The 71491-nt window shown below is 41.4% G+C and overlaps 5 protein-coding genes across 10 annotated transcripts in view; 3 read left to right on the forward strand and 2 right to left on the reverse strand.

The window, feature by feature from the left end:
• Positions 1 to 1693: 1693 nt before the first annotated feature.
• Positions 1694 to 37076, reverse strand: LOC109428196 (peroxisomal multifunctional enzyme type 2). 3 transcript variants are annotated; one of them, XM_062851530.1, is made up of 6 exons: positions 36872 to 37076; positions 35874 to 36558; positions 34953 to 35467; positions 34259 to 34856; positions 20277 to 20462; positions 1694 to 2138 (listed from the first exon to the last, which is right to left on the reverse strand). In XM_062851530.1, the coding sequence occupies exons 2-6, from the start codon at positions 36520 to 36522 to the stop codon at positions 1927 to 1929; spliced, it is 2160 nt and encodes a 719-aa protein (XP_062707514.1). In that variant the 5' UTR covers positions 36523 to 36558; positions 36872 to 37076; the 3' UTR covers positions 1694 to 1926. The 3 variants fall into 3 exon arrangements, with proteins under 3 accessions (XP_062707514.1, XP_062707515.1, XP_062707516.1); XM_062851531.1 differs by lacking the exons at positions 34259 to 34856; positions 34953 to 35467; positions 35874 to 36558; positions 36872 to 37076 and adding an exon at positions 21738 to 21895; XM_062851532.1 differs by lacking the exons at positions 34259 to 34856; positions 34953 to 35467; positions 35874 to 36558; positions 36872 to 37076 and adding an exon at positions 21369 to 21507.
• A 1417-nt stretch (positions 37077 to 38493) lies between these two features.
• On the forward strand, positions 38494 to 39355 carry LOC109428199 (protein JTB). Its single transcript, XM_019703900.3, has 4 exons — positions 38494 to 38604; positions 38678 to 38795; positions 38870 to 39103; positions 39162 to 39355. Exons 2-4 carry the CDS (start codon positions 38740 to 38742, stop codon positions 39319 to 39321), a joined length of 450 nt encoding a protein of 149 aa, XP_019559445.1. The 5' UTR covers positions 38494 to 38604; positions 38678 to 38739; the 3' UTR covers positions 39322 to 39355.
• Positions 39356 to 39375: 20 nt separating this feature from the next.
• On the forward strand, positions 39376 to 44925 carry LOC134283902 (glutathione S-transferase C-terminal domain-containing protein homolog). The gene is made up of 2 exons (XM_062851529.1): positions 39376 to 40477; positions 44171 to 44925. Exons 1-2 carry the CDS (start codon positions 39376 to 39378, stop codon positions 44845 to 44847), a joined length of 1779 nt encoding a protein of 592 aa, XP_062707513.1. The 3' UTR covers positions 44848 to 44925.
• LOC109427885 (transcription factor TFIIIB component B'' homolog) lies at positions 44876 to 51516 on the reverse strand. The gene is made up of 5 exons (XM_019703486.3): positions 50897 to 51516; positions 50190 to 50837; positions 49968 to 50119; positions 46405 to 46595; positions 44876 to 46335 (listed from the first exon to the last, which is right to left on the reverse strand). Exons 1-5 carry the CDS (start codon positions 51192 to 51194, stop codon positions 45060 to 45062), a joined length of 2565 nt encoding a protein of 854 aa, XP_019559031.3. The 5' UTR covers positions 51195 to 51516; the 3' UTR covers positions 44876 to 45059.
• A 14139-nt stretch (positions 51517 to 65655) lies between these two features.
• Positions 65656 to 71491, forward strand: part of LOC109428200 (myb-like protein AA) — a 149995-nt gene continuing 144159 nt past the window's right edge. For 3 of the 4 annotated variants that reach the window (XM_062851561.1, XM_062851562.1, XM_062851560.1), the window contains exon 1: positions 65656 to 65896. The gene's annotated coding sequence lies outside the window, so the exon portion shown is untranslated. Of the gene's footprint in view, positions 66060 to 71491 lie in introns of all 4 variants that reach the window. The other variant, XM_062851563.1, reaches the window with a different exon arrangement.

Raw genomic sequence — 71491 nt, forward strand, 5'->3', positions numbered from 1 at the left:
CACAAATCGTGGATGGAGTTGCAAAGATAAGCATATCCATTGCCATTGCAGATTTCGCTACTATCTACAATAGCATAGACCCAGTCATCTTCACACACCTGGCCAAGTCCTTGCAAGCATTGTTATGTTATAAGGGGCGATTTCTTCATCCTTACTTAGGCATTAAACCTTGTTTAACTATATAAGTAAACCAGGTTTACAAGTTAAGCGGAGGTGAAAACATCGGAAAGCGTCCAGACCTAAAACGGCTTCGAATAGATAATATGAAAGCAAAAATATCGAATACACATAACAAACATAAGTGATCTCGTATCTCGAAAGAATAAATCAGAAGGATCTCACCAATTTCCATTTCGTCGTCCGATCGTGCCTCGATTGTTTTCCATTATGCGCAAAATACTCCAGAATGAAAAATGCTGTCAAAGACAAAAATACTTTCACTCGCGGTCACTGCTTACCTACTTCGATCGATTACTCCCAGAGCATTAAAAAATGTAGAAAATGCTCATTAAACTTAGGAAAATGTTTACACGTTATGGGTAGTACGCAGATCGCGAGAAATTTCTTGGCCTATCTCGATGCGTGGGAAATTCAGGCAAGGAATCGCTCAAGAAATAGGAAAGCGTTGCTTTATTCCGGGTCCTAGTACGGAGCTGAATCGAAACGTCAAATCAAATGGGGCCTGCTGTGTTAAATTTCTTGACCATTTCGGTCACGGAAAAATAAAGCACTGAACGAAAATTACTTGAGCGATTCCGTTTGAAGTGCATACCTCGCATTAAAATGTACATTTAACACAAAAACAAAGCTTGTAATAAAATGTTCCTCGATTTTGCTATTGATCTCTTGGGCATCAATCGTAGTGGAGGAAGTTTTTCCATCCCTGAAGAGAGGGACAGCGAGGATAGGCTTGGCAATACACTTAACCAAGAGGAAGTACACGATTGCGGGAGGAGACAGAAACGGGCCTAGAGATGTTATTGCTGAGGTAGTGATTGATATGGATGTGTTTGATGGTATTGAAGAAATTGCGTATTTAGAAACACTTGTGACATGTGACGATGAAGCTTTCCGTTAAATGAAAAGGTATATCGCAGCTATGAATAGGGCCTTTGACGGCCGCTGTTATGAGGGTTGCCTCCTTCCCGTCCGGTCCGTTATCAAAACACAGAGATTTGGGGCTAACCACGCAATTCTTCAATAACAGAGAGTTGTTCTGGCCACTTCCTTGCGACAGCTGAAGGATGGTAACGAAAAATGTGTTGGACACCTAAACAAGGTGTAGAGACTTTTACGTTCTCTCAGGCGTAGGTGTCACGGGAATCGGGGTGTTGTTAATGGAAGGGTAAAGTCTGTTCAGACTCAGTAGACCCCGCAAATCACACGTATTGCGCTTCCGGATGGCGCAGTGCTATTCCAATTTTTACCAGAACGCAAAAAAACGTGACAGGCGAAACGGCAGCGAGTCCTACTCCTACTCAGTAAGCGTATATTGTATTACGAATACAATACGAATTACCTCAGCGAGCAGGTCACGTAGTGTGAATGTCCGATGAAAGCACTGCAAAAACAATATGGACAACAAACATGGAGCCGGGTAGAGGTCGAAGATTCATTGTAGCCATCAAGGCAATTCATCTATTCCTATAGATCACATGGCTTTTTTCTTTCCAAAAAATAGATACGGAACAGGTATTTTCCATACTTTTCATATTTGTTTTACTATTGCCCCTTTTCCACTCAATTTTACAGAAAAAAATAATTCTCAACCACAATGTTCTTTTGTTGATGTCTAAAATACTATTTTATAGCTTAAATGCTAGACTTTGTGAAAATGTGAAGTAAACCAGTCATATCACCATTAGATAACAGAAAGAATGTTGTTAGTTACATACTTATGCTGTAGTACGGCCCGGCGGACACCCGTTACAGCTTGGCTTCCGTCTTGAGCAGCGGAGCCAACTTCTGAGCCAGCATGATGTTTCCGGTGATCTTCAGTTTACCCTTCATGAAGGCTGCCTGTGGTTGCAGTTTGCCCAGCGCCAGATCCACCATATCGCTGTCGGAGATGGTCATCGTGGTGTCGGCCTTGCCCTGCACCGGACCCTCGTACACCTTGGCGTTCTTCAAGTCCAACACTAAAATGTAGTTAGAATACAAGAAAGTCTTGTTAGAAAACTAATAATGCTGAAGACATTGTTGTGAAATCAAAGGAGAGTGGCTTTTTTGTTCATCTGATCCATCCTAAATATCCCTTTGAGGTTTACATTCACTATAATCTTCCAGGATGTACGTCATTGTAAAACTTCCAGAAATTCTTCGAATGAGTCTAATCAGTTTCGTACCTTTTAATTTCGCCCTATGTTGCTTATCCGCGTATTTCGACTACCACTTGTAATCTTCCTCAGTGTCAGTTATCCACAGTGGATAACTGACACTGAGGGAGATTGCAAGTGGTAGTCGAAATACGCGTATCTGTCAAAGGATAAGCAACATAGGGCGGAATTAAAAGGTACGAAACTGATTACACTCATTTGAAGAGGGTATTCTGCTTAGAGGGTTCGAAAAGTCGGTACAAGATGAGAAATTCTTCCTAGGATTTCTTCAAACATTTTTCACAGATTTCATCTAGAGTTCTTCTGGCATTCTCGCGGATAATCTTCTTAATCTTAACTCTTCTGGGGCTCGACAGACGAGTATATTCCACCAGTTCCATCAGGGATTCCTGCAAGAGTATTTTTTTTTTTGGTATTCGTGCAGGAGTTTCTGCTGGATTTTCAATCTTGATTTATTTCAATATCTTTTGCTGGATTCTCTCTTTGATCGTTTTTTGGAATTTCTCCGATATTTCTTACTACATTTCCTCCAAGAGATATTTCTGTGGAATCTCCAGGAGTACGTTTTGCAAATTCTTCAACAGTTTCTTCTGAAAATCTTCTAGAGGTTTCTTCTAAGAGACCTCCTGGGTTTTATTAATTTAACAAATACTTGTGTTCGAGTATGCACTCGAAAAGCAGCACTACGGCCATCTATGTGTGACATCGCTTCGACTGACAGCATTTTTGATCCCCAATAGTCGATCATGGCGCGCTGCGATAGGCTGCGTTTTTGTTGTTATTTCATCTTCCGGGACAACCTCATCAAGATGGAGAAACCACGAATATAAAAGGCCATCCATCATCATCGAATACCTCTTTCTCTACGTCAACCAACTATCATCGTGAGCGAAGCAACGAACCGGTCATCGAGCGAAGAACTGAACCAAACTATTCTACTCAGTGAATTTGAATTTGTTAAATTTATGAAGTGTGAACCTGAAAAGAAAAGAATAAACTTACCTTGGTACTAGACTGTGTCCCCGTTGTGCTGATCTAGTGGAAGAAATTTAGCACAGAAATTAGTTTTGAATTATCTGAACGCTGCTCATTGCCACTGAACTAACATCTGGTCCTTCGAACCGGATTCTGGATTGGTCGTCGAACTCCGGCTGTTCTGGATCCGCCATCATCGCCGTGAAGAAACCCACGTCGATTCCGCCATAGTGTTCAGCCAACTGGTGTAGATCATCGTCACCATCATCGTCGCAGATTGATACAACTAATACAAGGCTCGCTATAGCCTTAGCCAAGGTAATTAGCATTCCAATATCTGCCTTATTTCCCAATTTGGGCTACGCGGTCTTCTGCTTTACAGACCCAACTCGTCCATATCTCCTCTCCACTTCATTCAACGTTTCGTCTGGAGATCCACGCTACTCTACTGGACTCCACACCGGTATTCCTGCTTGATTCTTTGTACAAGGCCGTGCAATTGCCTTGAGAAGGTAATTAGCGTTTCAAGTAAGTTATTTCTTCCCGTGTGAGCTACGCGGTCTTCTGCTTTCCAGACCCAGCTCGCCCAGTATCACCGCTTCATTTAACGTTCCGTCTGGAGATCTACGCCACTCCACTGGACTCTACATTGCTGCTTGATCTATTATACAAGGCCTAGCAATTGCCTTGAGAAGGTAATTAGCGTTTCAAGTAAAGCTTTTTCGTCCCGTGTGAGCTACGCGGTCTTCTGTATTACAGACCCGATTCTTCGTGCAACATGTCGAACGAGCGTCGACTCAAGGCGTTGAGGACGAGACAAAAAAGCCTTCTTTCGTCATTCAATCTTATAAAGGTGTACGTAGACAACTTCGATGACGAAACAGATGCCCCCGAGGTCCCCGTTCGGCTTGAAAACCTCGTTGTGCTGTGGAACGACTACAAGCAGGTTCAGAATGAGCTGGAATCGCTTGAAGAGCCAACTGACGAGCAGTTCAAGGAAAAGGCTGAATTCGAGACATCCTACTATCGAGTCAAAGGGTTTCTTCTTTCAATGAATAAAACTCCACTACCTACCTCGCCAACATCTTCTAATTCAAGCTCGCAATTCCATGGTTCTTCGTCCCACGTGCGGCTGCCCGATGTAAAGTTGCCGGTGTTTACTGGAAATCTGGACAACTGGCTTAATTTCCATGACCTGTTTGTGTCGCTAGTACATGCTTCGCTCGAATTATCCAACATCCAGAAGTTTTATTACCTTCGTTCTTCGCTGGCCGGTGATGCTCTGAAGTTGATTCAAACTATACCTATTAGTGCGAAAAACTACCCAGTGGCATGGAAACTTCTGGAGGATCACTTTCAAAACCCAGCCCGTCTAAAGCAAACTTACTTAGACGCGCTATTCGAATTTTCGACGTTGAGACGTGAGTCAGCATCCGAACTACACTCGTTGGTAGAGAAGTTCGAGGCAAACGTAAAGGTGCTGACCCAACTTGGAGAGAAAACCGAGTTTTGGGATTTAATTCTCATTCGCATGTTGAGTAGCCGTCTCGATCCTACGACTCGTAGGGACTGGGAGGAACACTCAGCGACACAGAACCAGATCACCTTCAAGGACCTTACGTCGTTCATCCAAAGGCGGGTATCTGTTCTCCAAACAATACAGGGGAAAGCTGTAGACACGCCAGCTTCCACTATTCAGCCGAAGAAGACAACATCTCGTCCAGTAGCTAGCCACGGTGCTAGTCAAATCAACTTTAGCCGAAAATGCGCCTTATGTTCCAATCACCATCCACTCTACATGTGCCCTGTCTTTTCTAAACTGGAGACCGGAGAGAAGGAGAAGGAAACTAGAAGACTTCAATTGTGCCGAAATTGTCTTCGGCCAGGTCACCAAGTACGCGACTGCTCGTCATCTACTTCTTGCCGAAAATGTCGAGGCCGACACCACACACAGCTCTGCTCTGGAGATAAATCAGCTACTGCGAACTCCAGGACTGCAGAATCTTCCTCTCAGATGTCATCGTCAACTACAACCAACAACGATCAACCCAAAGCTTCCGTTTCCGCCACCGTCAACGAACCGACAAGCTATGCGAGCGCTGGAGATGCTCACAGGAGTGTTCTTCTAGCAACAGCTGTAGTTAAAGTGATCGATGACAATGGTACTGTACACATCGCAAGGGCACTTCTTGACTCCGGCAGTGAGTGCTGCTTTATCACCGAGGCATTCTCACAATTCGTCAAGGCACAACGTAAGAAAATTTCCGTTCCAATATCTGGAATTGGACAAGCATCTACGTACGCTCGACATAAGCTTTCTGCGTCGATATGCTCCAGAGTCGGGGACTTCTCCACTTTGGTTGAATTCCTGGTGCTGCCAAAGGTCACCATAGATCTACCTTCAGCCTCGCTCGATACGTCCTCTTGGAAAATTCCTCCTGCTGTACTACTGGCCGATCCTAATTTCTGCGACAGAAATCCAATCGACATCATTATCGGCGCAGAAATATTCTTTGATCTGTTTAAGGTACCCGGTCGAATTCAGCTTGGAGACTCCCTTCCAACACTGGTAAACTCGGTTCTTGGGTGGATCGTTTCTGGCAAAACATCTCGCAGTACTCCGAATTCTCCAATTATTGCCAACGTAGCGACGCTTCCTGATGTACACCAGCTACTTGAGAGATTTTGGAAGCTCGAAGAAGATTTCACCTCTCCAAATCACTCCGTCGAAGAGGCCACCTGCGAGGAATATTTTCGACGCACAGTTAGACGTGACTCCGAAGGAAGATACATTGTGCGACTTCCTTATAAGGAAAACATTCTTAATCAGCTAGGCGACAACCGCAGCACGGCAGTTCGTAGGTTTCGAATGTTGGAAAGTCGCCTCGGCCGGTATCCCGTCGTTGCAGAACAATACCGTGGATTCATGGATGAATATTTGAGTTTGGGTCACATGGAACTCGTCCGCAACTATCAATCACCACCACCAACCTGTTATCATATGCCCCACCATGCTGTGACTCGCGAAGATAGCACCACCACCAAACTGCGTGTAGTTTTTGATGCGTCGTGCAAAACACCCAATGGACCTTCACTCAACGATGCACTAATGGTGGGCCCAACTGTTCAACAAGAGATTCGGTCTATTATTATGCGCTCGAGAATCCACAAGGTGATGATCATTGCAGACGCTAAACAAATGTATCGGCAAGTCCTGGTAGATCGACGAGATACTCCCTTGCAACGCATCGTTTGGAGACCATCGCCAGAGTTCCCTCTGAACACGTACGAATTGCTCACTGTTACGTATGGCACAGCAAGCGCACCTTTCCTTGCTACCCGTGTCCTGCAGCAGCTTGCGGAAGATGAACAAGACAGTTTCCCTAAGGCAGCCAACACGCTGCGGAAGGACTTCTACGTAGACGATCTATTCTCTGGCGCGGACACTATCGACGAAGCATTGGAACTCCGAGAACAATTAGACACGCTCCTCTCCAAGGGTGGATTACAGCTTCGAAAGTGGGCATCCAATGAGGAAGCAGTACTAGATGGTGTACCTCTTGAAAATCGTGCTCTTCAAACTTCCTTTGACCTTGATAGCAGTCAATGCATCAAGTCTCTAGGCTTACACTGGGAACCAGCATTGGATCAACTGAAGTATCACATCAACCTTCCACAGGAGTCTGCAGGGGCCACGTTGACAAAACGCTCTGCACTGTCACAAATCGCTCGCCTTTTTGATCCTCTTGGTCTACTGGGTCCAGTTGTTATCACAGCCAAGATTTTCATGCAATCACTCTGGTTGCTGAAAGCGGACGACGGAAAAATCTTCGACTGGGATCAGGAACTTCCTTCTTCCATGCAAGTTACGTGGATATCCTACATTTCGCAATTACCGCTCCTCAATAACCTACGAATTGAACGATTTGTTCTATCACCAAGGACGACGTCGCTTCAATATCATTTTTTCTCCGACGCCTCGAAGCGCGCCTACGGTGCTTGCTGCTTTCTCCGGTCAACGGATACATCTGGAGCAGTGAAAGTCGCTCTTCTAACGGCAAGATCGAAGGTGGCTCCTTTAAAACAGCAGAGCATTCCTAGGTTAGAACTATGTGGAGCCCTACTAGCAACAGAACTCTACCAAAAGGTAACATCGGCACTTGAAATCCCCGGCGAAACATTTTTCTGGGTCGATTCGATGACAGTCATCAGCTGGCTAAAATCAACTCCGTCAACGTGGACAACATTTGTAGCCAATCGCGTGTCCAAAATTCAATTGGCTACGCAGAAATGCTCCTGGAATCACGTCGCAGGTCATGACAACCCCGCAGACTGCCTTTCTCGTGGAATTCCAGTAGAAGAATTTGTCAACAATCATCTTTGGTGGCACGGGCCATCTTGGCTTCAACAGGGTGTAGAGGAATGGCCCCTCCAAGAACATTATCACACCGACGATGAAAACGCTCTCAAGGAAACCGTAAAGCGACCGAAACCGTCCTGTACTGCGTCTGCAGAACCAAGCTTCGTCGATCAACTGGTTGCGCGATTCTCCAACTTCGACCGGCTTCTGCGTGTGACAGCATATTGCCGTCGATTCCTTCTGCGATGTCGTCGCCAGTTAAGCACCGAGTCAATGTCAAGCTACATCACCTCTGAAGAACGCAATACAGCCGAAGCAACACTAATTCGCTTGATTCAACAACAATGTTACCCCGAAGAATGGAACAACCTGGAGCAGTCCAAGCCTGTCTCATCGAAGTCTCGTCTGCGATGGTTTAATCCATTTCTCTCTGCTGAACGACTTATGCGGATCGGTGGTCGCCTTAATCAAGCTCCACAGCCCTACGACAGCAAGCATCAGCTAATCCTGCCATCGGCACATCCGTTCTCAACACTCCTGATTCGTTCCTGTCACGAAAAAAACCTACATGCAGCACCACAACTGCTAATTAGCATTCTCCGATTGCGATACTGGATCACAGGGGCCAGAAGCTTGGCCAGGTCCGTCGTCCACAACTGTATCACTTGCGTCCGAGCTCGTCCAAAAGCACTGCAACAATTTATGGCCGATCTTCCATCATCTCGTGTAACCGCAACTCGACCCTTCACTGTTACTGGAGTGGATTACTGGGGACCCATATTTTTGCAACCGGCACATCGCAGAGCAGCACCGCGCAAAGCCTACGTCGCTGTCTTCATTTGCTTCTCCACTCGCGCGGTGCATCTGGAGTTAGTCACCGACCTGAGCACACCGAAGTTCCTGCAAGCATTGAGGCGGTTCGTTTCACGACGTGGATTATGCAGTGATATACACAGCGACAACGGAAGGAATTTCATTGGGGCTTCAAATGAACTCCGACAGCTGATTCGTAGTAAGGACTACCAACAATCCATGGCTAGGGAATGTGCCGACAACGGGATCCATTGGCATTTCAATCCACCGAAAGCCTCTAATTTTGGTGGCCTATGGGAGGCTGCAATCCGATCCGCACAAAAGCACTTTATTCGCGTTTTGGGAACCCACACTTTGCCTCACGACGAAATGGAAACGCTGTTAACCCAGATTGAATGCTGCCTCAACTCTCGACCAATTGTTCCTCTGAGCGACGATGCTTCCGATTTCGAACCGCTTACACCGGGTCACTTCCTGGTAGGATCCTCTCTAAAGGCCGTTCCAGACACCGATTTGACCGAAATTCCTTCAAACCGTCTTCGACTATGGCAACAAACACAGAAGTTATTTCAGCTTATCTGGAAACGATGGCAGGCTGAATACATTTCAACACTCCAACCTCGGACGAAATGGTACACGTCTCCTGTCAACATCAAACAAAATCAATTGGTGCTCCTTCGCGACGAAAATTCTCCTCCTATGTCCTGGCCGACCGCAAGAATCGTCGAACTGCACCCTGGGGCCGACGGAATCACCCGAGTAGTAACGGTACAAACACCAGTCGGCCGCTTCGTTCGTCCAGTCAACAAAATCTGCTTGCTGCCAATTCCTCCCACGCTAATCGAAACCACCGAAAACAACAGCAGCAATGAATGAAGCATCGTCGGTCACAAAACAAAGGCAACAACATTCCACCGATTCCGTCATCTCGTAAACCAAACCGCAAGTTCCTGTCCAATGTCTCGAGTTTCTGATGATTCCAGTCCGGAGCACCTACAAATAAAGATTAAAGGTCCTTTTTTAAAAAGGACAAGGTAAGAACCTGTCCTATAACATAAAATTATGCCGTAACCCGCTACCGGGTCTTTTCTTCTCGTTTCCATGTTTGTTTACGTCGAATGCGTCGTGCGGATGGGAGCTGATGATCATCATCATTGAGTTTGACGTCTACGAGCCAAACGTCACCGCTTCATCGATTTCGTCGACAAATGGGAGGAGGCAAATCTAGCGTAACTTCTGATTGGAGGTCATCAATGAATTCGACGTCTGAGTTATGCAACCGCATATGATCAACTGCAGAAATGGGATTTCTGAGGGGCCAGGATGTTCGAGTATGCACTCGAAAAGCAGCACTACGGCCATCTATGTGTGACATCGCTTCGACTGACAGCATTTTTGATCCCCAATAGTCGATCATGGCGCGCTGCGATAGGCTGCGTTTTTGTTGTTATTTCATCTTCCGGGACAACCTCATCAAGATGGAGAAACCACGAATATAAAAGGCCATCCATCATCATCGAATACCTCTTTCTCTACGTCAACCAACTATCATCGTGAGCGAAGCAACGAACCGGTCATCGAGCGAAGAACTGAACCAAACTATTCTACTCAGTGAATTTGAATTTGTTAAATTTATGAAGTGTGAACCTGAAAAGAAAAGAATAAACTTACCTTGGTACTAGACTGTGTCCCCGTTGTGCTGATCTAGTGGAAGAAATTTAGCACAGAAATTAGTTTTGAATTATCTGAACGCTGCTCATTGCCACTGAACTAACAACTTGATAAGTAAGGTACAACCTTTGAAAATAAAGTTAAAATTTTAAGAGAAATGCGAGAGATTTATTATCTAAGAAATTCCACCAAATCGCTGAATTATTCCCAGAACTTTTTTGCGAAATATCTTCGGAAGTTAAACAAAAATCGATTGAGGATTTCTCCTAGAGTTCTTTGGAATCGATTGCAAGAAATTGCATAGACATTTCCACTAAAAATTGCTTTACAAAATAAATGACATCCACAACACTCCATAAATCAGGAAAAAAACAATCAAGAGTCCAACAAGTAATTTCACAGACCATATGACCTTTAAGTTTAAATTCCTTACACAGTTTCGAAACTGAAGTTGGGTCTCTGTTTTTTTTGTGGAGGTGGTGATGTAGTTATGTCGACAGATTCTTCAGGAATTTCTTTGGTTCTTTAGGATAGCTTTCCAACAGGTCCTCCTGAGATTTCTCTTATAGGTTTTTGAAGTTGAGAATTGGGCTCTTTAGGGGTATCCACATTATTCCATAATCGGAATCTCCGTTCAAAAATTGGTCAAAATCCAAAATTTCATCATTTTGAAATTATTTTTACAATAAGGACAAAATTAGGATATAGAAAATAGCAATGTTTTGTTCAATAAACAAACCAATTTTCTCCCGGAATTACTCCTGGACCTTTTTTTTAAGATTTTCTAGTATTATCAGGATTTCTCCTAAAAATCATCAAAATTTCTCCATTAGTTCTTAGCGGAGTTTTTTGCACGATTTCATCTGAATACCTTACGATATTTCCCGGGGAATTTCGTAAGTTATCCCAGGAGACATTCCGAGAGAAACTCCTGGAAAAAATCCATGCAAGAACTCCGGGAACAACTATTACAGAAATCCCAAAGCCAGCACCCAGAATCTCGAGAGAATTTCCAGTTGGGATATTGGGAAGATCTCCGGAAATCTGTAAAAAAAAATCTCAGTAGCATCACTGCAAGAAGCAACTACAAGAAAACACCTGGAAAACGATCCTAAAGAAATCTCGGGTAGAATTCAATGGAAAAATCTTGTGGGCTTCGTGGCCGTGCGGCTAGAGGCGTCAGTCATCTGGGCGTTTCGTAAGCCTTTGAGTGTGTGTTCGATTCCCGCTCCAGTCGGTGAAAACTTTTCGTCAAACGGAAAATTCTCCACTGGGCCACTGGGTGTTATGTGTGTTGTCCGTTGTCTAATGTTAGTTCAGTCTGTACATCCTCTGGTTGAAGACGGCGTAGTTTTTTTTTATAAAATGTTCAGGAATCGTTCCAGCATTCATTCAAAATCCCAAAAGGCACCCCGGAAAAAAATCTTAGAAGAAAGTCCAGGATAAATTTAGAAAAAAAAACTTCGAGAGACATCCAAAGATCAACACCGGAAGAAATCTTCTGAGAGAAGTCCCGGGTGAAACTCCGAGTAAAATGTCAAGTAAACATTCAAAAAAAAAAAAATCCCGCCAGAACCTTTAGGAAATATCCCAGCTAAAGCTCCCGTGGGAATCCAGGTAGAAACTCCAGAAGAAACCTCACGGAAATTTCTTGAAGAAATTACATGAGAATCTTCGGGAGGAACCTCTCCAGAAAATAAGTTAAAAACTCCTTAAGAAATCTTTGGAAGAGCTCTAGCATGAACCCCAGGAATAACTCTTGTAGATACACTAGGAAAAATCTCAGTAAGATCTTCTGGGAAAGTCCGAAGAGGAACACAGGAACAAACCGCGGAAAATCTTTAAGAAGAATCTCGAAGGAAACTCCGGGAAAAAACCGTAAGGGACTCTTGGGGCCTATCCGGGAAAACCTCTGGAAGAAATTTTCTGGAATTTCTGGAAAGAAACTGTACGATCCTCGTGAAAAACTCCAGAAGTAATCGGTCGGAATTCAGCAATCCTCTAAATTACCAAGAAAGAACACCGGAAACAATTGTTCGAATTTTGGGAAATGCCGATAGGAATCTGAAAGAATCTCCAGGGGGAATTTAAAAACGAATATCAATAATAAGGTGGCACCTTATCGGAATCGTCAGCACGTCGGATATAAAGACTGGACTCGATAAAAAATGAGACACTCAAAATAATGTATAACTTTTGATTGCGATCACAAAAATAGCTGATTTTTTAACCAGGAATAGCATGTTATGTGTAGTTAATGCCCTAAAAATTTCATCAAAATCGGTTCAGTATTGGCGCAAATATTGTCGATACAATAAAATGTGATTTTGGAAATTTTGGGCTTCCATTTTAAAAATTGTTTAGGCTATAACTTGGTTTTTAGCTCATCAAAACGTCTGAACATTTGACTGTAAGTTCTTCAAGTAAGTCATAATAAAGCATTGTCCAGTTAGAATCCGGACGCAAAGGATAATTTATTGTGACGCTCTTAATGATCATAATCATATTTTTTTCACTGCAGTCTGATTATAAACAAGTCATCTATTGATGGAGAAAATTTCATCGATTTTCTTGCTACGAGTGAAAAGTTATTTCAGATTGAAGACATGCGAAGGAAAAAAATCTTGCACAAACACGCTGAAAATTTAGGGTGGTCAGGTACGACAGTCGCGAAAAATGTTAATATCTCCAAAACCATTACGTGTGATGTGCTCAGATGTTGTTAACCATGCCATGAGGAAGTGTGCAAGCAAGATTAAAGTTTATGTTTATGGATAAATCTGCTTGGAATTCCAAGATTTGCCAGGAAGTTCGAGCTCTGGACATCGTTTTCTCACATCACGATTTTCACACCAAATGTGTACAAAGCAGTGTCGCGAAGCATCAGCGTACAAGTCACAAAAAAGCTGATAAACACCAAATTTGTGTCTTGTATCACCCTGTCTCTGCGGTTTCTGATTCGCTCTCTCTACAGTCGCTAACACCAGAAAAGACAGAATCCCATCATAGTCACCCGGTCACCCTTGTTTTGCTACAATCATCCTGACTTGGATACGGCTCATGTGAGTGTCATGACTCTCTCCGTCGCCTCAAGCAGATGCACGCGCAACAGCATGTAAAACTATGCATGTGTATTATCACAAGCACGGTACTACGTCATAAATCCTATTCGTTTTGCATAGCTCAGTTTAAACGCACACATTGAGTGCACCACGCAGTTCGCCCTGGCTACGGCAAACGCTCTCACATCGCCCGTTATGCATCGTCGCTCAGAGAGATTGAATCTCTAGCAACCCGCCTGAAGCATACTCAGCAACTGCTATCGCTGCAAAGCTGCGAAGGGTAGAACCCACAACATGTTTGTCATTACAGGCATGACATGCTAGCTGGTTCGTATCACCTTGGGAAGGGTGACTCCATAAAGCGGTTCAAGTGATTGTCTCGTGATGGTCGCAATTATTCGCAAGACTGGTACAAAGATGATAACCTCAAGAATCGCGTGGTTTGAACTACTTTGGTGAGCTATAACGACAGCCTGAGATGTGCAGTGGTGTCATCACTGTTGGATAGTGTTTATTAACGAAAAAACACTCAAATTTCGCTTCTTTGAAATTCACTTAACAGCCCTTAATTTCGCAAGAAGAGACATATTTGGTAAAGTTTTTTTGGATTCCTAATCAGACTGGTAGAGGGTCTCAGGACACTACAAAGATGACCCGATTGTTAAACAAATACGCTGATGGGGTTGATGTTAAAATTTACTACCATTGTGCAGATTTTTAAGGAAGTTATCACGGAAAAAATGAAAAAATGTATTAAAAATTAAATTTAATAATTTCAATGATATTTTTCCATGAAACTACAGTAAACTATCTTTATTTTGAGGGCTTAACCTTTTCTGTTTGTGATCCACCTCTGAGATATAAGTGATTATCTGCGTCCGGATTCTAACTGGACAATGCCTTAAGTGGTGAAAATTTCATTATAATCGGTTCAGTACTTTTTTTTAACAATTCAAACAAAAAACGGGGTTTTCAAATTTTGGGCACTTTTTAACATTTTAAAATCAGTGTGCATTATTTTGACTGTAGTATTGGCAACACTGCCCGATTTTTTTTTTTTTAAACTTTGACAGTGTAAAATCGTTGTGTTAATCTGTTTTTAGTGAAAATTTCAGCCATTTTGATTGAACATTTTAAAAGTTAGAGCAGTTTGAATGTCACTATACTAAAAACCACATCTGCTTATTGCGACATAGTGCTACATATACACTCCCGTTCAAAAGTTTGGGGTCACCCCCTCAAAAACATGTCATTTTATTAGGCCCATATCTCCGCCAATTTGCGTCCGATTTCAAAACCCTAGGTTTCATTCAAAAGATAATAAGTCAAAGAAACTTTGAACATGATTTAAATGAAACTTTTTCAAAAAAATTGTATGTAAACTTAACCCAAAGTTGCCAAATTTTCTAAAAAATGAATATAAACTTACGGCAGTGTCGCTGGAAGTTGGGTCGACCAAATTTTAAGATGAGAGCGGTAATATGACCCATTTTCTATTAGCTTTCAACTACTTTTTACAGAACTTAGCTAAAAAATCTAGAAAAAAAGTTATTAAGTATATTAATCCTTGATGTCATCGACCAAAAGTTTGGGGTCACCCCTCAAAATGCTGTATCGGTCAAAAGTTTGGGGTCACTATCGTAAAACATGGAAAAGTGATTTGTTGATATCTTTGTCATCTTTCATTCAATTTTAATTCTTCTTGGCTTATTTGAAACAAAATGAATGATACTTACTACATAGACATTGAACCACACATATTTGTTGAAATTTACATACTAAAACTTAACGTAAAGTTGCCTCATTTTTTGAAGCATGGTAAAATGGGCTAACTTTACATAACATTTTTATATACAAAAATCGTTAAATACGTTAAGTTGAAGACATCAAACGTAAATTTAGCTAATAATCTTTGAAATGAGCCAAAAAGAATTAAAATTGAACTATAGATGACGAAGTGATTTGTTCATGATAGTGACCCCAAACTTTTGGCCGATACAGCATTTTGAGGGGTGACCCCAAACTTTTGGTCGATGACATCAAGGATTAATTTACTTAATAACTTTTTTTCTAGATTTTTTAGCTAAGTTCTGTAAAAAGCAGTTGAAAGCTAATAGAAAATGGGTCATATTACCGCTCTCATCTTAAAATTTGGTCGACCCAACTTCCAGCGACACTGCCGTAAGTTTATATTCATTTTTTAGAAAATTTGGCAACTTTGGGTTAAGTTTACATACAAAATTTTTTGAAAAAGTTTCTTTTAAATCATGTTCAAAGTTTCTTTGACTTATTATCTTTTGAATGAAACCTAGGGTTTTGAAATCGGACGCAAATTGGCGGAGATATGGGCCTAATAAAATGACATGTTTTTGAGGGGGTGACCCCAAACTTTTGAACGGGAGTGTATGGCTATAACTTTTTAAAGGTCATATCAAATTAAATGAAATTTTGACACAATACATAATACATGCATATTTTTGAAATCGGTTCAGTATTTTTGGCTCTACAGTTTTAGGTAAAAAATGTGATATTTTTTAAAGTGTTTGTTTGCCCCAAGATTCTTAAATGGTAAGTCTCTTGTTTCGACGATATCTCCGCCAACACTTAACCGATTTTGATGAAATTTTTATGGTATTAGCTACACATAATGTACTATTCCTGGTAAAAAAATCAGCTATTTTTGTGCACGCAATCAAAAGTTATACATTATTCTTTGTGTCTCATTTTTTCGAGTCTAGTCTTTATCTGCTTGTTCTAGAAACCTTAATTTTGTTCCTCTAGCACGATTATCCAGATCCCTACTTGGTTTAACTAGTTTATCGAAAAATCTGGAGGAATCTTCAACTTCTTCACAGAACCAAAAGCTTCCAGTAAGGACTAAACATGTAGTAAAGGTTCATGATCGAGAGAAGTAAAAACTACCTACATGTTCAAAAACTGTTTCTAATCATAACCAAAATGTAGCAAACTCTGAGCACTTTACTTTTGAATAGATCAAAAAGCAGTAAAGTTCGCTACTATCTATTCGAATGACCTATTGTTTTATGCATTTTTATCGTTGCTAAATTTCCCTGATAGATCCCTGAGATATTCGCTGAGCATTCCAGGTTTTTCCCTAGTAAATAAAATTCCCTGAGGATTCCCGGTTTTCCAGGTAGTAGACAACCTCAAATATCACATGAATTAATTCATGCAAAAGTTTCCACTGAAAATGTGACATTCTTTCAAGAATTGCTAAAAAAAAACAAATTTCTGGATCCCAGACTAAATTCTTGTAGGAATTTATAAATGGGCTTTTGGAGGGTTTTTTTTGCCTTTCTCGTACACCAAAGTGTACTGAAAGGCTATATATTCACTCAAAAAACGAATTTTCTATAGAAGGCTCGAAGGGTCAAGTCACATATACCAATCAACTCAGTTCGACGAATTGAGATGATGTCTGTATGTGTGTATGTGTGTATGTATGTCTGTGTACAAAAAGGTCACTCACTTTTTAGGCACTTTCCATTGACCGATTTTTCGGATTATAGCTCGAATCAAACCGGAATTTTACCGCATTGTTTGCTATTGAAAATGGTCCGGATCGGTCAAGGCATTCCGGAGTTATGGCCATTTGAGTGATCCGGACCAGCACCGGTAGAACTGGTCACATATAAAACTGAACCAAGTCCCCGACCAAGCCTCATCAAACTGCGGCGATTTTTGTAACCTTCAGCATGGTTGACAAATTTTGTGCGGATATTAACACAGGAGACCGAAAATTCTACGATGTCGGTCCAAAATTCAAGATGGCGGTCTAAAATCCAAAATGGCAGCTCCAAATTCAAGATGGCGGCTGTATAATGGAGTTTTAAGCCTTAATCCATGCAATATGGGTATATTTTGTATGGGGAAGATGTTTGGAGTCCAATAATGGCGACCATAATATCCAAGATAGCGGTCTAAAATCCAAGATGGCGCCTCCAAATCAAGATGGCGGCTGTTTAATGGAGTTTTAGGCACTAAAACCATGTAACATGGGTATATTTTATATGGGGTAGATGTCCGGTGTCCAAAAATGGCGACCTGAACATTCAAGATGGCGTTCTAAGATTCAAGATGGCGGCTTCAAATTCAAGATGAAGGCTGTTTAAAGGTGTTTTAGACCCTAAAACCATGCAATATGAGTACATTTGGTATGGCGGTCTAAAATCCAAGATGGCGGCTCCAAATTCAAGATGGTGGTTGTTTAGTGGAGTTTTTGACTCTAAAACCATACAATAAGAGTATATTTTGTATGGGCAAGATGTCCGGAGTCCAAAATTGGAAACCTGAATATCCCAGATAGCGGTCTAAAATACAAAATGGCGGCTCTAAATTCAAGATGGCAGCAGTATTTAGACCCTAAAACCATGCAAGAAGAGTATATTTTGTATGGGGAAAATGTCCGCGGAGTCCAAAAATGGCAATCTGAATATCCAAGACAGCGGTCTAAAATTCAAAATGGCGGCTTCAAATTAAGATGGAGGCTGTTTAATGGAGTTTTAGGCTCCAAAACTGTGAAAAATGGGTATATTTGGAATAAGGAAGATATCCGGAGTAAAAGGTATATATGGTATAGGGAAGATCTCTGGAGTCAAAAATGGCGACCGCAATATGCAAAATGGTGGCCCAAATACCAAGATGACGGCTCCAAATTCAAGATGGTGGCTGTTTAATGGCGTTTTAAGCTCTAAATCCGTGTCATATGGGTTTATTTGATATAGGGACGAATAGTGGACTCCAAAAAATTGTGACCAGATGGTGGCTGTTCAATGGAGTTCTGGGGTCTAAAACCATGCAATATGGGTATATCTGGTATGGGTAAGAAATGTGGAGTCTAAAAATAAAGACCAGAATAGTCAAGATGGCGGACTTAAATCCAAAATTGCGGCTCAAAGTTCAAAATAGCAGCTTTTTGTTATGGTGAAATGGTAGAGCGTCCAGGTGCATTTTTGACTCGCATTTTTGAGAGCACCGATCTCGTGATCCACAAAACGCCCGAAAACGAAAATGCTACTCAATGTTTATCATGAGTGAGCAAGGCTACTCATTGCTTTATCAGCTCCGTTTGTTGTTTAGATGACGAGATCCGTGGTTTCGGTATTTGCAAGGCAGCCATTGTGACGGCCATCTTTGGATTCGCTCATATAAGTCCATAAGACATATAGGCGCAAACATCAAAGCTACATAAACAATATGATTTCTGGTGCCATGTAATGGATTTTGTTTAACGTATGAAAGTGCGATATTCAACTACATGTTACTTGAGTTTTGTTGAAATGTGTTTTCGAAGGCACGAGGAAGGCACCATCACCGCTAGGTGGATTAATTAGGGTTTTTTTTTGGAAAAAATCTATAAAGGGTTCTGGAGAAATCCGTGAAGGAATCTAGAACAGAAGACGTCCAAAGGGAAATCCCTAGCAAGAATTCCTAAAGGAATTATACATAGCATTTCTCTAATAATCGATTCCTGGAGGAATCCTCAGATATTTTGTTATGAATCTACTAAATATGTTCCTGGAGTAATCCATATATGGAATTCTAGAAGAACTTCCTGGAGGAATCCCCAGAAGGTATTCCTGCAGCAATTGGCTTCTTTAGTGGTGTTGAGATAATTCCATATTCTGAATCTGCATGCCAAACTGAGCCGAAATCCAAATTTTCATCAATTTTGGTGCCCGGGAACCTATTTAAAAATCAATTTGAAATTTGTATGGGAGCGATTTGTCGAATCACCCCTCGTCGCATTTTGTACTGAGCGGAGCTGTCAAGCAGTTGCTCAGCTGTCAAAAGGTGATTTCAAAAAATCTCTTTGAAATTGATTTTAGATACCAAAATAAAGTTCTAAAAATCTGAAAAAAAATCATAGCGGCTCAGAAAATGGTGCTCTTTCGTTTAAAAATAGAAAATCATTGAATTTTTCTTAATTTAAAAACCCAATTGCTGTGTAAATCTTAACGGACATTTCGATAACGACAATTCTAAACCAAGGTTAAGAATATGGCCAACACTAGTGCTGTGCTTCTATTTTGGCCAATGCCTCTTTTAATACAAAAAACTGAGTATTCATACTGTTGCTGCATTTTTTTTCCACAAAATAGACATTGAAAGCTGTTAGCCCGTTAGGTCTTACAGCCCATGGGCAACGTTCAATATGTCGCTGATGTTGTTGGTTTGCCATAAAAAAAAATTAACAACGATACTAATGCACAGTTTTCATTTTTTTTTCATACCTACAGCCATTAAACGAATGCTTGCTGTTAGTAAGATTATATGTTTTTTAGAAGCATCAAATGTCCCATAAAAGACCAACTGATTTATGCTATTTACCTCATTCAATACACCATGTTGGGTAGGTTGCCATAATCTACTATGCATTATATATGATACAGTTTTATCGCATGGGGTCAATTGGTCTCTTCTTTTCATTCTAGATAACGATTAATCAACCAAGGGTACAAAGTGGAAATACCTGCGCTCCATCCTTGAACGATGAGGATCCTCGGAGTGACAATATTTTTTTTGACTACGTCACTCCCAACGTTAGTGTTCAAAAAGTTGTGTTCTACGTTTCCTCAATGAGTTGTGTTCAATGTATCTACATAATTAACATCCAATTACATAAACTTCTATATTAATTCATGCTGCATCACATGCTTATAGTGAAAACCAGATCATCCCCTACCTGAAAACAAAATTTTTACAATGATTGTCAGAACACTTGAACCATTTCTATAGCATTATTCTCTTTTTCTGTTAGCTGTTTTTCTGATTTCATACGCCTTAAATTTCCAGGTTTCTACAGGTTCAAGCGACAATCTATTTTTTCAGATTGTTTTATCGCGGATTTGAAGGGCCACCACCGGTAATCTTAATTGCACCTTCAACAATTGACGACATCATCGAACATTTCACACTACCCGGGTGCGTATAGATAAATATGATAATTCACGTTCCGTCATCGACAAGCCATTCCATTATTTGCACAAACGCAACTCCGTCATCGCCATCGCCGTTGTCGTGTATGTATCAACTTACCCCACTCTTTGGATACCTTGCCGCCGTCGGTGATTTTGTACAGGAACACTGCATTGATGGCCTTAGCCTTTGCCTCGTTCTCCGACACGCGGTCCTTGATACCGGCGAACACGGCATCGCTCTGCAGGCTCTTTCCAGCGGTCATGTTGGGCTTCAAGACGATCTTCCTAAAATCAACGTAGGCACCTGTTGCGAACGGGGAGAAACAGAAAAAAAGCGAGCGGTTATTGGTGTAAGAAACTGGTAAAAACTTATTCAATCGATTGTTAGATGTAATTACTACAATGGAACTAAAACTCAGTGTAATTATCCCGAATAGAAAAGAATTGCAGAATACTAAGAGTTTTTGCATAAAAAATAGAAAAGCAAATGATTTTAGATGTTACAGCAAGTTTTGGAATTGAATTGAATGGAATTGAAGCACATTTCGCATTCTAACAAATAATCCATCCAATTAGGCATAACATACATATGTTGCTATTATTTGTTATCAGTGTTTTATTCTGTCAATCACAAAAAAGATAAGAATGTAATAAAAAATATTCAAAAACAGATCAAATACAGAAAATAATGGATAACTGTTGATTGTGTTTACAAAAAGTTTATTTATCAGAAATAGAATAGGGTCTTGTATCATTTGGGCAGGTGAACCCATTTTGGGCACTTGCAGCTATAATCAAGTCAATTTCAAGCCGAATAATTTGAATTTTTGTATAGAGTTAGATACTGCAAGTGCCTTACTCTATACAAAAATTCAAATCAGTCGATTCGAAATTGACTTAGTTAAAGCGGCAAATGCCCAAAATAGGTACCCCTGCCCAAATAGTACAAGACCCTATTAAGTATACCTTATACAATAAAAATTTCATCAAAATCTTTCTAGTTATCGCACATAGTCTCTTGTGTTGAGTGCTGTCGTCACCAACGCTCAACCGATTTTTATCTATTTTTATGATATTAGTTACACAATACACATATTATACTATTCTTCATGAGCTCAACCAAACTTATATGTAAATTATTATCTAAATCAATTTTTCCCGAATACACAGTCTTGATTTGCAATTCTCTTCTACCCGGGATGACACGTACTACCACGACGAGCTGCAAAAACGTTCTGAGGGTCGAGTGCTGGCAGTGAATTTTCAATTCATCCGGCGCGCCTGACACGGGCGGGTCAGCCAACAAACAACACGATAGGAGGAAGTGGAGTCCAAAAGTCGTACTGTTGGATGGATTTATGCTATTTTCGTACGAATAAATGCCTAATCATGCACACTCCGCTTGAAGGTGTGCGATTAACAATTGGTTTTCTTCGGCCTTATCAAAAATCGATAGGATTAGGCTCTGGGAGGGTGGTGCAATGAATGTCTCAAACCAAAGGGTTATAAAATTATGCCAACAGAGAGATGATAAGATTGCAATTCTCGCGCACTGTTGTGCGGATTCAATGGCACTTACTTAATCAGGAATAATTACTGTTGGTAGGTCACTGGAAACACACGATTTTCAGGTGCGATTAAACTCACGCAAATGTGCTAAAATCGACTTGGGCTCGTCAATGACTGCTAACTACTGTCTTGTCTATCAATCGGAATGAGACATGTGTAGGGGACTATAGGGGACCGACTTCACAAATATGAGCCGAGAACCGTGCTGTCCGATCACACAAACATGGACGAAACGTATCATTTGCCTTAAAAATGTATAAGCTTCGTCAATACACCACAGCGGGTTGGAAAGCATGCGTATTGGTTAGTATGCATACGCGTGAACTTCCGAGCTGTGCTTTATTTGTAGTTTTCTTTTCGTTATGTGAGTCATATGCAGTTCTATGACCATTACGCTTAATATTTTAGATTTTAGATACCGTCGATGGGGGTGACAATGGGTCTGGGGGGTGAGATTGGGTCAAAACGGAGAAACATAAAATTTGAAATTGCTCAATAACTATCGCTAATTTATATTGAAAACTTTATAGGTATTATTTCAAAAGGGAGATGTTTTTACACGTCCTGATGCAGAATAAGATGTTTTGCAATAATCGTTTTTTGTTAAATTTGTGGCTAAACTTATATGATGAAACTACTAGTAAATCACTCTGAAAAAATTTCTCCTTCGTAATGTTTAACACAAGTACCTATCCATAATTTTTCTTATAAGTGTTTAGCTGTAGGTATAACCTGGTTGATGTAATGAAAAAAGCGGGATGTCATTGTTCTTTTTATTGAAAAACTTAATATTTTCGACCCTATGTCTAAATATTAAGAATGGGGGTGAGATTGGGTCAAGCAAGTTATCGAATGCACATAACCTTAACTAAAAATTCAACTTGTTATCCAGTCCCCATTTGACGTTAGAGTGGTGCCATGTTTACCGTATTTTCACTAAAGCACGCTTTCTTTCAAAAATATGTCGAGAAGCGTCAAACGAGTGTGTTAATACGTTTAGTGCCTAAATCATTTATAACAATACACCCATGCGTGTGGACAGTTCCCCTAATCATCAGCTAATCTTTAGTGTACTGCAATACCGTAAGCTCGCAAAATAGACTTAACATAATATTTGAACGACCCTCTATCTTGAGATGGAGCGATTTGCTTTATCAATATAGAGGCCAATGATCATGTACATCAGAGTTTATAACGGAGGGTTTGGTTAAACATTTCTTATGCAGTATACAAAAACTAGCATGTTTTTTTTACAATCAATATTTCTTTCTTTCTTCGCCCCTCCCTCATTGTAATCTCCCCTCCACTCATGGAGGTTGAAACTCTTAATGAGGATGATTATGATGGCTAAAAATGGTGATACAGTATACAAACGATGTTTTACCAAATTTTAACAATTTTTTCGGTTGTATTATTGTGAATATCACCCCTCTAAGGGGTGAGATTGGGTCAATTTTCAATCATTTGTAGTTTACTAAGCAATTCATATAACGTGATACTTTCTTGCTAAACTATCATTACCACATAGAAGAGTATACATACCAAATAAAAAGTTAGTCCAACTTCAATTGCATTTGTTATTTAACAAACAATCTTTGAATATTCTTTTTTGACCCATTCTCACCCCCAACGACGGTACTCATTTAATTGCCATGTGTATTCATAGATACAGTGTATATACTAGAGCAATTCTCTAAAATCATTTTTAGAGATACCCTGATATGAAATGTCAGCAGGCTTCTCTCTCGTTTGTCGGGTGATGATCACTGCGTCCAGATTTTAGAACTATTGTGATATACCCTTTTGCTGTGAGGTACGCAAATTATCTCAGTAACATGTTTATCACTGAGATACCTTGTTATCGACTGGACTCAAGACCATCTATTATTGATGAATAGAGATCCTGAGTTACAGTATGTGAACCTACGTTGAGTGAGTGCACTGCAATAGCAGAGGATGTGTTCTGATGTTTTCCTCTCCTCGTCACAGAAGCGGCAATTTGAGGTTTGGATTGCTCCGATCTTTTGTAGATGGTATCTGCAGGGGCAGTGTCCAGTTATTAGACCGGTGTAGATGTTGAGATCCCTTTTGTTGAGACCTAATAGTTGTTGGGTTTTCTTGGGGTTTATCGTTACGAGCCTTTTGGATTGGCTCGTGTGGGGAAGTGCATTCCAGTTTGATGTGATTTGACTGACCATATATTTGTTCAGTTCCATTTTTACAGAGCAGTCTGAGATCCCGCAGAAGGGCTCAGGGCCAATGAACCTTTCATTAGATCCATTCCTGGCTAGCTCATCAGCAATCCCGTTTCCCTCTAAACCCGTATGTCCTGGGATCCACTATAGGTAGACTCGATTGCGTATGGATAAGTTTTTCAAAGCCAGAATGCCACACTAGCTTTGAGTTACAAGTGTAGTTATTAAGCGACTTAAGTGCCGCTTGGCTGTCAGAGAAAATACATATTTATGTAAACCTATACTTTCTCCTCAGGCATAATAACACGCATTCTAATAACATATATATATATAAAAGCCCAGAGTTGTCTGTCCTTCCATCACGCTTTGAAATGTTTCATTGAAATGTTTCACCATAGATGTATCACTTTAGAAATAGTAAGAAGAACTGTTTTGGAATGATCTGGAACATAAATACGATACGCAAACAGTTTCAAACAATAAACAAATCGCTTTCGCTCTTCGTACATATGTACAACAGAGATGGTTATATTTGCGGTTTAGGGGAAGATGATATAGATCGATGAGATTAGAATTGAACCTTATGACAACTAAGTTGCCGGGTCATTAATTGACTCGGTAGCTTAGTTGGTAAAGCACTTGTCTAGCGAATAAGGGTCGTGAGTTGAAATCTCACCTGAGCTGTGGATTTTTTCCCAATTTAACCAATAATTTACCCATCTGTTCATATGTACGTTGAGTTATTTGAATTTCATAATAAATATTCTGAAAATTCCAAGAACTTTCTGGTAGTTACTGAAAGCTCCAGAAGAGAAAAAGAAGGTTCTGGAATTTTCCGAAGTATTGAATTTCTTAAGTATTCGAGACCTTCTAGAAGTTTCTTGACGCTCCAGAAAGAAGATGCAATATTATGAAACATCTTCTTCTTATTCTTCTTGGTATAACGTCCCAATTGGAACAAAGCATGCTTCTCAGCTTGCTAAATGTTGTGGACATTACTAAAAGTTTCAGAAGAAAAGAAGAACGTTCTGGAATGTTCTGAAATATTAAACTACTTTAATTTTCGAGAACTTTCCGGAAGTCTCTGGAAGTTCTCTTACCCTCAGCATAATTTTGCTAAATACCCGCGAGTTTACTGCCCGGCTGTATGCGCTCCGAACATTAATTCACGGTGACTGAAATGAAATGAAAGATTCGCAGTTCCTGAGAAGCTTCTAGAAGTTTCTTACCATTTCAGAGATAAGAACCCTGTGACAGTTAAAGGTATGTACTTAGAAGTATAAATTCTGGCGTTTTCCATTTCTGAATAAATGATAGTATACCTTCTGGCGCTTCTAATGAGTCCATTGCTGAATGAAATGTTTCGCATATTTACAACGGCTTCTGAGGAAACTTCTGGAAATTGTTATTCCAGAATGCTGAAGAATCCCCTTGAGGAATGACCATTTTCTAAATCTAAATTAAGAACAAGGATCGGTAAATTCACCTCACTCCATTCATATTCACTCCTCTTTGCTGAAGCGAATCGAGAAAGGTGCAGCAAACGGATAGTCGTGATCAAACACGCAACCCCATCACCAGTGGGATGCGATGCGCAAGCTGGTTGACATGGATATTCGTGGCCGATCGTCGCAGTTTGGATCGCAAGCGAATGAATGAATGGCGAATGGTGACGAATGCTGGTGAGCGATCGAAGCGGCTATTGGCCTTCTAAAGTGAGGTTAAGTTTTGTGAAATCCCATTTCGTATTTTAGTGATTGAGTCGTTTCAGATAAAATTTAATGTGGGATCGGGGTAGAAAAATTCATTTTATCGATAAATTTATCAAAAAATTAATGATTAAACTGATGGGGAACTGGTATTTCCTTTTCAAACTTCCAAATTTTCACGACATAACCTCAACTTTTAATCGCCAATTATCATAACCAGAAGAGAATTTCTGCATGTAATGCATACGTTTTTAGTGTATTGTTGTTAAAATGCTAAATTAGCAAAGAAAATAACAAACATTTTTTGAAAACTTCAAATATTCGTACGCGCAATATCATTCACGAATCGCATCACCTCTCTGTTACATCCGTAAAAAGTAAATAAAAAGAAGACATTTCGGATGTACTATATGTGTGACCGGTTACGTTCGTAGTCATTAGAGAACTAAACTTTATTATTACATATTCACTCAGTACGCTCAATGTCGTTTGATAACCCTTTGAGAGGGTTCGGTAGTTTTACCGAGTGGACATTGCCACTACACTCTCCATCGCTTGCGATGCGAATGTGGACGAATGTTTAAATTCCATGTATGGCTTCCCACCGTTCGCCGGTATTTGCTGTCGTCGCTGACGAGCAAACACACAAACTAAGCGACAACCGTTCGCTGCTAACTGTATTCGAGTGTGGAAGAAGATGAAAAGTGGAAATCAGGAACCCTGATTAAGAAGATCAAAAACGGCATATGAATCCAGGTGCTGTCCTCCCGTCACGCTTAGCAAAGTTTGACTGAAATATTTCACGTATGTTTCAGTAGTGCCTGCATGATATGATCTGAGTGTTTGAGATTGAAGTCGAAGAATCGAATTCGAAGAAACTCCTTTTCTACAAGAACGTCAATGTAATTCGAGAGGTTTCTGTTTCAAATATGGAGACATTTTTCTAACTTTCCTGAGCAAAGAGGAAGAAGCAGAAGAGAAGAACAATATTCTACAACATTGCGTATGCCCCGGAGGGATGAAAAAAACTATTTATACAAATGTTCAAGAGTTTTCCAAACATAATGAAAATTCTCGGCTTGGAATACAAAAAAAAACTTCACCAAGAAGAAAAATATGCTTCTGGAACATCCTAGAATATTCTTTGAAGGAATCAATATGCTTTTCTTCATTATTGGAAAAAAATATTCCGGAACTAAAACAAGGATAAGAATATTCTAGGACATATTTCGAAAAAAGGTCAGGCGTATTTCAAAACTTTCCATAATAAATTAAATATTCATAAACATTTTGTTTCGAATTAAAAGAAATTTCCTGGGCGGAGAAGTTGTAGAAGAGGAACGAGAAGAAGATACAGATACGCATGTTTTTGGAATATTCTTGAACATTCTCTGATACAGGAAATACTAAAAATGTTCGTGAATTTTCGATGAATAATAGAATATTTAGAAGCTTTCTGTTTCTAATTCTAAAAAATTAGGAACATTTCTGTGAGAATCAGGAGATGAAATCGAAGATTCATGAACATTCTCGAACATTTTTCGTAGGAATCAAACCAATGGCATACATGTTCAAGTATTTTTCACAAATAATAGCATATTTAAAAACTTCCTGTTCCGAATTCTAGGAGAAGTTTTACATTGCAACGAGATTAAGAAGAAGGAAATTCTAGAACACTAGAGGAATAAATATGGTTTCTGAATTAAGTTGTAGGTAAGCAAAAGATGCATACCAACATTTTTAAGCCATCGTCATAATTCTCTTGATTGTGAAAACGTGGCTAGCCACGTCGGGTCAGCTAGTTGCATATATTTCCGCCTGAAATACTGTGGGCCACTGTCCTAAATGGACCGACATTTTTGTTCTAAGGCCATAGATTCCGGAGCCTGTCAGATTATTCATTTTCGAACCATCTATCTCTCTCTCTCTTCTTGGCGTAACGTCCTCATTGGGACAAAGCCTGCTTCTCAGCTCAGTGTTCTATCTATGAGCACTTCCACAGTTATTAACTGAGAGCTTCCTCTGCCAATGACCATTTTGCATGCGTATATCGTGTGGCAGGCACGAACATACTCTATGCCCAAGGAAGTTAAGGAAATTTCTTTTACGACCGACCGGGAATCGAACCCGTCACCCTCAGCATGGTCATGCTGAATACCCGTGCGTTTACTGCCTCGGCTATATGGGCCCTATTTTTCGAACCATCTGTGAAGAAATTTATAGAGCCTGTTGGGAAGCTGGGTCCGCCTCCTTCCCACTCCTGGCGGGAAGGAATGAACACATCGTAAGGTAAGTCATAATTGACTACCGTTTCCATCCAGTCACTACAAATTCCTATTGCGGGATTTATGGCAAATTCATTTAATATGCTGAGGTGACCCGTAAGGTGTCCCAACAGCAGTGTTTTTGTTCTCTTTAACCTTAGAGCACTTTTTTCCGCTTCCAGCTTTATGAATTGATCTAACCGGGGCAGGTGAAGCATTGCGTCTAGGGCCAAAGTTGGTGTACTACGAACTGCACCAGTGATGGCTTTGCAAGCGGTGCATTAGATGGCGTCAGCAGGCTTGCGCGAGTCAGACCGATTTTTCTTAGGTTTCCCCTAGTGTTTCCCTTTTCGTTTTTCCATTAGAATATTCTGGGCTGCGATATATTGATCAATCTAGGCGTTTCCCTAGAACGTTCCCTTGCCTCTACCCAGCAACTCCTATTCCTACCTCCTCGCGGTACCGGCCGGAAACTATGAGCAACCTTAGGGAAGATCGGGTAACCAACCTCGGTGGGAACTTTGGTCGTATGATGACAGGGAAGGGGGGAGGTTTGCTTCGACAAACCTGAGCGCCTGTTCTCCAGGAGGAGCGGCTCACAGCAGCGTCTGATCCCCATGTTAGGGGTGGCTGATCTACGTCCGAGTGCCAGGGAAGGAATCTAAGCTCAACTGTGCACTATGGTCCTCCGGAAAGTAGGGGGTTGGTGTCAGGCCCTACGAGCCAGCCGTAAAAAAACCGTTGTAACGGAAAATCAGCAACAGAATAATACGAACCGAGACCAACTGCAACGACCCCAGCGAACAAAAAGGACTTGCGATTGGAAACTCGGTACGTGGAACAGCCGATCTCTCAACTTCATCGGGAGCACCCGCATACTCGCCGATCTACTGAAGGACCGCGGGTTCGGAATCGTAGCGCTGCAGAAGGTGTGTTGGACAGGATCCATGGTGCGAACGTAAAGAGGTAATTATACCATCTACCAGAGTTGACAGAACCAGAATGTGCAGGTTGACGATCAAGGGCCGATTCTTCAACATCAGCATAACAAATGTGCACAGCCCTCACTCCGGAGGCACTGATGATGACAAAGACGCATTTTACGCGCAGCTTGAACGCGAGTACGATCGCTGCCCAAACCACGACGTCAAGATCATCATAGGAGACCTAAACGCTCAGGTAGGCCAGGAAGAGGAATTCAGACCGACGATTGGAAAGTTCAGCGTCCACCAGCTGACGAACGAAAATGGCCTACGCCTCATCGACTTCGCCGCCTCCATTGGCCATTCGTACCACCTTCTTCCAGCAATGTCTCCCGTATCGTTACACCTGGAGATCACCACAACAAACGGAATCGCAAATCGACCACGTTCTGATTGACGGATGGCACTTCTCCGACATTATCGACGTCAGGACCTATCGTGGCGCTAATATCGACTCTGATCACTACCTGGTGATGGTTAAACTGCGCCCAAAACTCTCCGTTATTAACAACGTACATTACCGGCGACCGCCCCGGTACGATCTAGAGCTACTGAAGCAACCGGATGTCGCCACCGCATACGCGCAGAATCTCGAGGCGGCATTGCCGGACGAGGGTGTGCTCGATGTGGCCCCTCTAGAGGACTGCTGGAGTACAGTCAAAGCAGTCATCAACAACGCAGCCCAGAGCACTATCGGGTACGTAGAACGGAGTCGACGAAACGATTGGTTCGACGAGGAGTGCAGAGCGGTTCTAGAGGAGAAAGATGCAGCGCGGGCGGTAATGCTGCAGCATGGAACCCGACAGAATGTGGAGCGATACATACAGAAGCGGAAGCAGCAGACCCGTCTCTTCCGGGAGAAAAAGCGCCGCCTGGAAAAAGCGGAGTGCGAGGAAATGGAACTGCTGTGTCGTTCACAGGAAACACGTAAGTTCTACCAGAAGCTCAACGCATCCCGCAAAGGCTACGTGCCGCAAGCCGAAATCTGCAGGGATAAGGACGGGAGCCTCCTGACGGACAAACGTGAGGTGATCGAAAGGTGGAAGCAGCACTTCGACGAGCACCTGAATGGCGAAGAGAATATAGGCACGGGGGATCAAGGCAGCGGAAGAAATGACTATGTTGGTGCAGCAGAGGACGGGAACGAACCAACTCCCACGCTGAGGAAAATTAAGGAAGCCATCAACCAGCTCAAAAACAGCAAAGCGGCTGGTAAGGACGGTATCGCAGCAGAACTCATCAAGATGGGCCCGGAAAAGTTAGCCACCGGTCTGCACCAGTTAGTAGTCAAGATCTGGAAAACCGAACAGCTACCGGAGGAGTGGAAGGACGGGATAATCTGTCCCATCCACAAGAAAGGCGACAAGTTAATGTGTGAGAACTTTCGAGCGATCACCATTTTGAATGCCGCCTACAAAGTGCTATCCCAGATCATCTTCCGTCGTCTTTCACCTAAGGTAAATGAGTTCGTGGGAAGTTACCAAGCCGGTTTCATCGACGGCCGGTCGACAACGGACCAGATCTTCACCGTACGGCAAATCCTCCAGAAATGCCGCGAATACCAGGTACCAACGCACCACCTGTTCATCGACTTCAAGGCGGCATACGACAGTATCGACCGCACAGAGCTATGGAAAATCATGGACGAGAACAGCTTTCCCGGGAAGCTTACCAGACTGATAAAACCAAAGATGGACGGTATGCAGAACAGCGTAAGCATTTCGGGTGAACTATTAAATTCATTCGAATCTCGACAGGGGCTACGACAAGGTGATGGACTTTCCTGCCTACTATTCAACATCGCCCTGGAAGGTGTTATGCGACGAGCCGGGCTAAACAGGCGGGGTACGATCTTCACGAAATCCGGCCAATTTGTCTGTTTTGCGGATGCTATGGATATTATTGCTAGAACATTTGGAACGGTGGCAGAACTGTACAACCGCCTAAAACGTGAAGCAGCAAAGGTCGGACTGGTGGTGAATGCGGCTAAGACAAAGTACATGCTGGTAGGTGGGACTGAGCAAGACAGGATAAGCCTCGGCAGCGATGTTACGATAGACGGGGATATTTTCGAGGCGGTAGAAGCATTCGTCTACCTCGGTTCCTTGCTAACGACTGACAATAACGTGAGCCGTGAAATATGAAGGCGCATCATCAGTGGAAGTCGGGCCTACTACGGGCTCCAGAAGAAACTGCGGTCAAAAAAGTTTCCCCACGCACCAAATGTACCATATAGAAGACGCTAATAAGACCGGTGGTTCTCTACGGACACGAGATATGGACGATGCTCGAGAAAGACCTGCAAGCACTCGAAGTTTTCGAGCGACGTGTGCTAAGGACGATCTTCGATGGCGTGCAGGAGAACGGTGTGTGGCGGAGAAGGATAAACCACGAGCTCGCTGCATTCTACGGTGAACCCAACATCCTGAAAGTGACTAAAGCTGGACGGATGTTGCAAGAATGCAGGGTTGTTGCAAAGTTGGTGTTTGCTAACCATGCGGTTGGTACAAGAAGGCGTGGAGCGCAGAGAGCACGATGGGTGGACCAGGTGGAGCGTTGGGCGTGACCGACGTTGGAGAGCTGCAGCTGCAAATCGAGTATTATGGCGGCAAATTGTTGATTCAATGTTATCATGAATTTGATGTTGAACTAAATAAATGAATGAATCAGCGTGGCTGGTTGACTTATTCAACGAAGATATTAATTTATATGAGACGAAGGAGTTTGTCAAACAAAGCCATATTACGAAAATATATGAAGCACTACAAATGCACATTAAAATATATCATATTGCAGTAGAACATTACAAATGCGTAATAAATTAGGACATCACACTTGAAAAAATACAACACAGAACAGATATTTTGCCCAGTTACTCTAATCGATAACAATTTCCAAACCCAGGAGGACAAGGTTTCATAAATGTTGTCGTATTTTTTCTGGCAGATTGCCTACCCAAGTAACAAAATTAAGTTTATAATGCTTTTGAAGTATTTTTCAACACCTGTGCTTTAAAACCATGCATAAACCAAATTGCTCTGCAAAACAACATCAACTCAACCATAAACCCGCCATAAGACCAAAGAGGCCCATCCTAAGATGCTCTTGGAGAGTTGTTTTTAAAATTCTCTTAAAACTTGTTGTACTTCCCAAGTTGTCCTCAAGGCGAATTGCTCTCTACTTGTGGAATTCTTCAAGTGCACGATAAAACGATAATAAATTCGTCAGTGTTGTTGCTGATGCAGCTTTTATGTCGACAGAAAAGTTTGATGAAATCAATTGAAAAAAAAAACACAATGAAAATGGCACATTATTGTAATTTGGATTAATTTATTAAACAAATTGGAAATATTTCCGTTGTGTAACAAGGATGCCAAATGCCAAGCAAAATTTATCGTATATATGTTGCAAGATACTTCCAAAAATTGCAATGCGCTTCCATTATAATGCTCTAATAAAATATTTAAACATATTATTCCTGGTCATGAGAACATTGTTAATGAGTTTTCTCAACATGGCTTCCATAGAAATCTAGGCCGGTGGTCGGTCCATTATCGATGGTTTTAATCAACATCACCATAAGATCGTCTTAAACTTCTTTCAACTCATGCCAGAGCTAAAAGCATAACTCAAGAATACTAGGATTTATAACGTTCTCGATGCAACCTGGTTGGCGTCCATCAAGAACGTCTTAAATTTATTTCATCTTAAGCAAGGGTGAGAAGTATTTCTCAAGATTACTCAGGTTTATAACGTTCTTGATGTAGGTTTATGCAAACTCCGCCGAGAACGTAATAAATATGTAATAATATGTACGCCAAATTGTAAACAAACAATAAAATATCGCACCGCGGTGGATTTTGTGAATTTCGTCCGATTAATTTTATCATCAGCCTGGTACCGTTGCCAACCAGGCAGACCTTTTTCGATAACCAGCCTTGATGCGGTATGCCTCATTCCTCCGGTCAGCATTTCCAACAGGTAAGTAGTTGTTGATTTTAAAGATCGATGATTGGAACCCGAATTGCACGGGAATCGACGTCCTGGATGACCAAACCCACCTCATTTCGGATGCTGCAACCGGAGGAACTTGGCACTGCACCGCACCACGTCGCGGTTGGGTTTCCTGGGTAGGTGTTCTTGATTGGCAGCAATAATGGAACGATGAGAATGAAAATCTGATGCTTGAGTTTTTTATTATATTTTTCATATACCACACTGTTCTTATGCGAGAACAGTTGCTCTTGATCAAGATCGGATGATTGAAGTTAACTACAAGAGCCTTATAAAACGGAAAATAAGTTCAACAGTTCTTGTTATGTTTATGGTTTTATGAACTGAACCTCAAGTATTCTTGGAGGTGTTTTTAAAACCACATATTGACGAAGAATAGTTGCGCTCAGCTGAAACTTCGATAAGATAAACTAGAACATACAATGTTCCGATAAAACTATCATAAAAACAAATAAAACCAAATAGAATCAAGATTGTTACTTGGGTATGATCAAAAGAATTCAGAGTAAGTTTTTGACATTCTAACTGCCAATATGATCCTCAGAAATATTTCCTTCTTTCAGTCATAGGCTATTCAGGAATTAGTTGGCGTTAAAACTGCCAACATTTTATCAAAGATTGTCCTTCTTTGAGTCATAGGCTGCTCTTTCGAGTTATATGATGCGGAGAACAGGGGCATGGTCACTTAAGTTCATCATTCATTTTTCGGCACAAACGGGATTCTGCCAAATGACCCGGAACCCTCATTCTTAAAGCTCACTCAAGAACCGCTCCTGCGTGAGCAAAGTCCTGCACTGCCCATGATCGCATATCAGTCCCATCTTTGCTGGGTTTCCTATTCATATGGGACAATTATGCGTTCATAGGCAGTGCATGATTCTGAATCAGCTTCTCAAGCGTGAGATTTCCATGCAAAATCTTGCTCTCATGAGCCAAGGGGCCTGTCCATAAACTACGTAGACTCTTAGGGAGGGACGGGAGGTCTGGCCAAAGTCTACGCTCCATACAAATTTCGAAAATTTTCGAAAAAGTTCATCTAATTAGTTGGGAACTTGGTCGCTAGAGGTGCTAATTTACAGGACGTAGCTTAATTACACTACATGAATCATATAAGAGTGTCAATGCCTTATAAGTGATGAGCCATATTACTAGAAATTCTGCCACTAAGCGGCGTTAGTAAACATGATAAGTTTTACAGCCTCACAGATGATAAGCTGCTAGATCAAACACTTTACAACGAATTGTAAAAAAGGACTTTTTTTCTCGAGAATATTTAACAAAAAAAAATATGATAAAGATTCAGAAGTTCTTATTCATCAGTGCTGAATAGTAATCATATAAATCATGTAAAATGATGTTAACTTACCGGAAAGCACCTCTGTGTTGGTTTCGACGACAACCGTTCGGAAACAGACGCGATTGTTCGCCTCCTTCCACATGTCGACCCGCAGTGTCTGCCCTGGCAACACTGGCTTTGAGAAGCGGACCTTTGCAGCTTTGAACAAGCTTGCGTCATCGTTGCCATACTGTTTAAGAACAGCTTTCACGGAAATGCCCATAGTGCACAGACCATGCAGGATTGGAACTTTGTACCCGGCAATGGCGGAGAAGCTCGGATCGATGTGCATCGGGTTCAGATCACCGGACAGCCGGTACAGAGCGGCCTGATCGCGAGTGGTTTTAATTTGAACCGACGCATCCGGAGATCGTTTCGGGTTGGGAACCAAGGTCTTGACCTCGGGGCTTGCCTTAGCTTTACCGCCAAAATTACCGACGCCAACGACGAAGGTGCTGCTCTGGCCTCGTGCTACCAGCGCACCGTTTTCGTCGAACGATTCGGATTGTGTCACGACTAGGGCACCGGATTTCTTATCCAGCACGTCGATCACGGTGGTCGTGGTTGTTAGCACACCGTCCGTCGGAACCGAATCAAACAGCTCGATGTACTGTTCACCGTGAAGAATCTAGAAATTTTAATAAATATTACAATTATTATTGGGAATTCTTTTTAACTGAAAAACCTAGAAGATAGTTAGACCAGACCAATGTTGTGTACTTACATTTGTCAAATCAAACTTGGCATGTGGAATGGCCTTGGCGGTAAGATCGGAACCCATCACCGACAACAAGCCAGGGAGAATGAAGAACGTCGGCAGTACTGAAAAATCGGGATGATTCTCATACAAGAATCGTAGATCGCTCTCATCGGTGACGGTCGCCCCGACTCCCAAAGCGTACAGAATGACGTCCTTATAGTTGAACTTGAAGGTATCACTGATGGAATTTTCCGCCGACTTTCCCTCGCGCAGCTTCTCCAACACGCCCACCAAAGATAGGCTAGCCTCACCGATGGCATTCAGGTGCTTCGCTTCGGACATGTCGGTTACTTTGTCCCAAACGTTACGAACGTATTCCGGTGTTACGTCCTCATCAATTGAAGTGCGCAACACGCTACCCTTTCCGCGCACGAAGTGGACTTTCGTTGCCCAACCGGCTGCGCTTTCGATGATGGCACCGTTGTCTTCGTTGGACTCATGGCACAGGTATGCAACAACCGGAGCAATCAATTTCGGTTCTGGAAAGAATATGAACAGTAACTCGTGATTAGGTTTAGATTCGATCAGTAGGGATCTTTGAATTCGGTGACAATCTTCCTTATAAATCCGGGCTGCCGGTTCGCTCTAGATATAGTGTTGTCGTTATGAGAACCGAAAGAGAGACTGATGGTAATACAAGTAACGAACTTGCTGTACTCGTTCCTGAGATTTTCCGCTAGCAAATGATTAAATGTGATTGGCTTTTGATTCCCTATGAATGTGATAACCTGATATTTTTTCGACAGTGAGTCTGTTATTCGCGCAACATTACTGAAATCGGGATACAAGCATTTGAAGCTCAAGCTCAGTCGTTGGTGCAGTAAAATCGCCTCCCTGACTGCTATGACGATAAGAAAATAAGAATAACTTATTTCAATGACTTACTCAATTCGTTGAACAGAATGTCCGGCAAAATTCCTTCCGTCATCCGGGAGGCCGCCGTCGGCACAATAACGTTACAGTGGATGTTGTTCTTCTGTCCTTCGATAGCTACCGTATTGGCCAGCCCCACCAGGCCCAGCTTGGCCGCGCTGTAGTTGGCCTGGCCAAAATTTCCATACACACCGGAATTGCTCGAAGTCATAATGATGCGTCCATAGTTCTGCTTCTTCATAATGGGCCAAGCTGCCCGGGTGGTCATAAAACTACCCTTCATGTGCACATCGTGAATCAGGTTCCAATCTTCGTCGGAAATCCGAGCCAGGCTCCGGTCCCGCAGAATGCCCGCATTGTTGATCAGAACGTCGATCCGGCCGAAAGCTTCCATCGCCGTTTGGACGATCTTTTCGCCATCGACTACGGAATTATAATCGGCCAAGGCGGTTCCACCGGCCGCCCGGATTTCCTCCACCACCTTGTCGGCCGCATTGGATTTTCCCTGGCCGTGGAAGTTTCCGCCCAAGTCATTCACCACCACTTTGGCCCCGCGGGATGCAAACAGCAGGGCGTACTCCCGGCCCAACCCGGCTCCGGCACCGGTGACAACCACAACGCGGCCATCGTAACGCAGTTGATTTCCGTCGGCAGAAACCATCTTTCTCTTCTGCTGCAGATTCTAATCCCACTTGACCTATGGAGTTGGAAAAAAAAGTGCTTAAATTAGCTTGTTTGTTCCAGAACAATCTTATCTCTATTTTGCTGATGCAGCCGGCCCCAGCGGAGAAATGATACGGCACGGGGCCACAATCAGTGAATTCACACCGAAAGAGCCAAGTCATGCATATTATAAGAGGCCGAAGTACATTAGGTAATTTCTTAAAGCACTCATTTGCAGTCTCAAATTAGTATGCAACAAGTTTGACCTGTCCCTGTACTCGACCATTATCCGCCTTGAAGAGGTGAAGGAATAACTTTTACTACCATAGAAAATTTATAATTCTTACCTTTTGGACGCTTGAACTATCGAAATTTCAACAAAATTCTTCACCGTAAATTGAGCAAACCCAAAGAACTAAACTGCAAAACAAAAAACAATGCAGACGACGATGGACTTTGGAACAAGTCGAACTTTCAAAGCAAAATCACTTTTACACAACAAAAAGGCGATATGCGTACTTCGCGAACTCTGCAACTCCACTGATTCGCTCAGCCCCTGGTTCAGTTTTATGAATGAGAGTGAATCAAACGAATCGAATGAACCGACGAAAATGAATTTTATGTTGACAGTGCACCGTGGTTCAAAATCATAATTATTGACCGTCCAGTTCCAAACTGTTCACGACCGTTCGCAACAGACGAGTGCACCGATGAACTGAATTCATCGCGGTCCGAGAATTTTGACACTACAGCGGGGTCGTTCCCAATCAGAATTGTTCAATTCTGATTGGAAATCTTTCACTTCTGATTGGAAGCGACCCCGCTCTAGTGTCAAAATTCTCGGACCGCGATGAATTCAGTTCATCGGTGCACTCGTCTACAGTCGGCGTCAGTGGGGTGACACGGCTGTCAAACTCGGTATTGTGCGTTTAGCACTAAGTTGATTTCCGAAAAAACTTCATTGACTTCCGCTGCCTTTCCTATGCGTTAAACATTACGTCGGAAGTAGTGCGCTGTATAGCAAACCAGATTTACTGTACAGCGCACTACTTCCGACGTTATGTTTAACGCATAGGAAAGGCAGCGGAAGTCAATGAAGTTTTTTCGGAAATCAATTTAGTGCTAAACGCACAATACATCGCCGCTCCACCCAACATCATTTTTGGTACGGCGCGTTTTGGTACCCACTTTCTGGTCGGTTTACCCTAACTTGCTACTGATTTTCAGGTGTGTGGCTCGTGTGTTGCTAGTGCTTATTTCAGAAATTACACATTTCAAACGAAATCGTTATTTTTGATGATAGTTTCTCTTTCCTTATCACTTTGCACGATATTATATGTAGCAGCGAAGCAGTGTCGATGTTTCCAGCGCATTTTTTTCATAAATTAAGCAATCAAAACAAAAACATTGGACGCCATGTTCAATTGAATGCTGGGTAGATGATTCTGGCCCTTCGTCATCCCCCTGTTTCAAACGGTCGGTGAAACAGTCGGTGACGGATTTGACAGCAGAAATGAGCGAGAAAGATTTCGGCGCGCAAACGCGTTTTCAAAAACATTCAATAGGCCCTGACAGCGCCGCAGTGCTGCCGCCTGGCGGGAGTCGTATGGCAAACGTGAGAAAAAACGAGACAAAACACGTTTGTTCATACTTCTTCACGCACACGATGACAGATACAAATGGGATTTCCCATGGAGAGAAAATTGAGGTTAAATTTCGATGCAAAACTCTATTATAGAGGGTGCTAGTGAGATGCCAAACGATGTTTTTGAAACGAATTTCTTCTAAGTAATATGTCTGTTTGTCTGTGCTTTGGATGTGGTTTGGCACATGGATTGCCATGACGAGTGTAGAACACCTTGTGCAACTCCTCAGTAAATTTATGTCAGTGTAGGCACAAAAGTTCATTCTTTGGTTTTTCTGATTCATGATTTTGACATGTCATCGTCATCATCATCGCCATCATCGTCATCATCACCATCTGACACGCCAGTGACAAAACGAAAGCAAAACATTCGAATTTGTTCCTGATGAAATTTTTATCTAAAACTGTAGAATAAAGCAAAATTAATGTAAAAAGGTATGTATCCATCATCAAAATAATGGGTTAGCTAACACGCAGTCGTTTATCATCTGCTTTTGCATAACTGTAGCTCTCTTTCTGTGTCCTCACTGCTGACTATAACTGGTCCTGAGCCAACCTCGCTGCCCAACAATGATAGAGAATCTGTCCAAGAAGCGAATGGTATTTGGGATTAGTTGTTTGATTCTGTGAGTACCTTGCGCAAGTTTTCCAAAAACTAAAAGTTCCGGAACTAAACCACATCCGTCCATACCGTTTTCAGATTGACGATCGTGGTGCTGATCATCGAGTCCAAATGGATGAAAGCCGGAACGCGGCGACAAGAGTTCATCATCGAGAATAATTCCACCTGCTGGAAGCGGGAATCGTACGAAGTGATCAAAGATTGCCACCCCTGTACGGCGTTCGAGATTGCCAGCAGATCGCAGGGGGTTTGCGTGCTCACCCACAACAAGGAAGTGCTCAAGTGCATGAGTGGCGAGATTGTTACTCGGAGGTATGTGATTTATAGGCAGTCGTGGCACTCAATTTCAAACAAATTACCTTGCTTTCAGCTGTGATCGAGTCGCCTGGCTGGACGAGAAGCACTACTGGTCGTTCCAGATATCGCTGACCATTGTGGGGTGTCTTTCGACGGCTGTATCATTCCTACGACAGAAATCGCTCAACCGAAGGGCTATGCTCAAAATCCAAAACCAACTGGGAACCTGTTGAGAGTTAATGAACAAAACCATTTAGACAAGTTAAATTAAGTTCTTTTTATCTAGAATGATTCACCTCTACTTGGAATATTACTTGAAGCGCTGTGACGATGGGACAATCGCCGTTAAAGTCCCTGTTGAAAGCTATGTAGTCGTGGCGCTGAGCAAATACCTGCGCCATCCAGCAATCGGCGGTGATCTTCTGGTCAATTTTGTTCAATGCAAAACTGGAGTTGAGGATCGACGTGACAGTGTATGGTTGAATTTAACTGAGTACGAGGTTAGCTTCTTTCAAGCTGGCGAATGGCCTACCACCGCTACCTTTTGTCAATTGCCGACGCTTAAGAACGATGCCTGGATCGTCTCCGGTCTCTGTGGCATCTGTAGACACATTACCAAATTCCATCAGTCTTACTCGCCTAATCCTAAGAACATCCTAGGCTTCAAAGGTAACACTCTGCTGGCGCCCGCCGAGGTGTCCATGTGGACCAAGTTCTGCGAGGTCGATGTTGAGGCGTGTGTTCGCGAAGTGCTTCAACTTCCTAGTAGCACATCCATAGTCCTTCCAACTGATCTGGGCAAGCTAGAGAGTCATCTTGCTCAACCTTTGAAAGTTCACAACATCTACAAATTGGTCAACAACGTCCAGAACGTGAAGGTTTCTTCAAGCCAAGAGTACGAAAAGTTGAGCGGCGAGACCAATCGATTCAACTTCCACGCCAATCACAAGTTCGCCGAGGGCTATGACAAAACCCTTGCCGATGTGATCATCTTCATCTGCATCCATTTGATAAGCAAACGAATTCCAAAGGAACGGCTGTTGGATCACCTACCCAGGATTGCCAGCTGGTACGATCGCGTTGTATCCGACGATAATTGTGAGCTGCTGGAAGTTTGCGAAGAGCTTCTTCTGAACGACCAAACTCAGTTGGGTGTGTTGGAAGCGGAACAGCTGGAGGTAGAAGTTCCAACGAGTTTCAGTCTCTACAAGGCGGACACTAAGAAACTGAATCTGTTGGGTGACAAAGTACTTACCACCAATCAACCGGAAGTGTTGGGAATCCTGGAGAAGGTTAAACGCTTGGATTTGCAGGTGGAGAGTTCGCCGAACGATCGTGATGACAACCTGTTCGAATGGGATGCAGTTCCGTTGGATGCCAAACCGGAGGGTGAGTATAAGATCATTCTACCTAGCTTGTTTCCTGACATCACATAAACCTTTAACCCCTTCGAGATGACTTTGTTCACTAACCTCGCCGCTGTAGAACGCGTCAGCGAAGTGCAAATGACCCAACCGTTCTGAAAGGGTTAAAAAATGAGGAATTTAGGATCCGATTGTGGAGAGGTACCCTGAGGTACGTCGGCTTGAAGGTGAACAAGTGATGCGTTGGGATCTGGTGTTCTGGGAAATTTGCCGAACAGTGAAGATGTGATGCTTTGTTGTAAACGCAGGTCAACGAAGTCGACATGATAAATTCCAACGGATTCAGTTTCGTCTTATCTTCAATGTGCTTCGGACCCGGTAACTGGTTCATAAGTATGTCTGCCGCCTGAAGATGTATTCCAACTTGATAGTTTTAGCTTCGACTCGTTCCCAAACATAGTGATGCCTGATGTGCTTGCTTCACGCTCCACCAAATAGATGTATCCCTTGTTACAAAGGATCACCAAAGTTTCGTTCGTTACAGGAAACCTTCTCACCACATGTACTCTTGAGTTGTAGTTGACAGAGCCATGTATTCTGCTTTGGTTTGTCTATTGTACTCCTCAGGTACAGTGCACGTGACAAGGATTACTGCAATACCTTGATCCCTGCGCTACGGATTGAAGTCCCCTGATTAAATTTCTGAATGGAACATCTTTCATCATCTTCTTTTCTTCTTCATATACAGGACACATTTTCTTCGTGAGCCTCTGGTGGGTAGAAGTGGGAAGTAGGAGCAGTATTCAAGTCGGTCAAAAAAACTTCTTCAACAGCTGGCCCATGTAGTGTTCCGCGTCGATTGCCGTCTGATTTGGTGATTTGGTCACCTGTAGTTCTTGTCCACCATGGCCACGCAGGCCATAGCGAGGCTAGCTCCATCGATGCGTGTTTTTTTTTAATAAATAATAAATAAAAAAGAACGTAAGACACCTTCCATCAAACTAGACGGCTGCCGACTGATACCTCAATCAGCAACCGACACACTCTTTATTCCATTTAGGCATAGACGCCAACTTGTGACGTAGTTGGGGGGGCGAAGCTCTCCAAAATTGGACAAAATTCAACTTTTTTTAGCTCAATGCACTAGTTTTCACGTAAATATTCCTAAACTAGATGAACTGCGTCGAAATTTTACGAATTTGGTTGATTTTGAGAGGCCTCGCCCCCCCAACTACGTCACAAGTTGGCGCGTATGCATTCAGGTATATACAATTCAACATTCTTCTTTTATAATAATATACCTACGACATCTCTCCAGCAATTCTACCCATCAACAATACTGTAATCCTCACGTACCTGAAGGTTCGACGCTACCTAACTTCCAACAGTTCTAACACCTGTTTAACTGGTCCCAAGTCCTTCATCCGGAACGTTGCGTTGAGCTGCTTCTTGATACTGGCCACCAACCGCCTATCGTTCGGAAGAATGGGTCCATGTATATCGCTATTATGACGAACTTTCCTTCGACAATCCAATGGTAAACGCAACTACCGAACTTCGACCACTTGAACCCCATGTGCTTCAGCTTAGTGTCCAACTTACGGTTCCAAACTTTACTGACCTGCTTCAGGCAATACAGAGATTTTTATAGCTTCCATACTTTCGTCGACTCCCAGTACTCACTGTGTTCAAAAATTTGTTGCAAACCAACATCTTCTTTGGAATGTGTGGTACTCCGTAAACTGATGCGCTGCCACCCGATCGCCGCAAACCCGTACAAGACTCTTCAGGTCCCGCGTCACATAGGATACCACAGAATGTAATGGGAACGTGCTGCTTCTTGAAAGTCGCTGGCATCACCCCGCCTTTCTAACAGAATCTTGTAAAGAGACAAGTTTCTGAATCAAGACACTGTGACCTTACAATCAGAATAGTATGTTCTGACCCCAAATAACTTGTTTCCAAAACATGAACTGTGTCCGGTTCCAGTTCCGTATCCGTGACAACAACGACCTCAGCTGGATCAATCTAAACTGAGTCACTCGCTTCATTACTGTGGTAGATCACACTGACGTCTTCGCAGTATGGAGCCACTTCCACATCAGCATGGTCGCGGCTTGGAAGGCTTCCGATGATCAAATATTCGTACTCCTTAGTATACTCCAAGGTATACTTTGCATAACCAACCAGAAAGCATGAAATGAATTTTGTGTCCCGCTTCTTCGTCTTCTCTTTGGACAAAAGCACGCTAAGATGGGGCAGATCCGGTCGCTACTAGAAAACGTTTCCCACAGTGTTGCCGGGCTGTCCTTAGTCCTACGGGCAATCGGATGCGAAGACTTACCTTCTCGCACTTGAAGCAGCGTATGTTTGATTTATTCTTATTGTTGCTTTTCCTGTTGCGTGCCAGCTACACTCCAGCAGAATGTACACATATTTCATCATTTTTTACAAGTCATATCTTATCTAGAATCTTAGACTTGACTACATACGCGGAGCTGGTTACCTGTGGACAATATCTCGTCCACGTACTCTTCCATCGACGAACAATCTGCCAACTCCAAATGCGTCAGTTTGCTTAGCACATTGATCTTCCGCCTTCTGGAATGCCGTTTTCAAAATTCACCATGCTTTTAGCGCCGTTCTAGGCAGGAGGCTAAACTGTAATGCTGTAATTATACGGATCGATGCTGATGGAAGGTAATGAGGTAATGGTCAGGTAATGAGCGCTGAACTTTTCACTCGTTGGTCTGAATTCCTACTTTTTGTCTGCACGAGCGTTTAGGTCACCTATGATGAATCGGTCTTTGATCCTCAAACTGCACATTATACCATCGATCGGCTACCAACAGATCATGCATACAGCGTTCCACATCTCCTGCAGCGCTACGATGCCGAACCGCGATCGCGGGTACGCGGGTGCTCTCGATGAAGTTCAGAGATCTGCCGTTCTCCATCCTCGGTCACACCCGATGCTCGCCAAATCATGCTCCACCTGATCCACCCATCGTGCTTTCTGTGCACCACGCCTTCTTGTGCCAACCGGATCTGTCGCGGAATTTTTGCAACATCGTATCCTGCCGGCTTTGGTCACCTTCTGGATGCTGGAGTCGCCGTAAAGTGCAGTGAGCTCGTGGTTCATCCTTCACCGCCACACACTGCTCTCCTGTACACCGCCGAAGATCGTTCTTCGCACGCGTCGCTCGTAAACTCCGAGTGCTTGCAGGTCTTCCTCGAGAATGGTCCACGTCTCGTGTTCGTAGAGGACCACCGGTCCTTCACGACTCACGTTGTTGTCAGCCGTCAGTAAGGATCCGTGGTAGGCGAATTCCTCCACCACCTCGAAGGTATCCCCGTCTATTGTAACATTACTACCTAGACAAATCTGGTCGTTTCAGGCGGGTGTACAGCGCTACCACCGTTCCAAATGTTCTGGCGATAATGTCCATGTCGTCCGCAAAGCACACAAATTGACTGGATTTAATGAAAATCGTTCACCGACTATTAAGCCTGGATCGTCGTATCACACCTTCCAGAGCGATGTTGAAGAGTAGGCATGAGAGTCCGTCACCTTGTCGCAGTCCCCGTCGAGATTCGAATGAACTGGATCGTTCACCCGAAACCCTTACTAATCGCTATCTTATTTTTGTTTGTGGAGTGGAATGAATGAAAACCAACATTATTCACAGTTTACTAATTCAAAATTTTTTTTCCCCAGGTGGTAAGCTCCCTACCAAACGCATCGACCGCAAAAAGCACCAGCTGGAATGCCTTGCCAACGAGGTAATCGCTCTGGCCAAACCCGGCGACATCATAGTGGACTTTTGCTCCGGAACGGGTCATCTCGGTATACTGCTAGCATTCCTGCTTCCGGATTGTACCATCTATCTGCTGGAGAACAAGGAAGAATCCCAACAACTGGCGATGGATCGTGTCGAGCGACTTAGTCTGAAGAACGTAGTTTACTTCCGCTGCAACCTGGACTATTTCAAGGCACGGTTCGACATTGGGGTTTCTCTGCACGCGTGTGGAGTTGCCAGCGATATCGTACTGGAAAAGTGCTTTACCCAAAGGGCCAAGTTTGTCTGCTGCCCTTGTTGTTACGGAAAACTGTACGAGTTCGACCGAATCCGCTATCCTAGGAGTCGTGTCTTCCAAGAATCGGAATTGCTGCTGAAGGAATACCTGTGCCTGGCCCATTGCGCTGACCAGACCCACGACTTGGACAACAGCCGGACCAACGTGGAAAAATCTCACCAAGGCTTCTATTGCATGGACATAATCGACAAGGACCGCCTATTGCTGGCCGAAGAACTGGGCTACTCCGTGGTGCAGAAACGACTCAGACCTGAGAATTGCACACCGAAAAACAGACTTTTAATAGGGACCCTGTGAATTACACTTCCGAAGAAACTATCCTGGATTTCGTTTTGTCAAATGCGACGATAAATAAATGTTTATTCTTACTCAGTACTGTACAACGTGCAAAACGTATTGTTGCGAAGAAATGAGAATTCCCTCTATTCCCGGCTCTGTGTGATGACACCATGTGATGAGCCCTTCCCCTAACGATAAAAAGTAACAACTTACCAAAACCTATGTGACGTTCACTCCTCGCCACCTTCGAGAATCGACCGGATGTTCTCGATGACGTCGTACGGCACATCCAAAGGTTTTTCACTGAGTTTACCCGTCTCCGGATCGGTCACGTAGATTTCGTAGATGGTTTTGGTGGGGTCCGTCGTGTCCTGACTTTCCACCAGCACCAGCGAGTTGATATCAATGTCCTCCAGCGGTCCCAGCCCGCGGGGTTCCTCCTCTTCCTCCTCCTCCTGCTGCTGTTCTAGTTCTTCAGCTTGTAGCACTGGTTGTTCCTCGGAATATTCCGATTCCTGACAGTCGTTGGAATCCTCCGTGGGAGGTTCGGTCGAGTCCACTTCTGGCTTCAATCGTACCGAAGATTCGGAAGTTAGATTGGTCTCGTCCGAAGTAATCATTGCCGGTGATCGAGGATTATTCACTTCCTGGTACGACTCCTGAGAAGTTTCGCTTTCCCGTGCGTCTGGTTTCACTCTGGAGGTCGTTGGAACATCAATGGTATGCAGGTCGTACTGGAGAGGCGGTGATTGTACCGGAGTTGGCATTTGCGAACCGGAATACGTTGATTCCGTCTTCATTGGTCGGGTGCTAGGGCCATTATCCGGAAGGTAAACAACGCCGCATCCTCCGTAGTACTTGGACTCAATCGAGTCCAAGCCCATCAGGTCCGTGTCTCGATCCGTTTCGCTACCGGACATTTTAGATCTTCGATACGTGACCGTGGACTGACTGTCATCCAAGTTCTGTAGCGTTACGACGCTTCCCGCACTTAGACTTGCAGTGCTGGCACTTTCATACAGTTGAACCGGGTAGACCGCTGGTTCCGCCTTTATGGCGAAAAGACTTCTTGAGTTCTCATCTACCACGTCGATGTCCATGTCCTCGATGTTCAGTTGGGAGTCGCAGGAAGCTTGCTCCGCATTCGACGAGCTCCTCGTAGACTGAGACTGCGACGGTTCCGTACCGGAAGGAGTTTCGTTCACTTGTTCGAATTCTCCATTCGGAATGTATGGAATGCTATCGACCTGCGGAACCTGATCTTCCACATTCGGTTCGGTGTCGGAAATCGTCACCTCGAAAATCTCCTCTTCTTCGGTTTCATCCGTTTCTGGAAGCCTAACAGTCTTCGGACGTCGTTTCACTATCAAGTTCTCCAGGGGTGCCTTTCGCCGTTTGCTTTTAGGCTTCGTATCCTTTGCCAGGGATTCCACATCCAGCAAGGCCCGAGCTGATTTACTGACACGCTTTTTAGGATTCCGGTTTTTGCTTTGGTTCAATTGGAGCCTGGTTGAAAATACCGAAAATTGTTTTATGCATATAGGAACTCTTATACCGAAATCATTGTAAACTTACTTTTTGGACATTTTCTGCTGTTTTAGCTTCTCCTCTGCTTCTGCTTTGATCTGCCGTTCCTGCTCTCGTTGTCGTTCGATTTCCTCGTCCTCTTCCTGGAACTGCTGCTTGAGCTCCTCGATGTTGAACTCCTTCGGGAACAGCAATGCCTTGTTGATCAATTTGAGGTTGAGACGCTCCTCTTTCTTGAACTGAAATGATGGAAGAATACAATAATAGTTATAGCAGATTTTGCCCCCAAATTATGGACTGTTACACAATTTTCAGTACTCATAAAGAATGATAAACGTTGAAACACCAACCGCTTGTAGTGCTCCTCTTTTTGCCGTTCGTTCCAGCCGATACCATTCTTCTTCTTCTTGGCGTAACGTCCTCACTGGGACAAGGCCTGCTTCTCAGCTTAGTGTTTTATGAGCACTTCCACAGTTATTAACTGAGAGCTTCCTCTGCCAATGACCATTTTGCATGTGTATATCGTGTGGCAGGCACGAAGATACTCTATGCCCAAGGAAGTCGAGGAAATTTCCTTTACGAAAAGATCCTGGACCGACCGGGAATCGAACCCGTCACCCTCAGCATGGTCTTGCTGAATACCCGTGCGTTTACCGCCTCGGCTATATGGGCCAGCCGATACCACTGCGCCGTAAATTTTACATGATGACTCTTACTTACATTGCCGATCAGACTAATGCCTGAATGTCCTCTGCTGCGCGTAGAAGTCGTCTCCGTTTTATGCGAGGTATGCACTTCAAACGGAATCGCTCAAGTAATTTTCATTCAGTGCATTATTTTTCCGTGACCGGAATGGTCAAGAAATTTAACACAGCAAGCCCCATTTGATTTGACGTTTCGTTTCAGCTCCGTACTAGGATCCGGAATAAAGCGACGCTTTGTTATTTCTTGAGCGATTCCTTGCCTGAATTTTCCACGCATCGGGATAGGCCAAGAAATTTCTTGCGATCAGCGTACTACCCATTACTCGGTGCACAGCTGTGTAATCTTAAGTCCCCGCCATCGTCTCCAATTTGCGAGCAATAATATCAATATCATCAGCAAAACCAAGAAGCTGAACGGACTTCGTGAAAATCGTTCCACTCGTGTTTATCCCCGCTCTCTTAATTACACCTTATAACGCAATGTTGAACAGCAAGCACGAAAGACCATCACCTTGCCGTAACCCTTTGCGAGATTCGAAGGGGCTCGAGTGTTCCTGATACTCGAACTATGCAAATCACTCAATCCATCGTCACCTTCATCAATCGTATCAGTTTATCCGGGAATCCGTATTCGTGCATAATCTGCCATAGCTGGTTTCCAACGAGTGTACGCCGATTTAAAATCGATGAACAAGTGATGTGTACGTTGTATTCTCGGCATTTCTATAACACCTGGTGCTTCGCGTTCTCGTTCTTCCTGCGGGCGCTTCTTCCTCCGGAAGACTGAGTTCTGCCTGTTCCACGCCTGTCTATAACGTGCCTCATTCGCCCTCGTACGGTGATGAAACATTCTCGCCCGTGCTGCATTCTTCTCGTTTGTCAACTGTTCACATTCGCCGTCGTACCAGTCATTTCTGTGATTCGGAGTCGCGAAGCCTAGTGCTGCAGCCAAGGTACTACCTATGGCGGATCGGATATCCCTCCAGCCATCTTGAAGTGTAGCTGCGCCATGCTGCTCTCTTCCGTTAAAAGGGCCACTGCTAACTGCTGTGCGTAGTCTTGAGCCACTTCTACGTTACGCAGCTGTTCGATGTTGAGCCGCGGCGTTCGACTTCGACGCGTGGTGATAACTGTCGAAAATTTTGAACGCATGCATACAGCGAATAAGTAGTGATCCGAATCTATTCGCACTGCGGTATGTGCGGACATATTGGTTATATCCGAGAAGAATTTGCCGTCGATTAAAACGTGGTCGATTTGGTTTTCTGTTTGATGGTCGGATGATCTCCAGGTGGTTTACTATACCACGAGAGGCTGCAAAGTTAACGCATCGATACGGCGTGCATGCTGTTTTGTCCGATTACCTGTCTGTACATTTCCTCCCTTCCTACCTGCGCGTTCATGTCGCCGACAATGATTTTCACGTCACGCGGCGAGCAACCATCGTATGTTTGCTCTAGCTGCGCGTAGAACGCTTCTTTCTCGTCATCAGGTCTCCCTTCGTGTGGGCAGTGGACGTTGATGATGCTGTAGTTGAAGAAACGGCCCTTAACTCTTAACATGCACATCCTTGCGTTGATCGGCTGCCACCCGATCACATGTTGTCGCATCTTGCCCAACACTATAAATCCTGTCCCCAGTTCATTGGTGGTGCCACAGCTTTGGTAGAAGGTAGCCGTTCGATGCCCGCTTTTCCACATTTTCTGTCCAGTTCAACGAAGTTTCTGTTACGTCACGATGTCGAAGTTGCGGGGATGAAGTTCGTCGTACATTATCCGGTCACATCCTGCGAAACCAAGTGACTTGCAATTCCATGTTCCAAGTTTCCAATCGTAGTCCTTATTTCGTCGCGTGAGTCTTTGCCGATTGTATCGAGTCGTATTTTCTCCTACACACCAAACGCTTTCAGCAATATTTTGCTGAATTTTGCCGAGCTGAAGGGTTCAGCAAAACTTTTTGCTGAACTTTCGGCAAAGTTTGCTGAATTTCAGCAAAACGTTACTGGTGATCAGCAGAGTTTACTGAACAAATCAGAAAAATTTTGCTGAATTTCAGCAAAATGTTTACTGAAACCTTCAGCACGGCAAAATTCAGCAAAATTTTGCTGAAACCCTCAATCGATTTTTGGTGTGTATGTTATTCGCAATGGGGATTTTTTTACGGGTGGATTATTGGGCCTACGCCAACACTTCGCCGTGCTTGCCGATGTTCCGGTCGAACCATGGCTAGGTGAAACATTTCCTTTATGTTCCTTCCTAACGCAACCCTCCTCTCCCAGAAACTGTTGATCACGGCTGACAGTGCTACTGATATATTTTCAGTAAATTGCCGTTGAGCGACACTTCCTATACTCTCGCTCCGGCATCCCAGACTAACCGCATCTTGCCTGGTTTCTTCGGATAGACTACGAAACATAGCGGCAAGTAGCACTCTTTACCTCTCGGCGTCTCGTTCATACGATGAGCTTAACCCTTGACCATGTAATCATCTAGCTGCTTCCGCAATGTCTCTCACTTCATGGCTATGTTGTACCTTTTCTGGAAATCGGACTTCATTCTTTTTTCATAGCAATCCAGTCTCAACCCGTTCGCCTCCTCTCCAAGTAGTTTTCTTCAAAATTTCTCGAGCTCTACAATCTTCGTCCGATTCCGGGCGAATTGGTGATACTTCGATCTCTTCAAGCTTCAACGCTTCGTCCAGTCTCCAGTTTGACAAAAACTTGTTTGAGTGTTTAAGAGTTTCCTCATCTTGTTACATAGCGCTCAGGTCCAACAGGTTAACAGATGACCCGTATTCTGGATAACTGATATAACTTTTTCGTTTCCTTCAATTCCACAATGACCAGGCATCCAATACAGATTGACCTTTCAACAACACAGAATTTTGTTTAAACGTTTTCAAACTCACCTTCAATTTCAAATCCCTCCGGGTTCGATTCGGGAAGAGCTGGATCATCATGGAAAAGTCAGTCCCAATCGTGTGCAGGCACCTGTAGAAACGGATCGTTTCCTCCGGGGGCCAATCCCTGGTTCGTTTGTAGCGACTATAGTAGCCGGAATCTGAAATGTACAATTATGGATTTAAAGCTACATCTCCCAAAGAAAATCTACGAATTGTCGTATAACTTACTTCCGCTGAATTCGTCCATGTAAACAATCTCCGCCTTGGCCAGGCTGTCTCTCATGGCCTTCTCGCGTTCGTTTTCCACCACCAAGCTGGCTTCGTCCAGGATCATCTCTCCGTTGGGGCCCAGCTTGATCTGCGGCGTTAGCTGCACGGGTGGCGGCGCAGGAGCACTCGGCGGTTCCGGTGGTGGCATCATTGGGGCCGGCGTCGGTGACCGTGTCCTGCTCATGCTTCGCCGTTCCCGATCAACCGTCCGGGGAATGTTCTCCAGCGAGCCCTTTTTGCTGAGTGCCGGACTCTTCATCGGATTCTTCACCGGATTGTAGTAGATCATGTCGAACATGGTCAGCGATTGTTTGTCGATGTTCTGGATGTTATTCAATCGCTTTCGGAGGTCCCGTTTGGCGTCCGATGCCTTCTGAGATTCCTCCTGTTTGATTGTCTTGCGAGATTTCAAGCTGACGTCCGAGTAGGACTTATTGGAAGTCATCGATTCCGTCCGGATCCTCTTCCGAGGGCTGTTCAGGGCATTTATGTAGGCAAACTTGGAATCCAGCTTCTTTGGCGAATGTGGCTCTTCTGTGTTGACCTCCAGCGGAGAATGGGGCACTGGGGCAGGTGTTGTAATTCTCGGAGGTTCCTCTACAGGATCTGGAAAGATCAAAACATTACTATAATTCGAAACATTCGAGACTTCGCAGTGTTCATACTTGGGAACTTGAATGCCGACTGCTCGGCCACTGGGCTGGGAGTGGTGGATACCGGCTTGTGCTCCACTTTGCAAACAGGTCGTTTCAACTCCGTTCCTTTCGGTGCTGGCGCCTCGTCTGCTTCGGTGACTTGCGATTCCCTCACTTCGTCTTCCTTATCACTAACTACTGCCTGGACAGGAGCGACCGCTGGCTTGGTTTCTCTGGTGGTTGCGGACGCAGCAGCAGCTGGAGCTTTCGTTGGCCGACGAATCGCCAGATTCGCGGCCACCTTCACACGAGGCCTACGCATAGCCATGTTCGCCGATGTAAAATCACAAGTTTCGTCCCGTAGAAAAAATGCAAAAGTTCACACGCAATCTCCGGGCAATCCTACTGTTGGCAAAAGATCCACGATAGAACTACATTTCCATCAAATTGGAAACACTTCAAAAACACTAAATGATTCCAAATTTTCACTTCACAAGCTGCTTATGATGCTTTCCGACGACATTTACGTGGAAATTTTCAAGAAATAATCGAATTTTTCGTAAAGAAAATCCACAAAAACGATTCAGCATGAAATTCCGACTTCTGGCTGGATGAAAGGAGCGCTACTCGTTTCGTTTTTTTCTTGTTTGACGTTTCGGGTTTTATCATCACGCGGCTTTCCGACAGGCCATCTCCACGGAAGATGAACCTCGCATGAACCTCACCATCAAACTCGGCGAATGGAAACTCAACGAAAATGGACTTATCCATGATCTTCGTTTTTCCCCGAGTTGATTCTTCTTTTCTTCTGCAAATGCGGGCACTGTTAGAGACTGTTTATATAGAGATATGCAAAGACGACTGCTTTTGACTGTTGTTCTTCTTCTCCAGGCTTTGTTTTCATAATTTTGCTGGCGTGCTCGATAGGTAGCCGATTTGACAGTTCGATAGGTAGATTTGGTTTCACTCTTTGCGAGCAGTGATTTTTGTCAACAGCCGTTTCACATCTTACGGCCCATATAGCCGAGGTGGTAAACGCACGGGTATTCAGCAAGACCATGCTGAGGGTGACGGGTTCGATTCCCGGTCGGTCCAGGATCTTTTCGTAAAAGGAAATTTCCTTGACTTCCTTGGGCATAGAGTATCTTCGTGCCTGCCACACGATATACGCATGCAAAATGGTCATTGGCAGAGGAAGCTCTCAGTTAATAACTGTGGAAGTGCTCATAGAACACTAAGCTGAGAAGCAGGCTTTGTCCCAGTGAGGACGTTACGCCAAGAAGAGGAGGACGTTTCACATCTTGCTGTTCGTTGGCGTGTGACGTCACCATGGACAAGTTCATGACCAAGGTAAATTAAATGGAAGGTACAAGCATATACGCAGTCAGTAGATGCGGGGAGAGGTTTATGGCGGGGGCGGTGGAGGTGACTGCTGGCGAGTTTGTTTACGCTGTGCTCTATCGGTTTCGGTGGGGTTGCTAGGGTTGCTAGGAGTTGTTGTTTACCCATACACAAGTGAAAAATTTTGTCGCAGTGGAAGAGCAGCTGTTTGTTTCAGGATTTCAAGTTAAGCTTGGCGAGAAAAATCAACTTATTTGGATGATTTCGACACAATAACATTATCAATACGCATGTCGATATTTGCTACCTTATAATTTGAACAAAAAAGCTGAGTTTGAAGATCAGAATCTGGAGGAGAGGCGTGACGGTGAAGCTCCGGCAGCTTGGTTTTGAACTGTAAATTTTACCCGAAGGCCCCATGTATTCTAAATTTTTCCAAAAAAAATCCAGCAGGATTTCAGAATTTCTCAGTGGACGGGAATTGCTCTAGAGGAGCAAGTCGTTGGAATGATTATCTTCTTTGCTAGAAATTGCGACACAAGCTCGCCATATCAACTCGCTAGCATAATACAACATGAACTGACAACTTTCAGGTCATGGCGTGCTATTATTGATTAACTTCCAAACCAAAACAAACTTGCCAGCCGTCAGTTAAAATTCCAATATGGCGGATTGTGTGATCTAGCATATTGGATTATCTTCCTTTTACTTATCTGGGACGGGACCCGTCAGGTGCTAGTGCAAATACGAAACCATTTGCCTGTCAAAAAAGACCACTTCTGATTGGTCGATTTGACAAAAGCAGCGTTGCGCCGCGTTACGTTCGTTTACAAGAGGGCACTCTGTTGTTGAGTTAGCCGTGTTGCTAGTAGTCACGGATTTTTTAAACCTCGTATGATTGATAATTAATAACTAACAACATTAATCTTTTTTCTCACTTTCTGTGCTGTTTTCATCCGGAACTTGACATGGTGAAATAAAGAGCAAAACGATACATTATGGGCGCAGTGATGTGTATCATTCTGGGCTTCATTTTTACTAATTTTCGATGAATCCGAAGGTTTGCCGGCAAGGAATGGATGTCTGTGTGTGAGATCCAAATGAAGAAGATCAGATTGTTTTCAAACTCATTCTTTGAAGTAGAATGCTAAATAAAACTAGTCAACAAGTTTTGATTGATTTGCATATGAAAAGTGTTGGCAACACTAGAGCAACCCCCGTATGAACAGTAACAAAAAGAATAAGAGGGCTTGTACCAATGAGCTGTCACGTCCCGTCCCAGGTACTACCCAACCCATATGAAAGGAACCATAAAGTTTATGTTTGACCAAACATAACCATGATTAATAGGGTGCACACGTCTCATGCGTTACCATATCAAAGCTAAACAGGTTGTTATGATTATTATATTCGTTCAAATAAAGACAATCATACAATGTCTTATAAATTGTATTGAAACGAGCTTTATAAACTCTAGATTGAGTTTAAATAAGGGCGAAAGTAACATGAGAGAGTTCTCTTCATCGACTCTCTCTTCTTCAAATTAAAGTGACAAGATGCAAGTATTGTTGAACTTTTTGGTCATAAATCGCTAGGTTGCGATGCAATCTAGCGTCTAAGTCAAGGGGAATGACATATCCCTTTCTAACCGGAAAATCCACTTTTATCCGTTCCTAACCGTCGCTAACCACTGCTAACTGAGCTGCAGTTTGACGCGGTTAACGACAATTAGCAACGGATAAATGCGCATTTTCCGGTTAGCAGGGGCAGTGTTATTCCCCCTGGTCTAAGTGTAAAAAAGTTCGATTGAATTTGCATCTTGTCACTTTAATTTGCAGAAGAGAGAGTCGATGAAGAGAACTCTCTCATGCTAGCTCTCATGTTACTTTCGCCCTTATTTAAACTCAATCTAGAACTTAAAGTTTGCAATTTTATCAGTGTGGGTGATGGACTTATCCACCGATGAACCGAATTCATCGCGGTCCGAGAATTTTAACACTAGAGCGGGGCCGTTTCCAATCAGAATTGAACCATTCTGATTGGAACAGACCCCGCTCTAGTGTCAAAATTCTCGGACCGCGATGAATTCGGTTCATCGGTGGATAAGTCCATGGCCCTTCGTCATCCCCCCTTGGGCTGAGTGAACTCAAAGGATCGTCCCACTAGGTCCCACTGTGCTTTTGTTTTGTGCAACATCTTCCCCCGGATGGCGCTTTCATGCAACTTTTTTGATGACAGCTGACGCAACGCGACAGACAGCGAATCGAAAATATTTTTTTTCTCAGCTTGACTGCTCGTCGAGCTCACAAACAACACCACCACATTCTCTCGGCAACCGTCTTGATAGCAAGTTGGGAAGTATACCAGGCTGTTCAATCAAGTCGCGACACGTTCTGATAGAATATTCTAGAGAAAAGGATCTCTTCGATTTTCGCTTTGAATAAGTTTTAAGTGAATATTTAAGCTACATTGAATTAGATTAGAGAAAGAGAAAAAGTGTTCCATTAGTTTTTATTTCTTTTAGAGGTAAGTACTTTTTGTAAGACTATTTTTATTTAGAGAAAAATTTAGATAAGGTTAGGTTAAGTGCATTCGAGAGGGTACCCTGGAGGGTACGGGGATTCTATGAATCCGTGATGAGTCAGGAAGTGAGTAGTGAGGATGCAAGAGGAGGAGATGATCCTCCCATTGATATGAACTCCGATAGCTTTGACTCTGCCAATGAAGACCTGGACATGAACATGAAACAAAAAAGTGACACTGACTCAAATGAAGAACTCGAACTATGTGGAAAGAGAATGAAATCGAACACAGGAGCATACAAAAAAGCGACTAAGGAGAACCAAAATGAATCATTCGATCAGACTGAACAAGGATTCCAACAGGTAAACCGAAAGAAAAGGAAGGAAAAGACTAAAGATGACAAAGGTTATGACGATGGTTGGATTAAAAACCCAATCTATACGACTTTTTTCATTGAGCCAAGACTACACGAAGAACAAAACGGAAATGACCAGAACAAGACAAAACGAATTCATGTAATGGAAGTAGCAAAAATTTTGCACAATATTGAGGTTAAAAACTACAAAACACTCACAGTGGCAGGCAGAAACAGATTCAAGGTGACATTTGACCAACCAAGACATGCTGAAGCGCTAATCAATTCAAAACTACTAGCAGATGCGTTTAAGTACAACGTGTACGTCCCCAATATGTTTAAGCAAACTATTGGTGTGATCAGGAATGTTCCGCCATCCATTACTGAAGAGGAAATACTGGCGAACATCGTCTGTAGCAAGAAAATTCAGAAGGTAGAAAGGATTAAACGAATGAGTAACAAGGAATTGATTTCAACCTACTCAGTAAAACTTTTTGTAGAAGGAGATAAGCTTCCGGAGGAAATTTACGTTTACGGTATACCAGCTAAGGTTGAGGTGTACATTTTTCCATTGAGGGTATGTTTCAACTGTTGGCGCTATGGCCACAAAGCCAAAGCGTGTAAAGCAAAGATCAGATGCAAAAATTGCGGGCTAGAACATAGCGACAAAGAATGTAACTCCCAAGCAAAAAAATGTGTGCACTGTAATGGCTAGTTTCCACTTGATAAGTACTGTGTAAAAGGATAGGACAAGTAATGCTCACGTAAAACTTTTGCAATCAAAATTACTTAAGCGTTCGCAGTTGATAAGTATTTCGCAGCCAGAAAGCTATTTGCCAACAGATGGCACTGTCATGCGATGCTGTCAGTCATGTTGTTGATTTTCCGTACGGAATAATATGTCGATGTATTATTCCGTGAGTAAAAGGGACATTTCTCTTTCTTTGTGTTTCTCCTTTCGCGCCTGCGCGTTCACAGTGTGCATTAGTATTTAGCCGCGTCGCTCTAAAATGTGTACTCCGTCGTCTCTCAGCATGGCTGCATCTGAACACGAAATTGAATTTCTTGAGGTTGAATAATTTGCCGTTACGTAGTTTAAAAATTTATAAAGACACCCCAAAACTGAATTGTTTATAAATAGTCCGACTGTTGAAAAAAAAGTAAATAGCATTTGAGTTTAGCTGAGAGGGAAACAATGATTCTAAAAACTGTTGCATCATAATCATTTCATTTCGTTTGTTGAATGTTCTATGGTGCACTAGAACCTGGGAAGTAAAGACTGTGTTCGATGAAATTTGGACACAGAAAATAATGCATAGCTTTTGATTGCGTTCACAAAATCAAATTTTTTTTGACCAGGAATAAATGTGTAGCTAATACCATAACAATGGCAACAAATTCAGTTTGATATTGGCGCAGATATTGTTAATATCATAAAATAAGATTTTAGCAATTTTTTTTCACCCGTTTTAAAAATTGTGTAGGTTATAATTTTGATGTAACTCGTCAAGACGTCTGAAAATTTGACTCGAAGTTCTTAACAGAGTATCAATAAACTGGTAAAAAATCTCAAAATCGGTTCAATACGTTTTTCTAGTATTGTCGTCGCGGTTGAAACCCGAAGTTTCCCCACACCCGACAATCGAATTTTCTCAAAATTTATACGTGAAACCTAACGTCGGACGTAGTGCGCAGGACAGTGGACCTGGCCCTCTATCCAGCGCACTGTGCCCGACGTACGTCCGACACACGGTTTAGGAGAAACATCGATTTTCGCGTGTCAAAAATTCCGATTTTCAACTGCACGAACAATATTCAAAACTCAAATCGCTTCAAGGCATATTTTAGGTACTTTTTAATCATTTTATTCCGAGTGTACTATTTTGTTTGTACAACTGTCATGACTGTTCCGATTTTTATTAACATTTGAAACTGTAAAACCATTATAAAAACTGTTCTTAGCCAAATCGCTTGAAAACTTTTCAAGTTATAACTGTTTGAATGTCATGATACAAAAAACATTTTTGCTTATTGTGACTTTGTGCCACATATGCGGCTATAACTTTATTACGGCTAGATCAAATTGAATGAAATTTTTACACAATATTTCTACATGTATACTTTACATACAGAACAGTTGATTGATTGAAATCGGTTCAGTATTTTTGGTTCTAGACCAGGGTCGTGCAATTTCGAAAGAAAAACATGACGTACGACGACTGTAGCAAATCGTTTCCCATGCGAACGGACTGCTGTGATGCATCATCTCTCACCCAGCAACACACTCGTTCGTTGCTGCTACAGAAACAAGTGTGTATGAAACATGGGATGATACACTTGGATTTTCGTTTCATTTATGAGTCATTGAAATACTTCAACATGCTAAAAACACTATTTAAACCACATTTTTAAATAGTGGTGCACGCCAATAGAATGATAATTATGTTTTATGAAAGAGGATAACAAATTCGACCACTTAAATCCAATTAACCGGCGCCCGTAACCATTGAGAGACTAGCGCGCACCAGTGAGACACTAATGCTCTGACGGGTGAAGCACAAGCAATGCGACCGGGTGGGAGACTACCGAGTGCTACGATGAGTGAAAAAGTTTTTTTTAACGACCGAGTCATTAGAAAAATGTATGAAACACTTGAAGTGACTCATTCAAATGTTGCATGAAAGTGTATCATTGAAACGAAATTGTACGCCCCTGTTCTAGACTCTAGAGCTATAACGGTGAAGAAGTGATATTTTTTAAAACGTTCGTTTGCTCAAACTTCTCAAATGGAAAATTTCTTGTTTCAACGATATCTCCACCAATATTCAACCGATTTTGATGAAATTTGTATGGTATTAGCTTTACGTAATACACTATTCCTGGTAAAAAATTAGTCATTCACCATTTTATTAGGAAATCTTTCTGAATTCCAGGAATTCGTTCCGAGATCCCTACGAGAATTGCTCTGAGATTCCCTCAGAATTTCTGCTTGGGATTCCTGCAGAAATTCCTTCCTAGATCTCTCTAGAAATTAATTCAGGATTGCTCCAGGAGTTCTTTCTGGGATACCAAAGGAAGTTCCCTTAGAGATTCTTCCAGCAATTTGTTTAGGATTTGTTTAGAACTTCCAGGAGTTCTCTCTAGGATTACTCCTGTAACTCCATACGGGATTCCTTCAGAGATTCCTTCATGGAATGCTCTAGAAATTCCTTCCGAGATTCCTCCAGAAGATTCCTATGAAATTATTCTAGAAGTTCTTTCAGGAATTCCTTCACGAGTTTTTTTAGGATTTCTCCAGAACCTTTTGGAATGTCTTCAGATTTTTATCTGGGAAGAAAATATTGAAAGAATCTCTGAAATCGCTCGTGTAGATATTCCCTACAAAACTTCTGGAGATATTCCTTAAGAAGCTGTTGGAGAAATTTTATAAGGAACTCAAGAGCAAGTCTTGGAGTACTTCCATAAAGAATAAAAAAACTTCTGGAGTATTTCGATGAACAAAGTTTAGGAAACTTCCAGAATGAATTCCAGAATATGTAATCTGCAAGGAATCCCAGTAGAAGTTCTTGGAGGAATCCCGGAAGGATATCCTGGATGAATTATTGGACAAATCTTAGAAGGAACTCCTGGAAGAACCTTGACTTATTTTCCAGGAGTCAGGAAGTTCTGAAGAAATTCCGGAAAGAACTTTTGAAAAATTCCCGGAAGACACCCCGGGTAAAATTTCTGGAGAGGTCCCTGATGCCACCCCTGGTGTAATCTTAGAAGAAAATCCTTGAGAAATACCAGAAGACACTATGAGAGGAACCCATAAATTTACTCCTAGAGGAAATCTAGAAGGAGTTCCTGGAGGAATCCCGGAAGAAGATAGAGAATTTACAAAAGGAATTCTTTAAGGATTCACATAAGAAACGTCCAGAGAAAACCTAGAGGAATCTCAACAAGTTGTATCTTAGAAAGAACTCCTGGAAGAATCACTGAAAGAACTCCAGGACGAATCTAAGAATTTATTCCTGTAGAAATCCTAGAAGGAACTCTTGAAATGATCCCTAATGGAATTCCTGCGGGAATCTCCGAATAAATATCTGAGTGAACCCAGAATAAAAAATACTTAAGAAATCCCGGATGAAATTATTGTAGAAAAGTTCGAAAAAACTCCTGGTAGAATCTTAGAAAACACCTCTGGAGAAAACCCTGAAGGAACTCCTAGAAGATCCCAAAATAAAGAAAAAGAATTTCTAATGAAAATCTCAGACACATTTTATGAGAATCCCGTGCGAACTTCTGGTGGATTTTTCGGTGGAACATCTGGAAGAATTTCAAGAGGACTTTCTGCGAAACCCCAAAGAAAAACCTTCGTACGGAATGCCAAAAGATTTATCACAAAGAATATTTCATTAAATTCCCCGTGAAGCTTTGTCCTACCTCGTATTTCGTCTCAAACTCCACAAGGTAAAGAGACGAACCAGCCAAGGGCTGAAAGTCTCTCTAATAAAGACAAATCAATCAATCAATCCACAAGGTAACCGTCAGAGTCCCAGCAGAATTCCTCCCACCGTAGTCTGAAATCCAATATTGCAGAATTTATAATTAGTATCCAACCATAGTTCTCGCTGTAATACCATTAAAAGTTCCCTCAGAATCCCAGCGCAATGTCTCTCATTAGCATTTCCCTTAGAACTCCGTTGAAATCTCAATATCTGGAATTTCCCCATACGCGCGCAAAAATTAAATTTAAATTTCAATCACACTTCCTGAGGAAACGAACGAAATTTCTCTAAGTCCAAATCGTAAACAACAAGGCCACGGAACGCCACACGAACAACGAACAATTTATCTAGCAACCGCCGTATGCAGTGCCCTATTCTTCACATCCTTCTTACAGCATCGTTTCGTAAAAATGCTGTCGGTTAAACAAATGTCAAAATTACTTACGGAAAAAGGAGGAATTTTACTTGAGCGCTCTACTTGGGAACTGGAAACTTACCATAACGGTGAACATGTTGCGAATGATTACAATTGTCCCGAACGACATAGGCAAGATCAGATTCGAACAGTAATGGCTAAGAACAAACTGACTTTCTCGGAAGCTGCAAGGCAATATCCCAAAACCAACAGATCTCAACAAATACGGTTACAATCCCAAACTGAATTTCCTCCCCTGATTCCAAACTTCAATCCAAACACGCCCACTTCCACTTCAGCAACAAACTTAACAAAGAAAATCCCTAAACCTAAACCAATCATACAGAAACATATTTTTCCACTGCCTGAAAGAGTCGAAGAACCGATCCATGAATTCAAAGAAAATCCATACAAAGCAACAGAAATAGAAAAACTAAAACTACAAATTAAAACTGAAGTAATTAACGAACTAAGTAAATCTGGAATCTTCAACAAAATCAGAAAACTACAAGATTTGATTAACGTTCAAACAAGTAAAGAAGTAGGTGATTGGAATTCAGATTTGCTTTTGATCAGTATAAACGAAGAACTCGGGTCTATTTTAAAATCCACGCTTTAAAAACAAAACCTTAAAGGTTTTTAAGGTACAGTTTTTAAGATGGCTAATGTAACAAGAGATTTAATAATACTACAATATAAATAGCATTCGTCCGTCCGAGACACGAGCACTTCTTGCAAATTTCCTCACAACAAACCATGTGGATATAGCTATATTATCTGAAATTTGGCTGAAGCCTTCTGAAGACATAAACTTCAATGGTTATAAGTTTCCAAAACTCACCAGATCTAAAGGATATGGGGGAGTTGGGTTTTTAATTAAAAACGATTTAGCTTTCAAACTAATCAAATTACCAGATGTTAACCCCATTGAAGTAATAGCTGTTCAAATTCTTAACACACTTGAACCAATTTATTTGTTTTCTGTCTATATTCCGCCTTTGCCTATTAATAATTCTCAGTTAAAAGAACCTTTGAAAAAACTCTTAGCATTCATAGATAATTTAAAAGCCCATACCATATTTGCTGGTGACGTGAATGCCCACCATCCAAGTTGGAATTCAGCTAATAATATATGTCCACGTGGTGAATTATTGGTTAATTTACTGGATGATAGTGATTTAGTTATTATTAATGATGGTTCTCCAACATTAATTAAACTTCCAAATACCATACCATCTGCAATAGATTTAACTCTGGCTACACCACAAATTGCAAATAAATTAGATTGGGAAATTTTAGATGAAGAATTATCAGGTAATCACAAAATGATATTATTTAAAATAGTTGATTCAATCAATGCTATCCATTACACACAAAAAATAGTTAATAAGAGTAAAGCAATAAAATTAATCAATAAAATAGATGTGAGTGAAGTTGGGAACGCTAGTGATCTCCAGGAATCATTAAACGAATGTATAAATCAATCTGTATATAACTTAAATGTTAAGAAAAATAAGCCAAAAAAATGGTGGACTGCTGAAATTGACACATTATTAAAAGAGAAAAATGATAAATTAAAAAATTATTTTAAAAATTTAACCCAACAAAATTTTTTAGATTTTCGTAAGGCAAGAGCAAAACTTAAATCAATAATTAGAAGAGAAAAAAGAAAATCCTTTAAAAACCTAATAGATGATATTACCCCTAATTTACCTCCTAAAGTTCTCTGGAACACTGTTAGAATGTTGAGTGGAAGCTTCAGTAAAAAGGATAATTTAGTTTTAATGAATAACGAAAAACTTGCACAACAATTCATGGACATAAACTTTCCTCCAACTGAAACAATAAAATATACTCCGAAAACAAGATCCACAACATCAATTCATATTACAACAATAGATTTTCTTAACATTTTGAAGACTAAAAAGGATTCATCAGCTCCTGGTAATGACTTTATTTCTTATTACATCCTAAAACAGTTAAATTCTACAATTATAGAAAAAATTGTCAAAGTTTTAAATCAAGTAGTTGAAAACAGATGCATTCCAGAGGAATGGAGAACAGTTAAAATTGTTCCTATTCACAAACAAGGAAAACCTCAAATGGATCCATTAGCTTATCGTCCAATTTCATTAATTCAAGTTTTTCTTAAATCTATCAATATTGTAGTCAAAAGAGAAATAGAATCTTTTATCGAAAATAATAATATAATTCCTAACTGTTCCTTTGGATTTAAAAAAAGATCATCAGCAATTAATTGTGTTAATTTTTTAATATCAAAAATACAAGAAAGCAAACGTAATAATTTCATCCCTATTGTTACATTTCTCGATTTGTCAAAAGCTTTTGACAATGTTGATATTGAGATATTATTAGAAACTTTAACTTTGACAGGGATACCTTCGGATCTTGTAGACTGGGTGTATTTCTACCTCAAAGAGAGAAAAGCTACAATAACTTTGAATAATGGAAAAGAAATATCTGCAATTACGAATAAAGGACTCCCCCAAGGATGTCCTTTATCCCCTTTATTGTTCAATATATACACGTCAAAGTTGCATGATTTAGCTGATGAAGATACCATATTTTTTCAATTTGCAGATGACTTTGCAATTCTAGTTAAAGCTAAAAATATCCCGGAAGCCACACATAAAATGAATAACATCCTAAATAAAATTCAGACAACCCTTTCAAATTTAAAATTAAAACTAAATCCTGATAAGTCAACTTGTGTATGTTTCACCAATAAATTCCATGATAACTTAAATATACAAATAGATAACACAAGTTTACAAAATGAAACGAAAGTCGTGAACTTCTGTCAACGACCAAAATTTTTGAAGCACAATTTAGTGCTGATTTCGAACCCGACCTTCAAAATTTTTTAAGTAGAACAGTTTTTGAGTTTTAGCTCAATATCGAGTTTTGCAACTTTTCAAAATATATAATTTACTAAAATTCAAATATATTGCGTTTTGCTCAACCAATTTTAAATCTTTTTCCATAAATTAAAAGCTGAATACAATACCATTCGATCATTCGAATACAGGTTTTGCGTCAGATTGATGAAATTCAAGATATTGGCGAGTTTTAGGGACGATCTTCTTAAATTTTAGCAAAATTCTCAAAATTTTTTGAAGAAATGTATTTTTTTCAATAAGAAAAAAACAACTTAAAAACTCTCTCTCGACGTTTATTTGACATATCACATGTAGGCGAGTTACAGTAAAATTTTCAGCTCAATCGGAGCATTGATTACAGAGAATGAGATGTGTGAAGTGAGCGACGTTGCTTAAAAATAGAACAAAAATCGATTTCAAATCATCAACCTTGTATGGAAAGTCGAAAAAATTTCCGCTCTACTGTAATTTTTTTCCTTCGCGTTTTCGAACTCAGGGCATGATTCTACACCAAAAATGATCATCAGCTTACCGAGTTCAAAAATGCTGTAAACTAGTGTAATGTTAAAATAAAGACAGAACCATATCAGAAATATCTTGGTATGTGGATGGATCATAAATTAAAATTTAAAAAACACATAACAGAAACGATTTTCAAAATCAGGAAAAAAACAAATATCCTTAAAATGTTAAGTAAGAAAAACGGCGGGGCACATCCCCAGGTAATGCTTCAAATTAACAAATCATTAGTAAGATCACACATTGACTATGGTATTTCTATATATGGTTCTGCCTGTAAAACAGATTTAAATAGAATTCAGGTTGCTCAAAACGTAGGTCTCCGTTTGTCTTTAAGATTACTGAAGTCCACTCCAAACCATGTAGTTTTAGCCGAGACAGGTGAACTCCCAGTTGACTTAAGAGCTAGCATACTTACACTTAAAGAAACAGCAAAAACCCTTTACTTCAGAAATAGTCCAATAGTTGAAACATTATCCTCAATAGCCTTTTCAGACCAAGATTTGAAACATTTGACATTCTTAGAAAATAATGCCACCTTAAATAACTTCCTTTTAGTTCAAATTTGTGCCATGAACAGTACCTTCCCAAATTTTGATACAAATAAATTAGAAGTCCGTATTAATTTAGAATCAGTAATTAAAAATAGAACTAATAGAGATGTTTTAAAAACCATTGCTATCCAGACAATTCATGATAAATACTCTGATTTTTACAAAATTTATACAGATGGAACTAAATGTAATACTGGCACAGGTTTTGGTTTATACGATCCTCAAACGTTGATATCAGTTAGTCATAAATTGAATCCTCTTTTTACAATAACAAATGCCGAATTAATAGGAATTTTAGAAGCAATTAAATATGCCAATGAAAAAGGTAAAAAGAAAATATGTATTCTTACTGACTCTAAAAGTGGATGTCAAATGATTTTAAACTGTAGAAAACTAGAAAATTACATTGTCAATGAAATTTATATCTTCCTAGAGAAAACAGATATTAGTAAAGTAGTGATTCAGTGGATACCCAGTCACACTGGTATTTTAGGTAATGAACGTGCAGATACTGCTGCCAAACTTAGTTTAAATAGACAAACAGTCCTTCCATTTGGTTTAACACTAGGAGATGTAATTCTTGCTTGTAAAAACTTAATATTAGAAGATTGGAATAGAAAATACAAAATTATTTCAGAAGATAAAGGTATTAATCATTTTAAAATTTTGAGTTCGGTTAGCGATAAGCCATGGTTTTACCAAATGCCATTTAATACCATTGACGTCATTAGACTTTCTAGAGTAAGATCATTACATACAGCCACTAAAGAGAGATTACACAGTTGGGGTTTAATTGCATCCTCATTATGCGATTCTTGTAACATAGTAGAAGACCTGCCACATATCTTATTCGATTGCACAAAATACAATAGCATACGCAACAAATATCCGGTTTTGATAAATAATACAGATATAATTGAAATAGCTAAAACAAAGTCTTACAATCAGTACAAACAGATTACCAATTTCCTAGAGGAAATAAAGATAAGTGTTTGAACATTATTAGAGAAATTCATTTCATGTTATATATGTTTTATTTTTTTTTATATAAATTCAATGTAGTTTATAGTTCTTTAAATCTAGACAACAAAGAGAAAATCATTGCTTTTTTTACGGTTTCGTTATTATTTGAGTATTGAAACTTGACAACACCTGGCTATATGGATCAACTTGGTCTGTGCCAAAAAAGAGAAAAGAAAAAAAAAAAAAACAACACCACAGCAGCTGCACAGAGAAACAGCCCATTAGAGAACCGTTAGAGCAACAGAGAACAGAGTTGGACCATATTTTAGTGTGTGCTGCTCTTTCCTCATGTGGTTGCGTGTGTTTTGGGTGGGTGGCTGGGTGGGGTGGTGGAGTACTTGCCTTTGGGTTGCGTGGTGTTTGTACAATTAGTACATAGATGAAGGACAGATGTGCAACTTGCTCACAGAGAGTACAGTCGGATTCGTGTAAATTTGAAGTGATTGTGTCAGTTATTGGAATTTTATCAAAGATGGTTATTAGCCGTCTTCGATTTTATTTTATCTTACTTTCTTAGTGGTCAATCATCGCATCGATTTCGCCGATGAATTCCCTTGGAAATTTTATTCCAACTTGATGCACGTCTGCCATCGCATCCGTGTCGACTGGTGCGTTGGTAGTGGTGATGTCGCAACGGGGGCCTGAGTTTGCTCGCGATTTCATCCCAGAGTAGTTTTCAGTCACACCACAAGCAGCCAGTCAGCGAGCGAGCAAAGGAGAAAAAATTATACAGATACGTAAATAACGACGACGACGTGAAGCAAAGAGTGTGATTGTGAAGAGAAGAAAAAAAGTTTTCAAGCGAAAATTTTCCGACTTTTCCACGCGATTTTCCTCCGGATTGTGATTGAATTTCGTGGATATATTTCGGCTGTGTGACCGCGCGGTGGATTTCGCGGCGGATTCGGTGGTAATTATCGCGAGGAGTTCTTCCGTTTGGTGATTGGGTCAGATTAGAAGAAGCAAAGGAAAAGTGGCTGAGCTGACCAGCTAGCTAGCAGGCTGAACGGTGGTGGTCGGTGGAACCGACAGACGGATGGACGAACGGACGGATGGTGGCATAGCAGCTCAGTGTAGAAAATTTTCTGTGGAGTTATTTTTTCCTTGTCCATTCGCCGTCGCCGCGGCGCACTAGGGATGCCAGGTGATTTGTTTTTCAATGTCCACGGAAAAATATTACGCTTGTCCTCATCCATAATTTTTTTCAGTAGAATTACAGTAGACCATCGGTAGCTGTAACATAACATGTTAACGTCTAGGGTGTTAACGTTAACGACAACATTGTTTACGTTTCAATTTCGGAAGACATTCGATTATTTCAACGACAGTGTTGATGTCAACATCCAGTCAATTGCATTAAACCAGAGGTTCAAAAACTTTTTGCTATCGCGGCGCCTTTTTTGTAATTGCGATTTATTAACAATAATTAATAATTATTATACGTAAACCTTGCAGTTATTCAAACTATAAATCCGGTCAAGGAAAAAAAACTAGGACTAAGTAGTTACATTGAAATCTAGCTACAGATTTCTTTTAGTTTTTTTTTTTCAAAAATGTTGCGGCATACCAACATTTTTTTACAGAGAATTTTTCATTATTTTAGAACAACTGCCAACCAAGTGCCACCAAAGCTCACACACTGAAGATGCCTGCTAGTCCTCGGCAGATATCTCCTTGGTTCCTTGTGTCAGTGTAGCTGGTCTGGCGATACTGGAGTAGCATCTACGGGCGATCAATCAAGCTCAAGTTCAAGCATTTCAAAACAACCTTCAGTTCAAAAATTTAAATGCAAAATTGTGAAGAATTTTCAGTACCATTTTTCTCATAATCCAAATAAAATTTAGCTTCTCATCATGTTTTTTTTAAGAAAAATTGCTTAAGGTTCTCATAAATATTTGTTAGATTTCAAGAGTCATATTTTTTCGCGCAAATTGAAAAAAATGTGACAGACGCTTGCTGATTTCTAATAATTCAACTAAAACAATAATAGTAACCGCTATACTTTGCAAATTCACGATGAATCAAACTGCCTATGATCGCATATCAGTCCCATATTTGCTGGGTTTCCTATTCATATGGGACAGTTATGCGATCATGGGCAGTAAAATGATTTCACATAATTTTATAAAAATCCTAGTGAAAATCTTAGATTGTGAGAACTACAAAACTTTAAAAGATAGGGTAATTCATGTATTTTGGACAGGCTGAGGACAACGTTAGAAAAATCGTCCCCTAGCTTCCTTAGAAAGGAATAGATTATTTTTCAAAGTTACTATTACCACCAGTGCGGAAAAATTCATTTCGGCATATCTAAATTCAATCACCTACAGCTCATTTTAGAGGCTGAACCTGAGAATATGGTATATGAAAAACATGTGCGGCTAGACCAGTTCTGCAAAAAAGTCACGGAAAAACCACTATTTTTCGAATGTATAATGTAAATGTCACGGACTACCATCGAAAAATGCCAATGATATTCACGGTGAATATCATTTGGCATTTTTTAAAGGTTGTCCGTGACATTTACATTATACATTCGAAAGATAGCGTTTTTTCCGTGACTTTCTTGCAGAACTGGTTTAGCCGCACAAGTTTTTCATATCCCATATTCTCAGGTTCAGCCTCTAAAATGAGCTGTATAGGTGATTGAATTTAGATATGCCGAATGAATTTTTCAGCACTGATTACTACGCTTATAATATGATTGTACTTTGCGTTCCTGGTGATAAAAAACTTAACAAACGCATTTTTAGCTGAAAAAAATCACAATTTGCAGTCGCCTGTCAGAATTGCATTTTGGACACCGAATATATGTTTTGGACACCCTCAGGTATATATAATTTGGACAGAATAATTAACTCCATGTTTAGCCATGAATACTGCTTTATCATGCAAGTAGCATAAATTAACAAATATTTTCTTGTAAATAATCAAATTTCTTCGCTTAACAGACATCTATTTTGATAACTATTACAGTTTTTGTTGAAATCGAGGAAATATTGCCAGAACCACATAATATGCCTCCAAGTATGCAATCACACAGAATCCCCATGTAGTTCGTCAGATGACCAAAATATATTTACAGTAGAAAACTTGTAATGTAATTGTAATTGTAATTGTAATTTTTATTGAACATACGTAAGCCTGTAGGTAGTACCCTTTTTTCAGGTCAAGGAAAAACAACATTTTGAGTTAACATTAGGAGTGCAATAGTTACAGTTAATAATAACAGAATAAAAATTAATCCTATTCAACCTATTCTAATTTGACTTCTTATCTTTAAACACCTACATATCTCTACATACACACTTTAACGTCTATCTAGTGCTGCTTTGAATGAACTGATAGTTGGCAATTGTCTTATAGTTAAAGGAAGCTGATTCCAGTGGATTACACCTGCGATCAAAATGCTTTTTCTTTTTGTCGTTGAATGTTGTGGAATCAAGAATGTACAAAGTCTTTCCAGGTGTCCTCTTCTTAAATGCTGTTGTAGGTATGCAGGTAATGTTCCTGCGTATCCCTGACGTATGAAGCAGCTGATCCTGTTCTGGTAGTGAGTTTCCAAGTCGTGTCCTAATATTGTATTCCTAACTGCAGCTGTGGATTCACGCCGCCTCATGCTGTGTACGAAGCGAACAGATGCCTTGAAACATCGGTTCAGTTGGTCACGCAGTGCAGCTGATAGACCGGGATGGTATATGACGTCGCAGTAAGTAAAGAAAGGAATTATCACAGACTGCACAAGTTTTCTTCGAGTTTCCATTGTCAGGACGGAGGCAAATCTTCGAAACGTCTTCAGCGTACCGAAAACCTTCGCTGTCACGTCATTCACTTGCCGATTCCATTTCAAGTTGCAGTCCATTTTCAGTCCTAGATTCACCACGAAGTCGGCCAATGGAATGCGCTCTCTGCAGAATACGATGCTCGTCGCTGGTGTTACTGAACCTTCCTTGCAAAAAACTATTGCCTGCGTCTTCTTGGGGTTCGGGAAGAGTGAGTTCTGTTTCGCCCATCGTTCTATAATCTCCAGATTGTCGTTAATACTCGTGATAAGCTGATCTACGTCCCGAATTTCACCAGATATGTAGATCTGCAGATCATCAGCATACAGTTGATAATTGCAGTTCAACCCACGGGGTAAGCTATTGATATAGAGAGTGAATAGCAGGGCGCTGAGATGAATGCCCTCTAGGGTAAAATCTCAAAAAAAAAAAAAAAAAAAAAAAAAAAAAAAAAAAAAAAAAAAAAAAAAAAAAAAAAAAAAAAAAAAAAAAAAAAAATAGCAGGGCGCTCAAGCACGAGCCTTGTGGTGTGCCATCGAGAACTGGACGTTGGGAAGAAGTAACGTTTCCTATCTTTACCGCTTGAGTACGATGATCCAGAAAAGAAGAAAGGAGATCACATGCACCATCGGAGAAGGAGAACTCGTCGCGAAGCTTTCTTTCTAATTTGCGGTGATCGACGCTATTAAAGGCCAACGAAAAATCGACCAAAACCATAACCGTGCATTGACCGTTGTCGAAATGGTCATAGATGTCATGCGTAACTTTTGCAAGAGCCGTGGTTGTGCTATAACCCTTTCTGTAGCCTGATTGGTTCGATGCAAGGAAATCGTGATCGTTGGAGTCAACATGGCTAACAATTTGATCGAGAAGGATTTTTTCCAGAATTTTTGAGACGGCTGGGAGAACGCTAATAGGACGGAAATCCTTCGGTTCTGTCGGGTTGCCTACCTTTGGTATCGGAGTGATAACAGCTTTTTTCCAAACAGACGGGAAGCGTCTCGTGTCGATTATAGCATTAAACAGATGAACGAGTAACGGTAGCACGAATGGTCCTAACATCTTGATAAACGATACCGGTATGCCATCCGAGCCCGCAGCGTTGGTTTGAACCTCCATAATCTTCCTAGACACTTCATTGACGGTTGTACGACGGAAAGTGAACAGGATTTCACCTCGGTCCGTAGCAGTTCGATGTGCTGGTTCCTCTTCTGTTGGTCTGTCTGTAGTTGATAGAAGTCGATGTCCTTCGCAGAAAAAGCGGTTCATCTCTTCTGGGTCGGCTTGCTCGAACGATACGTTTTTCTTTGCGTTGTTATGTACGCCTTCACGACGTAGGTTGTTCCATAGCTTTTTTGGTGGAAGATCGTGGGCGAAATGTGTTTCCCCGTATCGTTTCTTCGCTGCTGCGATCAATGTATTTTGGACACCACCTATTTTATGCGTTATAAATAAATGTTATGAGATTGGCTGCCCAATGCTTCTTTATTCAACAGTTTTCATTGCAATAAGGCTTTTAAATTTCTTACAATTATCAATTCAACGATTTTGAGATGAATATTGTGGTTGTGCTACTTTTCCCCGAATGTCGGTTCCCCGAATGTCGTTTCCCCGAATGCCGTTTTCCCGAATAACCCTTTTCCCCGAATGCCGTTTGCCCGAATAAGTACGTTTCCCCGAAAAAAAAAAAAATTATGTACTGTCAAAAAATGATTAGATGCTAAATTGCTACTGGCTAGGCCGCTTTTATTAGTTTTATTTCTAAGGTATTGTCGGCTAACACTTAATCATAGGAAACTTCCTTCCTACAAAGATGGTTGTTCTTTCGAGTTCTTTGAGAACTGTTAACATTATAGTTAATATTGATTCACTAAAAATGTTCCTTAAATTTGTGTTAAAGTCGCAGCTAATATAGCATCACTAGAAATTTTCCCTTCTTTCAAAGAAGGCGATTCTTTCAAGTTTTAATTAACATCGTAGTTAATATAGTTTCACTAGAAATTTTCCCTTCTTTTAAAAATGCAGTTCTTTCAAGTTTTAATGCTAAAAAGTTTTTGTTAACATCACAACTAATATAGTTTCCCTAGAAATTTTCGCTTTTTTCATAGAAGGCGGTTCTTTCAGGTTTTAGTGCTAACAAGTTTTTGTTAACATGACAGCTAATATAGTTTTCCCAGAAATTTTCCCTTCTTTTAAAGAAGACGGTTCTTCCAAGTGTAAATGCTAACAAGTTTTTGTTAACATGGCAATTCATACAGTTTTTAAAATAACTACTACAGACAAAGTTTCCGTTGAAGTTGTTGTATTTAGTTAACTCTCAGTTACAGGGGATACTCAAAATAACTGGGACAGGTAAAATTTTCACTTTACAAAAATTGTTCAACTCGCTGTAACTTTTCGAAAAGGGCATCACATATTCTCAATTTTTTATTGTAAGTTTATCAACTAGTTGTGTATCAGTGCACAAAATTTGGTAAAGATCGGGCTATTCCACACGAAGTTATGAAGATTCTAGAAAAAGTTACAATTATCCGATAGCCAACTTTGAGCTGTTATATCTCCGGATTCAATAAACCGAATGCAATGAAATTTTGATCATTTATGACTAATATAATGAACTTTGAAAAACAGTTTACCTAATTTGAAATTATTAATAAGAAAAAAAGTTATGACGATTTCATTTATTCTATGTTTTTTTAGTAAATTTATCTATTTTTGATATG

This window comes from Aedes albopictus, chromosome 2, assembly GCF_035046485.1.
Source record: "Aedes albopictus strain Foshan chromosome 2, AalbF5, whole genome shotgun sequence".
In the NCBI taxonomy this organism is placed as follows: domain Eukaryota; kingdom Metazoa; phylum Arthropoda; class Insecta; order Diptera; family Culicidae; genus Aedes; species Aedes albopictus.

Coding starts and splice junctions, on each gene's coding strand:
- LOC109428199 (XM_019703900.3), top strand. CDS start 38,740: ATGATAGAGAATCTGTCCAAGAAGCGAATGGTATTTGGGATTAGTTGT. Junction 38,796..38,869: donor GGGATTAGTTGTTTGATTCT/GTGAGTACCTTG, acceptor TACCGTTTTCAG/ATTGACGATCGTGGTGCTGA. Junction 39,104..39,161: donor GGCGAGATTGTTACTCGGAG/GTATGTGATTTA, acceptor CCTTGCTTTCAG/CTGTGATCGAGTCGCCTGGC.
- LOC109427885 (XM_019703486.3), bottom strand. CDS start 51,194: ATGGCTATGCGTAGGCCTCGTGTGAAGGTGGCCGCGAATCTGGCGATT. Junction 50,838..50,896: donor GTCGGCATTCAAGTTCCCAA/GTATGAACACTG, acceptor TGATCTTTCCAG/ATCCTGTAGAGGAACCTCCG. Junction 46,336..46,404: donor CAGCAGAAAATGTCCAAAAA/GTAAGTTTACAA, acceptor ATTTTCAACCAG/GCTCCAATTGAACCAAAGCA.
- LOC109428196 (XM_062851530.1), bottom strand. CDS start 36,522: ATGGTTTCTGCCGACGGAAATCAACTGCGTTACGATGGCCGCGTTGTG. Junction 35,468..35,873: donor CATTCTGTTCAACGAATTGA/GTAAGTCATTGA, acceptor TATTCTTTCCAG/AACCGAAATTGATTGCTCCG. Junction 34,857..34,952: donor CCAAGTTTGATTTGACAAAT/GTAAGTACACAA, acceptor TAAAATTTCTAG/ATTCTTCACGGTGAACAGTA.
- LOC134283902 (XM_062851529.1), top strand. CDS start 39,376: ATGATTCACCTCTACTTGGAATATTACTTGAAGCGCTGTGACGATGGG. Junction 40,478..44,170: donor GTTGGATGCCAAACCGGAGG/GTGAGTATAAGA, acceptor TTTTTTCCCCAG/GTGGTAAGCTCCCTACCAAA.